We start from the raw sequence: 71,598 nt of genomic DNA, 5'->3' as shown, positions 1-71,598 counted from the left end.
TTTGAGTGAGTAAGCATAAATGAATAATCAAGAAGTATTCAATTATAAAACTTAAATAAAATCCATCCATCTATTTACCCCGGGGAAATTACAAGAAAAACTAGTACTAGTGTTGTTCTTGATTTTTTCCTCACTAAAAAAAATCAAGAACTACGGTCGAATATTAAAGAAGTCATCAAAACCATGAAAGGATTGTTTTAGAGTTGAGAGCAAAACTTTTCAAAATCAAAGGCAAAAAAATTGAATGTGATGTTGACAAGACATGGAAAGTAGTCTTGAAATGACAAAGGAAGAGAATAGCATTGAGGTAGTAGTCATGTTTAAATAATGGAATTCTTGATTAGACCTCATATGGAATAGGGATAAGGGATGAAAAGGGAAACAATTTTCTCATCATTTACTCGATTTAGTAACACCATTATTCAACATGTATTATTCCCAAATAAATAAAACCATAACTGCGTAAACCATCTTATCTCCCCAGTTTTCGTAATAAGAAGAATATTGACATTAATGACTTTGTAATAAAAGGGAATATTTAGAATAACATTTATAAAATTAATTTGGAATATAGATATATGTAAAGCATTATGGGTGAGGATGGGAGTGAGATATGAGAAGGAGAAAAAAAGAGTGGGACTCATTAATTAATGATGGAGGGGTGTGACAGCTGTGGAATGAGATAGAATTGATGGCAAGTCCCCATCAAATGCCTAACAAGACAATTCTACCCCTCATCACTCATAAATCATAATCTCATTGCCATATTTTTTTGTTGCTATTATTGAGCATGCCAAGTTAGCAGCTCCTTTTGGATTTGGGGATTAATTGTGAATTCCTCAAAGTTCCCAAGGTTTGATAAAAAAAATAGATATTCTCAATTTTTAAATATATTTGACCTGTATAAATATAACTAATTAACTGCAAGATACAATAACACACAGGTATATATATATATATATATATATATATATATATATATATAGTTTTATATTTTGGTACGTCTAAAATCCAAATTTTACCACATTACAAAAAAAATAATCCAAATTTTACCTAATTGGAGTTGGAAAAATTTCCACCTGTACCAGCCACATACATCTTGCCTCTAGGAATAAAATCTACCCTCCAACTTTCTGCAATAATTTGAATTCCAGTCCTTCAAATTATGGCTAAATATATAACTATTTTAACTTGTTGCAATTAATAGTTTCACTCGAACAATTTTAGTTGGATCCCCTAAACATGGATATAAATACATTTTTATTCCAAATACTTATTAATTTTGGCTATTATGCCCTCTAGATTTCAATTGAGACCATTTTGCTTCGTGTATTGTAACTTGTCATCAATTTATCGTGCATTGCTAGCAAGTCATATATTATCATCCTCCTTTCGTATTTGTTTCGTAATTTCAAATATTTTTCTTTTATTAATCCTCAAAAGGTTAATAGATTCTCCCTCTGTCGTAGACAATTTGACATAATTTATCCCTAGTGTTTTAAACGCTCCATTCCATTTGATTTTATTTGTATTACTTTTTGAAATGTCTCGTTTGATTTGATTTTTTTTACAAATAATCACATTATATTATATTAAATATGAATTTATATACATTTACATTATAATTTACTCTCTTAAAAAGTTGTAACTTTTCAGGCATGCAGTGGCGGATTCCGGGGGCTGAAGTCACCTCCCAATTATATATATATATATATATATATATGTATGTATGTATGTATATAGGGTGTGATTCTAGAGAGAACTACATTATTTGTGAAAACGTGAGAACCATCAAATCTAATGCATTCACTGTAAAAATTAATGCATTCGCTGTTAAAATTAATGCATTAAAAAAAATAAAAAAAATTGCTCCCTTCAGAATTCAAACCCAGGATCTGCATTCATCCAACAAGATGATACATCCACCGTAGATCTTGATAATCGAATGGCTGAAAATGGTTCTCCGTTCTTTTTTTATTTATGGTTCTTTCTTGAACCTCTCCCTATATATATATATATATATATATAGATAGATAGATAGATATATAATATACATGTATATAAGAAATACTATGAGGGAAATAACATAATACATTGTTTTTATAATCATAGAATCCATACTAATTGCTTAATATTTTATAGTGAGTTGTTATATTAGTTTGTTAAATTTGTGTTATTTTTTATTCCCTTTCGCTTTATTAATTAAAATTTAAGATTGAGTTGAGTTAATCCTCTAATTGAAATAAGATTATGAACTATTAATAATGTACATGTTATTGAAGATGAAGCAATAAAAAAACACATAGAGATAGCTCTTTTTGTGCTTTCAGTGTACGTGTTATTGAATCAATAGAAATAGAACAACTGTTTATTATATTAAGTGACTAAATTCTAATTTTAATCCATTTAAATTTTAATGGACACAAAAAATGATTGTATGAATTGGCCAAAAAAAGTTTAACTCGGAAGCTGCCGCCTCCGAACCCCGTACTAATTTTGCACACTCTGTAATCAGGGGTGAATTTATTTGAGAGCTACACTGGGCTCTAGCCTAGTGCAACCAAAATATTTTTTCTTGTATATTGAATATATTTAGCTTAATATCTATATAGTCCAGCCCATAGCCCAGCCTAGCCTCCAAAAAAAAAGATTAAAAAATCTTTAACATAATAATGAAAACTAGTTTATTTTTTAAAGAAGATATGTTAATTTTTTTTTAAAATGCATAAATGTAGATGTTTATGTGCTTTCAATGGACTTATTATTGAATCAATATAAATAATGCAATTATTTATTATGTTAAATGACTGATATATGATCTGTGTCCATTAAAATTCTACTTAGACACAAAAACGAATTGTACGAAATGTCCAAATTTTTTTGGCTCAGGGGCTACCGCCTCCCAACCATCGTGGAATACCTTCAAGATCAATTCCTCCTATAGATAAATTCTGGATCCACCCTTGTCTGTAATTCAACGAGTTCAATCCCCATATAATGAAATGTTGGATCCGTCCGTGTGTGCATGCATGCCTCTAAAGATTATTTTGATGCTGTTAGTGTTTAGTTAGAAATTACAAGTTATATCCTCTAAAAAAAATAAAAAAATTACAAGTTATATGTTCTATTTAAGCCCAAGTGACTAACGGCCATTAATATATAGTAGTATACTATTTTTGTCACTATATATTCCTTATGGACACAAATTCACTACTTCAGGTTGTTCATTAAGCTAAATCAATCTCACGATTGGATAATCCATACTTAAGTATATATTCATATTGAGAGATTTATAGTGATACTCATATTTCTTAGTATCTTTGTCATACGGAACTTGAAATTCGCGACAAAAGGTCACACATATTCACATTTGCATGTTATATTTGCAACCAATTTTAGGTCGCCTCCCATGAGAATACTTGAACTTACTACGTTATTCTTGATTTAATAACTGAATATTGGATAATAAAACAATTGGATTGAAAAAGCTTTAAGGCAAGGGGTTTGTGTAATTGCGCCCTTTGCACGATTTGAAGTTAGAAATTCGACATTGACTCGTTTTTTATTGTGTGTGATCGACATAGCACATTCTATCCAATTGTGATATCAAATTAGCCTTCGACAACGAATGACTCATTATTTGATTGTGTGTGATCGACAAAGCACATTCTATCTAATTGTAATATCAAATTAGCCTTCGACAACGAATGAGATGAGATTGCTTTAAAAAGGTGATAATGCAAAAATGTACTTACAAGTTAATTTTGTCATAATTTGTGATCTCGAACTTAATTACACCAACCACAATAATCTGTAAAACGATAAATGTATATTGTATAAATTTTAAAGATGTGGGTCAAGGAGACATCAAACAGCACAAACTTTAGTCTATAATCAGTTATGTTTAGAGTTCAAACTCCATCGAATTTGTTCTTCCAAATAAAAATAAAACCAAAAAACTCTGAAGATTAAATACTCCTCAGCTCAAAGGTCACAGTTAAAGAATAGCTTTCTCAAATCAAAATATTTGTTTTCCAAATTAATTCAAGATATAATATGTGAAGATATTTAATTTAGCTTATCAACTTGAAGAGTGCCATTCAACATATACTTCATTATCCTTTTATGAAAAACACAAGAATGAGGGTGTGAGAGAGAACCAACCATAAATGTACCTAACTTCATTATTCGACATACATCTCATTTTATTTTCATATAAACAAGAATACTCCATGATTTAGTAGTGGGCGGTTCCTATTTTAATTATTCAACATTTATATATGTGATGATTGTGTTTTAATAAAAAAAAAACAAGAAAAAGATTTAGCAAGGCAGTTGAGAGAGAGAGGGGTGCTTCCGGGGAAGGAACAAGAGAATAATTACAAAATGGACCACCAACTGTGGATTCGTTTTGTGATTCGAAAGCTACCACCCCCGAGGAAACAACCACTCTCTCCCCCACCAACCATTTCTCATTTCCCATTCTACCCCCACCTTCTCCTATTATTTCCTTTTCAATGCATCACCCTTTTCAAATGTCCCCAATTTTTAAAGACTCCAAATTTAACATGCCTATATTTGTTATACTTATATAAAAACTTATCTATATTTATAAATATCTATTTTTTTAAGAGTCCAAATTTAACATGCCTATATTTGTTATACTTATATAAAAACTTATCTATATTTATAAATATCTATTTTTTATGTTTAAGTGTAAGTTATCTCTAATGTCTCAATCATTTATGTACTTGGAAGACAACACTTTATACATTCCTGACACGTTTTGAAAAAGAAAATAATTTGACAGATATCAGTCAAAGATACATCTAGCTGCTCGAACGGTCAAATCATTTGGTCGGATATTTAGATGGACCTTTGACTGATAGCTTTCAATCATTCTTTCTTTCTTTTTTTTTCAAATTTTTCTTACATATTTTCGATATAACCATATTTGTGTAAGGAGTGCGTAATACTTTTGACAAAAAATCAAATAAAATCATCAATATTTAAAGGTATTTAAGTACATCCACTTAATTTAAGCATAGAATGCTTGTGTTTATAAAAGTGAGCACTTTTCATACACACTTAACAAAGTGGACATTTTTTTTACCTAGTAACACTTTAAAAAATTAAGGGTAAATATCATACTATTAAACACCAAACTACATACTTTGATTAATTTTATGAAATGATGGATATAATAATGACAATATTGATTATTATAATTAATTGAATTGTATTGATGTAATAAAGATTCTACTTTTTTTGTAGCTTTAAATTAATTAATTTGATTAACTGATGAGTTTATTTATGATAATATTTGTAAATAAAGAGTAATATTTAAAGTCATAATTAATGAGTTGTGTAGAGTATACAACTAAACATTAAAATATAAAATGAGGACGCATTTCGTAAATAGATGAAAAAAGGAATATAAATATGTATTTCATGGTCCCCTAAAAAAAATATGTATTTCATGGACAGAAAAGATATACTAATATAGATTAGCAGTATTTGCATTGTTGATAAATATGATTTTTCGTGTTTATTTTTTTCTCGTACTGGAATTATGCTCCACTTTCTCCTTATTAGTTGTGCATTAATTTTTTTGTATACATTTTATCAAAATTTTCGAAGTTATATACTCCCCTAACTATTTTCTACATGTCTCGAAATTATAGTCATTTTTCTTTGTTAAAGAGCATTGAGTCGACTTTTTTTTTTTCTTAACATGGTATGTAGTGGCAGAGATAAGCCCCAAAGATGAAGAGGGTAGTATAATTTTTTTGTATGTGCGATGCATAATAATAATTATAATTAAAATAATATATATATATAATAATTATATTAGAAATAAATTCAAACATGATAAAAAAAATATTATACATTTTAAATTTTTAAATTTTATACAATATTGATAATTGTACTATAAAAAATAGAATAGTACATTAACAAGATAAAAGCTTTGATATTCTATAAAATTAAATTTCAGTTTTTTTTTGCAAATGGGCTAAATAATTACAATTAATACTTTCAAGAAGTTGTGGTTATTTTTATATAGTATATAGATTTTTTTTTTGACTTGATATAGTATATAGATATAGATAATCTTTAAATTAGTAGAATATGGATAGTCTATTAATTTATGCTAAGACTAAATATGATATTTGTCAAAATTATAGATTCATTGTTGATTTAATAGAATCAGCCAATTATAAAGTCATATAAATCTATAATGTAATGGAGTATATATTAAATTAACTTAGATTATAACTAGGTGTTAATTTTTTTAGAAATCTATCAAAATTTTACCTTCTTGCAATACATTTATATAAAAGTATGTACATATATGATTATTGACCATCTTCCCAAAAGAATAATTAGTGGCATTTCTCTAAAATTAAAATATTAATTGGTGGCGGTTAATTTGGTATCCAGTATTTTTTTTATAAAATTAATTTTACATATTGTTTAGTTGTCTTTATTCAAAAAGTCACAGCCAAGTTAATTTCAAATTGAAAACAGAAATTTTAATATACTATAGATTTCTTAAAGTCAAGTCGAGCTACAAAAATTACATGGTAAAAAAGAATTGGATCGATGTAACCCTAATGGGCCCCAATTTTTCAACATGGCCCGTTAGACCCAATTGACCTAATTTTAGGCTGTACTAGGCTCCCAAAATATGCCATCCCGGCCCGATTAGTTTTGGAAAACTCAGCTTCAGTTTTCATTGGAGATCCTACGACAACAACAACAGCTAAAAAAAAAATCATTGCAGAGACCCGAAAAATTTAGCCCAACATCGGCTTGAATATTCAGTAATCAAGCTAGAGGCGCATTTATATAACAACCGCAAAATTGGTCTACAATCAACTTTATTGGGCTTCTTATAAATTGTAGGTATGGTAGTGCTTATTTATTTTTTAAAAGTTTAAACTCAGTCCTCTTTTTTCTTTATCAAAATTAATTATATCACTATAATGTTTCCACACACAAACTGAAAATAAATAATTCATCCATTCGTTCTGATGAAGAGTAATATGTGCAGAGCAGAGAAACGATATAAGCCATAGGAGCGGGCTTCATCAGAGAAATGGGCTTCCGCAGAGAAGTCAGACGGATGGGCCTTATCAAAGGAACGGTCTGCATCAGAGAAGTCATTCTCGCCAGAGAAATGGCTTTCGCCAGAGGAATCACCAAAAGAGCGGAAAAATCTCCCGCTTGAGGACATAATTACTATTATGCCCCCGACCACGCGAGACGCGTGCTCCAATGATGAAATTACCCTTTTACCCTTAACGTGTAATCTATAAATAGCCATGAGCACGTACCTTGTAGACTTACGCTATCTTCACTTGCAATACAGCAGCAATCGGATTTTTGTGCTTTCAACCTTACTTTTCTCTCTCGTTTTCCAAGCAACACTAGGTATAAGTCGTAATCCGATAATAAACCACCGAGTAAATATATATATATGTTCAATTATAATTCACCACGTTCCATTATTATTGTCCCAAAAATTTAAGGTACAAAAATTTAAGGAGTAAATTAATTAAAAGTTGTAAGACTCACACCTTTTGAATGATTAATTATTACTCTCTCCGTCCACAAAAAACATATTTAATTTGTCATTTTCGTTCGTCCATAATAAATGTACGGACTCTATTTTTGGTATGCATTTCACTCACAATAAATGAGAGTACTCCACTCACAAAACATTCAACCATTTTATTAAAATTCGTACCATTTAAAAGAGCGTACATAAATTGTGGACGAATGGAGTATTTTTTTATGGAAATGAGACAATAGTAATAGGCAATTCAAAGTGGTAAGTGAGACAACAATAATGGGATGGAGGGAGTAAAATTTAATTCTTCCCCCTTCAAATCCAAATACACTAATTGAAGCCTTTTTAAAAATTTGACGTCTATGTATACGAATCAACTACCCCATTCGTCCATGAATAGCATCACCGTTCGAGAATGACATGAGTTTTAGGAAATTGGTTGAGTTTGTTGTGAGTGAAATAAAGATCTCATTTTTATTATGAGCGGATTATGTGGGGTATATTTACTAAAAATAAAAATTGGAATACATTTTCGTAGACAAAAATAAAATAAAATATAAGGATGCAATCCGTGGACGGATAGAGTATTACAAAAGTTAATCATGACTGGTTTTGATAAAACAAGGCCATTAGCGAAATAATACAATTGGGTCCTTTGATATAATATGTTATATATATATATATAGGGGTGAGCTAAAATAAAAATACTTATTATTATAATATAAAATATGACCATTTTCAGCCCTTAGATCACCAGGATATACGGTTGATTCATCACCACATTGTTGGATGAATTCATGGTCCCGAGTTCGGATACTATAGGTAACAAAAAAAATTATTTTTCGCAATTCATGCAGTTACATAGAGAATTCATAGGTGTTCTACATAGAATTCATACATTTTAGTTAATTTATAGTTTATATGTTAAAAAGTGTTTATACCGTAGCAGCTCTTAGAGTGTAAAATAGGAATAGATCTACATCATTGATCTACTCATAATCTAACGGTTGAGATTTAATCTATAAAAATCGTATGTAAATATATTAATTTTATGTAGAACGCGTATGAATTTGCTATGTAATGTCTGAATTGCGAAAATTAAAATTTTTGCTACCTATGAGATTTGAACTCAGGACCATGAATTTATCAAACAAGTGTATAAATCGAGTTGAAAATGATTCATAATTTATATTTAAGAGGTGTTTTTATTTTAGCCTCCCTACACACACACACACACACACACACACACACACATATATATATATATATATATATATATATATATATATATATATAGGGAGAGGTTCAAATAAGAACCACTAAATAAAATTAGAACAGAGAACCATTTTAAACCATTCGATCATCAAGATTTACGGTGGATGCATCATCTTGGTGGATGAATGCAGATCCTGGGTTCGAATCCTGAAGGGAGCAAAAAATTTATTATTTTCGGATGCATTAAATTTAATAGCGAATGCATTAATTTATATAGTAGATGCACTGATTTTAATGGTTCTTATGTTCTCACGATAGTGTGGTTCTCACTATAACCACACCCTATATATATATATATATATATATATATATATATCTATATATATCTATATAGGGTTGGGCTAGGGTGAAAACACCCCTTAGTGTATAAAATAGGAATATATCCTAACCATTAAATTCTAGAATCTGACGGTCAAGATCTGATTATATATTTGTATCTCATTCAAATTAAAAATACTACTGATTCATCCATATAAATCGACGATGGGCATAATTGTCATAAAGATTATGACTGCATATCTTCAACAAACACAGCCCCGATAATAGCGTTCAGTTTAAATGGAAATAATAAATCCCAAAATGATTGCAAAGGAGAATTGGCGACATCGAAATGATTCTGATTTCATAGTGATCAAATCCTTATTCAAAGAAGTTAAAATAATCGAATCAAATCCCATCATATTAAACACCATCAAGGATTTAGTCAAAAGGGTATGAACAAGAGACGGTTTGGTTAAGTTTTTTTTTTTTTTTTTTTTTTTTCGTACTCGCCATCTTCTCATCTCTCTGGTGTGGAATTGAAGTTTCTTCTCTATGTTGGCTATTGGTTGTGTATGAACTGAATTTACTGATCATATGTGAATTATTATAATTATTGAACTGAATAGTAGTTGAAATTGTATGAACTGTATTTCCTAATGTTTGTATATGAATTTTGTTTCTGAATATGTGAAATAAAGCAATTATGAAATTGAACTGAATTTAATTTATTCAAGGATGCTGATAATAATTTTTAAGTTTTGTATGAATTGTGTTTTCTGAGGATGTGCCTTTACTAAATTTTGAAACTGAACTGATTTTTAAACTTATAAGGAATCTTATAAACTTTTAAAACATGTTCGAAACTGAAATGGATTTTTAAACTTATAATCTACTTGATCTCCCAATTCAGGATCTACTAGGGAAGATGAACTATTGATTGATAATTAGTTATAATGCCCGAAGGTCTGAGATTATTCTGCCTTGATGGATAGTTATAATGCACGAATGAAAATGATCAGTTACACCGTGATGAATTTCATCATCTGCAAAAGAAAGAGATTTCAGATTAGAAAAATAGGTTATTTATATGCATTGCCAGTTTCACAATCGGTCATGAATTACATATTTATTATGTATGAATCACGTGATAATTTTTTGGGAATCATATTAGGTATTCTAAAATGAATGCATGAATCATTTAAGCCACTCCTTAATAAATTATCCAATTTCGACAATTCATACTGAGTTCTAAATTAGTTCATGCACGCATATCGTGAACGAATACAACATCTTGCATGAATTGGAGAATGAAATAAACAAAATCAATACAATTAGTACTAAATGTAAACACAGTTCATAAAACTCATGTATTGAACTGGGGACATATTTCATAAAACACGTGTATTACTAAGTATAAAATCATAGGGAACGTGGCTTGTATTAACATGAATTGAATAACAATTTAAACAAAACCTCAATCACTTTGAATTTTGGAGCAATCCAAGAAATCCTAATCGACAAAGTCATGGATACTAAATAAATATACATTTATGGCTACAACAGTAACTGGTAATAGTGACATATTAGACGAATCCATTTCGATCTTCAAGCGACGACAAAGTTTAAGGAATTTAGGGTTTTCTGCATTTTCAGAAGTTATGAGCTTTCGGGTTCTCTGCGTTTTTAAGATAATGCGCAAGAATCTGCTCTTTTTGGTTATGAAGAAATAAGATATGTTTTGATATGGAATTAATATGTTAATAACTAATTGTTGGGAACCTTGTGGAATATCCTAACCCTTGTTTTGATGATACCAAAATTCATAGGACTTAAATGTAATAGACTAGAATCGTTTTTGAACTCAAGTGTTAGAGTTCGTTTCTAGTTTAGTTGCGGTGTCAAAGACTGAAGACTGAAGAACGAAGACTGAAGACTGAAGACTGAAGACTGCAGTTACCAACTGAAGTATCAGTTGAAGAATCAGTTGAAGACTGATTATTTAATGCGCGCCATGGACTGATACTAAAGTCAAGTATCAGTTGAACATTCCTCCTAGGACTGATCTTCCAACGTTCAGAGGAAGCCACGTACGCTCAAGTACAGCCGCATTAAATGCAGAGATCTCAATATCTTATCTCTGCAGAGGTCATTCCTATCTGGTGGTTACTTTTCAGAGATGTCACATCTCCTGTCCATCAAAGAGAGCCGTTTCCACACAGACAAGGAACCTCGAAGATTGAAGCCTCAGCCCAAATTCGAATTGCTCTCCAACGGAAGAAATCTTGAGGACGATTTACGCCAACGGATCTATTCAAGAGTTCTCCTACAAATAGCGCTCGAGGATCACTTCAATCTTCACCGATTCAACGATATAAGCTAAAGCTCTGCCGAAATAGCTACTCAGCCTAAAGCTTAAACCGCCCAAAGCTTGAATCGAATAAGAGAATTCCAAAGCCAAAATCAGTCACTGCTGATTACATACATTCTCTTAGACCCTAGGCATATATTCTGTGTACCCAGAAGCCAAAGGTCAAACTTGCTTCAAAGAACTTGTTCTTTGTAAGTATAGTTGGCACTCGTTTAAACCTCTCCCCCATAAGAGTGTTTGAGTGACTCGGAGTTTCAGAAGGTGTTCTGAACTCTGATAGGGAAGTCTGAGCACGAGGTGTGCTTAGCAAGGAAATCCTGCGCGAGCTGTGTAGGTGCTGAAATCCTGCGCGAGGTGTGTAGGTAGGGAAACCCTACGCGAGGTGTGTAGGTGCTGAAGAGAGAGCTATCTTCAGTTCACGGTTTGCAGTGCACCCGGGAAGCACTTGCGGAGTGGATTGTTGGTCTGATCAACCAGCCGTGGATGTAGGAAAGAGTTTTTCCGAACCACGTAAAAGTCTCTGTGTTATTTACCACTTTCAGTTTTACATTCATATCTGTGTTATTTCAATTGATAAAACTGAATGCTGACTAACTGAAAAGAGAAACCTTAATCCAACTATCTGCTCCACCGAGGCTATTCGAAACTAAGTTTAATTTCCGCTGCGTATGATATCAATCTGACTCACTATCCTCTGATAGTAAGGAAGAGAGATATCATCTTCATCTCTGCAAACACGACTGAAGCCCTTACGTGGATCAGTTAAGTTCCAGTGACTTAACTGATAACTCTTTACTGAAGAGCTTTCAGTATCAGTCGTCAACCCTGTTAGTCAACACTTATTTCGGTTAAACAGGTGTCTTGTTTGCGTGTAAAGTTTCGCTTCTATCTCTGACTGAGATCCCTCTGATTGAGGTTTGTAGATAGTCATAAAAATAGCCTATAGGTGTATTTCCCCCCCCCCCATACACCTATTCGAGACCCCCCGGACCCAACACTAATCAAATCCTTGAAACCGTTAGTAGAAGGTTAAATTACGTGAATATCCAGCGTGTATATTTTCTCTGCAATATAGGATGAAATCTGGCCACAAGATCTGTAAGAATCAAAGGATGAGATCTATTCCTATTTTATACAAAAAATATCTGTTTTTATTTTAGCCCAACTCTCTCTCTATATATATATATATATATATATGGGATAGGCTGAAAATAGCTCTTAGAGTATAAAATAGAAATAAATTTACATCATTGATCTACCCATAATCTAACGGTTGAGATTTAATCTTAGTGAAATCATATGTAAATGTATGAATTTTATAAGTCTTTTATATGATCTTTATTTAGTGCTTCCAATGCAGATATGTTCTTCTGAAAAACGTTTCTTGTATAATTGTATGCCAGTTTCTTGAATATAGTGGCTATATGATTATCGTATCACATAAAATTCTTTTGCAAATGATAATAGCACAACCCATACCCAATATTTGGGTAAACAACCTTTATAGCGTTACTAATGCTCACCTGTTGATAAGACACGATCAATAGTCCATGTGGATCATCAAAAGTTTCATGCAACCTCAACAAGAATCACATCCATGACTCATCATTTCCTATAGAACCTAACTCAACTGCAAGGGGAAACATACCTTCATTCCCATACTTTATCATAGTCACAAACAAAACACCTTTGTTTCTACCTTGCAGATGGTTCCCATCTATCACAATCATTGGTCGTAAATACTTGCCAAATGCATCAACAAATTGACCCAGAGTAACGAACATACACCGAAACACACTATAATGAGTCGTCTGCATATTTCATGTAGATGTGGTCAAATCGAGCCAAAACCGTTAAACCGGCCTAAAATTGGAACTGCGGTTAAAAATTTTGGAACCAGAACCGTGGTTAACGATTTGGAGCCGAAATCGTAACCGTATCTAGACGGTCCAATTCCAGATCCAATTTTATCGAATCGGTGGTTCACGGTTCGTAACCGAAACTTTCCTATTATTTTTTTGTTGGGAACTTAATGAAATATCATAATCCTTGTTTTGATGATACCAAAATTCTTAGGTTTCCTTGTAATAGACTAGAACTGTTCGAACTCAAGTGTTAGAGTTCTTTTCAAGTTTAGTTAGTGTTCTGAAGACTGAAGATTGAAAACCGGAGGATTGAAGACTGAAGACTGAAGACTGAAGTTGCCAACTAATGTAACGAATTAAGGCAGAGTCAAATACTGATATTTGACAGAACAGTCCAAGAATCAGTTACGACTGATTACTTAATGCGGGTCACGTGGATTCAGCGGACTGATACTAAAGTCAAGTATCAGTTAAACATTCTTCCTCGGACTGAATCTCCAAAGTTAAAAGGAAGCCACGCACTCCCAGAGTACAACCACATTAAATGCAGAGATCTCAAGGATCGTCCTTTCTCTGCATAGCTTTCATTTTTGGTGATTACCTTTTTCAGAGATGTCCCATCTTCTGCTCCTTAGTAGCCGTTCTCACCAAACAAAGAACCTCGAAGATTGAAGCCTCAGCAAAGTTCAAATCTATCTCCAACAGATGAATTCTTGAAGACCATTTCAGCCAACGGATCTATTCAAGACCTCTCCTATAAATAGAGCTAGAGGATCACTTCAATCTTCACCGTTTCAACTACACAAGGTGAAACGCTGCCGAATTCGTCACTCAGCAATTCAAAGTCATTCCAAAGTTTGAATCGAAGAAGAGAATTACAAAGCCAAAAATCAGTCACTACTGATTACATACATTCTCTTGGAACTTAGGCAAATATTATATATCCAAAGCCTATGTACAACTGATTACATAGATATTATTTGCTTAACTAATTTGTATTGAATGTTGGAATCAAAATCATGATAGTTTCATTGATGTTTACCAAGAATCAAATATTAATAATTACATTTTTTAATTTAAAAGAATTAATTAGTAATTAAATAAAATATTTATTAACATGAAAGTGACTTCAATTATCATAAATAAACTGAAATTACTCATGAACATTTTACTCAAATAGTAAATTGAGTAATTTGGCTCACTTGATACGATGAAATTATGCATTAGAATTAGAGATGTCAATCGGGCCAACTCACTCGGTTTCAGGCCAATCCATTCGGTTTCGGGTTATTTTCGGTTCGGGCTAGTCGGTTTTTTTATTTTTCGGGCTAAAATTTTTCGACCCTAACCCTAACCCACTCGGTTTCGGGCTAGCCCGTTCGGGCCCATAAATTTATGATTTTTTTATATGTATAATTTTTTTATATGGATAATCATATTATTGTAATAAAAATATGTCGTGCTTTTTTAATCAAAATATTTTGCCTTATTTTAGATACAAAAATTAATGTTATTTTAATGTAAATTTACATTTTTTTCGGTCAAAGAAAACTGCATTAAAAGGAAGAAACGGTACCAGAGGTACCTAAAGGTTTAAACAAGAAGAAAAAGAAAAAGAACAAGAACAAGAACACCAAGATTCAAAACTCAGATCACAAGCAGCTATTCTATAGATCCTATTCCAACTCCAAATTCTGCCTTTGATCTCCAAGACCAACTTCTGCACATCCCATACCTTCCCTTCGAATCTACTCTCGTTACGTCGCTTCCAGAGTAGCCACACTGTGCACACCCATAACATTTTTAGCAACTTTCCACTTTTCTTGTCTTTCCCAAGATGAGTGAACCAATTGAAATGCTGATCAATATTCTGCGGCCGCGCAGCGTGAATGCCGATCCATTTCTGGATTTCATCCCACACTTTTTCAACCTTCGGGCAAAGCACAAACAGATGATCCGTCGTTTTTTCTCTGGACACGCAGCAGTTGCAAGAGAGTTCCTCGACTGTCAACGCAACATGTCTCTTAGCCAAATTGTCACAAGTTGCTAACCTTTTTCTCAAACATCGCCAAGCATTAACTCTCGCATTGTGAGGAGCTGGCGTTTTCAAAACACTTTCCAGCAGCTCGGTTGGAACATCACAGGATGGTGGCTCGTTTCTGGCTGCCGCAATGATGGTATATGCTGATTTTGTTGAGTACTCACCATCCTTGGTTGCCTTCCAATTCCACCCATCCGCTTTACCTGTACAGGGTACAGTAACAGAGATAAAATCAGTCAAGGCAGAAATCGCCCCCCTCTCCCTCTCGAACGGTTCCCTTCTCCATTTGAACTCCCACTCCCACTTCCCTTCAACCCATCTACCCAACTCACCTATTGTCCCATCTCTTATAGCACAAAGCTGAAAAAATCTCGGAAAAACAAATCTCAGCGGTTTCGTTCCAACCCACCTATCCTCCCAAAACTTAGTATCCCGACCTTCGCCAATAAGCCGTGAAACATTTTCCAGAAACCACCCCTCGGCCCTCCCACCCCCGGCTGCAATAACCTTCGGCCACCACCCCCCACTCAGCTTATTCTGTCCCCTCAAAATAAGCCCGTTTTTCCCCCACTCCACCTCGCCATAAATAGACCTCACAATCCTAGCCCATAATAACTCACCCCCTTGAGAAACCTCCACAACCATTTGAACACCAAAGCCCGATTAAACCATTCTAAATTCCTAAAACCCATCCCCCCATCTTTTTTGTTGGAGCACAGGTCACTCCACTTAATCCACGCAATCGACGCCGAAGACCCATTCCCACCCCACAAAAATTTCACAAAAAAGGAGTTAAGACACCTCACAACAGCTTTAGGAATAAGAGAAAACGAAAGTTGATAGATCGGTATGGCTTGCAAGACAGTCTTAACCAAGGTGATGCGGCCCGCCAAAGACAAATTTCTCGACTTCCATCCTTCAAGTTTCTTCTTGATTTTATCAACCGTGTGATTCCAATCGACAACGCTTTTGCATTGGCCCCCAATTTTGATTCCAAGATACTTGAACGGCAACGATCCCACCTTGCAGTTCAGTTCCTTTGCCATCCTCCAAACTTTCTCATTGTCGACCCCAACTCCCATAATACAGCTTTTGGAAAAGTTCACCTGAAGGCCAGAAACAAACTGGAACAGCTGTAAAAGATGCTTGAGGACCTCCACATTCTTTTCAAAATCATCGAGGACGAAGATTGTATCGTCAGCATATTGTAAGTGAGATATCGGCACCTTCTCCTTTCCAACCAAGGCAGGGTGCAGAAGTTGTTTACTCGTTGCTCTCTCGATCAATGAATGAAGGCCCTCGGCTGCAATGAGAAAAAGAAAAGGCGACATCGGGTCACCTTGCCGTAATCCTCTTTCCAAACGAAATTCCCCGGAGGGAGAACCATTCACCAAAACATTAGCCGTAGCCGACGTGAGACACCCCTGAATCCACTTTCTCCAAAGAGGATCAAAATTGTAACTTTGTTTCCGATAAAAATTGTATGTAGATATAACATAAATTACTATCTTTCTTTGACTTTTATATCATAAATATTTAATATTAATCGTTAGAAAAAAAATCAAAACATATCATGCAAGCATCAAAATGTTATTATCAAATTAAAAAGTAAAGTATTAAAGTTTAGAAATCAATTATTAAGAAAGTGTTCGGTTAATCGGGCCAACCCACTCGATTTTCGGGTCAATCCTATCGGGCTCGGGCTATTTTCGGTTCGGGCCATTCGGGCTAATTTTTTTCGGGCTAAAAATTTTCAGCCCTAACCCACCTTTTTTATCGGTCTATTCGGATCGACCCATCGGTTTCGGGCTTTTTTGACATCCCTAATTAGAATTGTCACCGATATATTATAAAATAAATTAACACTTGACTAAATTAACATTTGAGTTGTTTTTCAATTAACAAATTAATGTTTGACTTTATTTTTTGAATATTATATTGGAGGAATGTATTGGTAAAGGAAGTAATAAATTAACAGGGGTAAAAAATAAGTTTATCTTTTGTTGGGAAAAATCTGTACATATATTTCAATTTTGTTAAACAGTGATTTTTTTTACTATCATCTTATTTGACGAGGATATAAGATTCGTAATACTCCCTTCATCCTTGAAAATTGTGACATTATTACTATATTGGGATGTTTTTGAAAATTGTAATCTTTCTTTATTTTGAAATGACTCCACAAACTTTCCCTCTTACTATTTACAAGAAGGTGTGAGATCCAATCTCTACTTAAATACAACTACTACACTTTTTCTTAAAACCCGTGTCATCTCGACTGGGTCACAACTTTTAGGGACGAATAGAGTACGATATTAAAATAATTTAATATTATAATCGACGGAGAGTAATATATGCCAAAATGAAAATTATAAATATACTTTTTTATTAGGAGAGAATGAAAGTCATAAGAGAAATGAAATTAATTAGACTTCCATTTTTTTTTTAAAATGGTTGTAAATGCATTTGTCTCTTATCCAAGAAAAACCTCAAATAAGTATGATATTCGTCCAATAAAAAATATTTATATGTTTGGCACAAAAACTATTGTTCTTTTTCATATGAAATTCCTATAATTAACACTATTTTGTTATTTTATTGATTGGAAAAAATAAATATCATTTTCCAAAATAGTCAGTTCGTTAAATAGATAAAATTATAGCGATTTGCCCGCAATTAGCTTAAGAGAGAGAGAAGGAGAGGCCATGTGCGGTTATGGTTCTTGGGCAATCTGCTATTTGGTTTCTATCTAATTTACCATCAACACATGAAAATCTTTTCAAATCCGAACTCTCCTTCCGTTTGTCTTTAAAGTAATACAAGAACCAAGAAAACGACACTTCAAAAAGGATAAATCTTTCGACTATAATCACTTTCACATCAACAGTATAAGGTAAAAGTTATTGTTGTGTGATGGTTCAAGGACCCTATTTTTAGCCAAACATACATGTTTACAATGAAATGTTTGGTTATTACTTGTTACAACCTTTGTAACTTCTTTGTTACAATTCCTTTGCGAAATAATACATTTTTGGAATTCTATTAATAAAAAAATGATAATGGAAAATGCACTGTTGTAAGTTATGGGTGGCCAAATCTAATTGGAACCGTTGAACCAGCCCGTAGTCGAAACTGTGGTTAACGGTTCTGGAACCATAATCGTGGTAAATGGTTCCAAGCCAAATATCCAAAAAAAGTAATAAAAAAAAGAAAAAAAATAATAAAATGGTTTGTTGGGACACAAAAAGATATATCCAACCTCCTTTATTTTGATAATACCAAAACTAATAGAAAGTCTCTCTAGACTTATACTCTTTTCTGAACTTAAGTGTTTTAGTCCTTATTAGTGTAGACTGAAGCGGCAAAGACTGAAGACACCACTGAAGATTGAAGTTCAATTGACTGAAACATGAGTTTGAAGATACTTGACCAGCAGAGCCGATTGATGAAATGACACTGAAGTTAATTTGACAAAATTCGGACTGATAACTTGGAATGCATCAGTTCGTTCCTCAAGAAGCTAAAGTAGTCAACCGCCGTACAAGGTGAATTTAATGCAAAGGACAGAAGCATTAAATGCCGAAGATAGGAGATCGTCCTTCCTGACACAAAGCTTTCCTTTTCGTGTCACATCGGTCTGCAAACAACATCTCCAAACGAAAGAAGACGTTACCTCTTTTAGCTTTTTGGAGAACAGAAGATTGAAGACTTGAGCCCAATTTCAAGCATGTCTCACAATAGCAATTTCTGAAGAACATCTTCTCCAATAGATCTACTCAGGACTTTGCCTATAAATAGGTTCAACGTTCAAATTCACTCTTCACCGATTCAAACACACAAGCTGAACCTCTGCCGAATTTGCAACTCAGCCTATTCACAATCATCCAAAGTTTGAATTGAAAAAGAGAATATACAAAGCTCAAATCAATTACTGATTACCTACATTATCTTAGAACACTAGGTAATTCATTGTAAACCTTTAGCCTAAGCTCATATTACAAAGAGCCTATTCTCTATAATTTAGTTGGAAGATCAAACCCCTTTTCAACCAAGCGAAAAAGAGCGTTTGAATGTTAGAGTTATAGACGGTTGTCTAGACTCGAAGATTTCTCAGCCCCAACAAGCAAGACGAGTGAAGTCTTAGCGTTTCTGCGAGATTGAGAATAGAGAAGAGAAATCCAACCCAACTTGTTGGTACTGAAACAGTTGTTTCAGTCGTAAGGTTTGTTGTGCACCCGTAAGCACAAGCGAGTACTCGTTAGCCTGATCGACTGACCGTGGATGTAGGAACGTGTTTTCGAACTACGTAAAAATCCTATGTCGTTTACAGCTTTCAGTTTTTTCTTTTGACTTCTGTTTTCAATCACTTTATACTGAAACTAATAACTTAAAAAGAGAAACTCTAAAATCCGTAACTTGTCGCACTAAAGGCTTTTTTCGATCACTGAGCTTCCGCACCTGTGTGAGAACTCCATCTGATAATTCCTCAGTCTATTCGAAAAGAATTCTCACTGTACTCTGTGTTTACCTTACTTGACTGAACTCTCTTTCTTGCAACTGATCTTCTGTTTCAGTTCTCTCTCTTACACCTATAGTCGAAAAGTTTTAAAAGCTTACCGGTGTATCCCCCCTACACCAGATCAATAACACCCTGAGACCTAACATGGTTCAAAATCATGAATCGACGGTTCAGAACCGTCGGTTTATGATTCTAATCGTGAACTGTGAAACCCTTTTCATGGTCAAGTTTCGATTCTATTTTTTGGAATTGTCGATTTTAGTTCGATCCAAACCAAAACTGTGAACACCTCCAATTGTTTGTTTGTCCCAGAGTTACGCACCCTCTGTACATGAAGATAGACGGGGAGCATCTGATACGACTTATCATGTTTACCATATGCTATCTCTGTCGCAATGTTCCTCAGGTGCAAAGCAAATCCATAATCAATCTTGTCCCCAAAAAGATTAAGCATCTCTGCAATCATGTCTATCGAGTTCAAAATCACACCCTCATTCACCATTTTGTGTGCAAAGTATGCACTTACCACCTTAGCAGGCACCAATCTTGGAGCAACACAAATAAAATCCACCTAATAGGTACGATCCATGTTCAATTTAATAATTCTCCAAATTGTTCCATATTGGACTGTCTGTAACTTAAAATGGCAATCCTATATGCTTGCATACAAATCCTAAGCTATTGGTGCTCGATGGATCAACTGCGTACCCAAGTCCATTATCCATGTGATACATCCTTGCTGCAATTGATAAATTATCCTTCGACTTGAATATTGTACCTACAAATAGTTCGCCATTATCTAGTCTAAACAAATTAGCCCAACGAATGGCAAGACATGATCAAAATCATGAAGTGGAATTACCTATTTGCGTACATCTGGGCATGCTCCAACATCAATTGTAGTATTCGCTTCACTACTAGACTGCCCATTTGGCGTTATGCAGCTTCTAAGGATCTTATCAATGTTTTTCCTTTCGTGAATCCACGAGCCAAACTCAGTAATCACTTATTCAATCAAGTATTTACGACAGAGATTGCCATCTTCATCTGTCGATACTGCATCATCTTCATCTACATTGTCATTTCTAACTACTGAACTGCAAACTCCTAGATTTACACGGGGAAGGATTGAAGATCGCTTTGACGCTGAGGCTTTCTCATCATACCATTGGATCCTCCTCCAGCTGTTCCACAATCAGTCGAATAAAATCTATATCATTCTTCAACGAAACCTTCATTTTTATACCTTCGTAGAAAAACAAATAATCACGAGAAATTTGATAAAGATGCACGTAAACTAGAGATCCATCATTGTTTCTATATTCTTATCCCTCCCAACAACTATTGTTGCCACACCATCTGTCATTAAAAAAGAGAAAACATTATTAACTATGAAATTCACATGATCGTGCTAACAGTTCTAACCGTGTAATTTTAAAATACAATAGTGTGTCATAACCTCCTCCCGCGGTCCATTTTTAACTACTTGAACAATAGTTACAATACACGTAAATTTTTCCGGACATTAAGACCTTCATTTGGATTTCTTGGTCTATTAAATGTTTAACAAATATATTAGATGTAAGTGATGTTTTACCCTTACCCTTACCTCTAGTGGTGGTTTCCTCCACATCATGTTGTGCTTGATCGACCTCCTCCCTTTGCAAAGTACGTGCAAATCATTCATCCTCCTCTTCTTGCAAACGTCGATGATGTTGTTCATCTATGAATTTGGCAGTTACACGGTGTGATGATGGACAGGGCCGGTCCTGAGGGTGGGCGAGCCTGGGCAACGGCCCAGGGCCCCAAAATTATTGGGGCCCAAAATTTTTATTATATTCCATTAATTATAGGTTTTAATTTTGGGCCTAACAAAGTTATAGGTTTTATCAGATACCATTAAATTTCGTCCTCTTCCAACGTATTTCTTGGAAAAAAGAAAACCTCTTCATCTTCTCGAAAAAATTAGAATGAAGAACGCTGTCTCTGCAATTTATTTCTCACCGTTGATTGAATCGCGAATATAAATATAAGGTATCGTATGAATTCTCTTATAGCAATTTATTTCTTGATTTTTGATTATCTGCCTAATTATTTGAGCAAAAAAAATTTACACTGCAGATTCTGAATTCGGATTATCTACTTTTTGGTTTTGGTTTTTTTGAGTATGTAAATTTATACGTAATGTTTTATTATATTTTATTGATTTTACTTAATTTTCGAAGAACCTGTACTACTTTTTTTTAGGCGAAGAACTTGTATTACTGTTATGTCTTTATGTGATATGTTTATATTTTTTCATAATGTATATTTAGATTAATATTATATTTTTAGATCGTAATTTTAGTAGCTATTAAGTTTAGTCATTCAGAGAAAGTATACTGACAATTAGTGGCACAAATAATTATGTGGATGCGAATTTGCTTGATATTTGGTAGCAATAGCATATGAAGACTTTTAAAGGGAAAGGTATACAAATAACATATCCACATTCTGGTTTTGGAATATTAGTATTTGGCAATTTCTTTGTATGAACAATGTATATTTTTTTATTTTTCAATGTATGGCGTACAATAATATATTGGGGGCCCATTATTCTAATTTCGCCCAGGGCCTCATTTCTGTCAGGACCGGCCCTGATGATGGAGCCCTTCTCCTTGGTGATGATGAATGAGGAGGAAGATAGGTTGATAGATTTGTCACGGTTTTTACGAGACGAAGACATGATGATAAATATAAAAAATATAATAGTAGGAGAAGTAGAGATTAATATAGCAAGAGCAAGAGAGTAATTTAGCAACTAGCTGAGAACAAGAGAGTAATTTAGCAAGAGTAAGAGCATATAAAGAATGAATGAGAAGGAGAAGTAGAAGTAGAAGTAGAAAAAGAGAGTATACATTTCTTTTTTTTTTCTTCTTCTTTTTTAATCTTTTCTTATCTTCTCATTTTTTCATAATAACAATTCAAACACAGAGCTGCCCGGATTCCATGTTATCAAATAAAAAGTAGCTTTGAATGAATATTTTTAACTTAATTTTTGTAGTCTAATGAGAAAACATTAAGGGCTCCTGCCTCCTGCATTATTGTTCGGATTATCCTTGAAATAATTCAATTCCAACAAAGGAATAATTTACCAAACATGACTATAAATAATTTAGAAAAGATGGGAATCCATACGCATTCATTCCAATTTAATGCAACTTTGGCATTATTTATTTAGTTTTTCAGTGTGGGAGTAGTTCGAAATCTAAAAAAAAGGTGAAAACGCAATTTGCTGTATTAATATTTCCTTTAAATATCTTAAAGAAGCACCCGCAGTCCACACATCCATCCATGTATGAGTCATGCTCAAAACAGCTCCAAACACTAAGTTTTAGCTTCTAAAATAATTTGAGTAGGTCTTGGGTGAGGTTGACCTCATAGCATGAGACGGGTCGGGTCGGGGGCGCGGGTCGGGTCGGGTTTGGATGCGGGTCTGGGATAAACTACACATTATTATTAATAAAAGTAACAATTATTGTGAACAAATGTAATAATTTAAAAACATTACATTTCTTCATGTCAATAATTACTTTTCACTATAATAACAATTACTCCCTCCGTCCCACTGTAAGTGAGACCTTTTTTTTGGGCACGAGAATTAAGAAAGGTGTATTTTGTGTGTAGGTGGAAAAGTGAAAAAGTGTTTAAAGGGAAAAGCTTTTACCCAAAAAGGAAAGAGTCTCACTTACAGTGGGACGCCCAAAATAGAAAGAGTCTCAGATACAGTGGGACGGAGGGAGTACTTTGAATAACGGAGAAAATAAATAGAATATAGAAAAAAAAATTAAATAATAATTTAAGTAATCATTATCTTGAGGAAAAGTAACTATTGATATGATAAAATAATCAAATAATAATTCAAATAATCATTGTCTTGAGGAAAAGTAACTATTGATATGATGAAATGTAATGTTTCTAAATTATTACATTTGTTCACAATAATTATTACTTTTATTAATGAGAATGTGTACTTTATTTCTGGTATCCCAGACCCGCGCCCAAAACCCACCCGACCCGTCAAACCCGCGGCCCGACCCGACCCGACCCGTCTCATGGTATGAGGTTGACCTCACCCAAGTTTTTGTGAAATAATTTTTGGCGCTCAACAAAAAGAACACAAGATTTCCACAATATTCCAAAACCGCCCCACCAACGGAAATGTCCCCATCATATATAAATTCACAAGATTCCAAATAAATTGGACATAACAGCAGAATTACAAAAAAAAAGAACATGGGCAGCTTATAATTAGAAAATAATATTGTGGGGCGGGCGTGGAGCTCATGCAATATAGTAACCTTAAAACAAATGAGGGTAGTTAGCATTTACGCAGCTTTTGTTAGACCGACAGCATCTGCATTACTATAGTAAATTTATTCCCTTTTCTTCAACTCAAAGCAGCTTAGCTTCTTTAATATTGAAAAACAAACAAATCGCACATGTTCATTGTTCAGGCACGCTGATTCTTGCTCACAAGATCCATGAAAATTCATGCCAAAGAAACACACAATCCAACACAAAATAACACTTGATTCGAATTCTAAATCATCAACTTAACAAAACAAGCCTTACCAAAATGTTTGTTCTGTTTCTTGGGTATATTCTGCTTCTTGTCCCGATCCCATCTGCTTCGCAGCCTCCAGCTGCGCTGCAGCTTCTCCGATTTCGAAACAGTCTGCCGGAGACTTCAAGATCTCTCCTGCAATGGAACCAAACCACCTCAGCTTCTGCTCACTGCAGCTGGCCTGGTGTTACTTGCTACTCAAATAAAACAGATTTTCGTGTCCAATCACTGATTGTACCTCAACTCGGCCTCACCGGGGTTCTAGAGGATTCGTTTCCATATTTGTGTCAGATTTCTGATCTCATCACTGTTGATCTCAGCGCCAACAATTTCAGTGGAAGCGTTCCTGCAGTGGTTGGAAACTGCGGTCAGCTCATTGAGGTTTTCCTCTACAACAATAACCTGTCTGGGCCAATTCCACCTGATGTTTTCAGACCGGGGCAGCTTCAACGGCTCGACCTGGGCCGCAACAAACTATCTGGCACGATTCCACCTGAGGTAGGCCAATGCAAAAGCCTTATCTATCTCGGATTGGATTATAATTTGTTAAATGGTGGAATTCCAAGTGAGCTGTTCTCTATAACGAATCTGACTAATCTTTACTTGAGTTCGAATTATTTTTTAAACGGTACCTTGCCTGATTTTCCATCGGCATGCTCGCTTGTTGAACTCCAACTGCCTGAAAATTCATTCCATGGCCCCTTGCCACCTTCCATACGCAACTGTCATGATCTCCAAGTTCTCAATGCATCTTTTAACCATCTTGGAGGAGTAATAGAGCAGGATATCTTCAAGGGCCTGACACAACTTAGAAGACTGTACCTTGCTGGAAACAACTTTGAAGGGCAAATTCCTATGTCCCTGTGGAGTCTCAGGAATTTAACAAGGCTTGTACTTGGGGGAAACAGGTTCAATGGGAGCATTCCTGAAGAAATCAAGCAATGCGAAAAGCTTACTCGCCTCGACTTATCTCTCAACACCTTGACTGGTCCTATTCCAGCTTCGGTTTCTTATCTTAAGAACTTGGTATTCATGTATCTCTATAATAATACGCTCAGTGGTCCTATACCTTCAGGAATAGGAAACTGCACTTCTCTGGTCGAAGTTGCATTTCGTTTTAACGAAATCAGTGGAATTCTTCCTCCTGAGATTTGTGGTCTCCGGAGTTTAGAGATTCTCATGCTGAATTACAATCAGATTGAGGGTCCTATACCACAGTGTATTGACAGATTGCTCTCTCTTAAAGTGTTCAGCATCTACAGTAATAGAATGACAGGAAGAATACCGGCTGGAATTACCAAGTTGACAAACCTTACAGATCTTGTTTTGGCTCAAAACAACTTTGAAGGGGAGATTCCATCAGATTTGGGCAAGAATAATGTTCCCGGTTTAGGTATTTTGGATCTTACAGGAAATCAGTTTACGGGAGAAATTCCAGGTGCTGCATGTTCTGGCAACCGCCTTCTGCGTTTCACCCTTGGTGACAACAAATTTACTGGTGGTTTCCCCACAGAAATTATCAAATGTAAGTCTCTGTACAGGTTGTTTCTCTACAACAATCGTTTGGAAGGTAGCATACCGAATGACATAGGAAATTCTTCGAGCATTGCACATTTTGATATTCGAGGAAACTTATTTGAAGGAACCATCCCAACAGCATTTGGTTCCTGGAGCAATCTTTCATTGATTGATCTTTCAGAGAATAAGTTTTCAGGCTCAATACCTCAGGAATTTGGGGAGCTTCAAAATCTTGTAGAAATGAATGTTTCTTCAAACAGACTGACAGGAGAAATTCCTCCCGAGCTGAGTCGTTGTCCAAGAATAGACAAACTAGACCTCAGCAAGAATGAACTTGCGGGAGGTGTCCCATCTGAGATCCTTTCTTCATCAACACTGGCAATCATTCGGCTTCAAGACAACAAATTGACCGCCGTGATTCCTGACGCTTTTGTGAGTAGCCAAAAACTGCTAGAGCTGCAGCTTGGGAACAATTTGCTTGAGGGTCCTTTTCCTTGCAGTCTGAGTAGAATCGAAAACTTCAATTATCTGAACCTCAGTACAAACAAGATTTCTGGGGAAATACCCAGATGCATTGGCGATCTTGATATGTTGGAGATTCTTGATATCTCAAGCAACAATTTCTCAGGCGAGATACCATCAGCCACAGACAATATGAGATCACTTTTTTTTCTGAACATATCGTATAATCAACTCGCAGGCCAAATTCCAGCTGTTTGGGCGAAGGCATTGGAGTCGCATCCCGGAACATCTCTCGGAAATCCAAGACTCTGCTCAGCATCCACAAAAAGTGGCCACTGTGGAAGTCACAAGAAATCACATCCAGAAGGCTTAGTCCTTGCTGGTATAATAACCGGATCATTTTTCTTGACAGCATGCCTTCTTGCTGCCATGTACGCGCTAGTAACTCGATTTTGGCACCGTACCCCATCATCTCCTCATCAGGCACTGCTGTACCATCAATCAAGCAATGAAGAGTTACCAGAAGATCTGAAATTTATGGACATTCTTCGTGGAACCGAAGGTTGGAGTGATAAACATGTGATTGGAAGAGGCAAGCATGGAACTGTTTATAGGGCAGAATCAGTGAAATCAAAAAAACAGTGGGCAATTAAGAAGGTGGATCTAACTGAGTCAAAATTCAACTCAGAGATGAGAATTTTGAACCTAGTCAGGCACAGAAATATACTTAGAATGGGAGGATACAGCATCAGAAATGGATATGGATACATAGTTACAGAATACATGACTGAGGGTACTCTTTATCATCTATTGCACAAGAGATTACCTCGGGTAGCTTTGACCTGGGAGCAGCGATGTCGTATCGCTCTTGGAATAGCTCAAGGTTTGTCGTATCTTCACCATGACTGTGTGCCTCCAATCATTCACAGAGACATAAAGACAGACAACATACTGTTGGATTCTGATTTTGAACCGAAGATTGGAGATTTCGGGGCAGCAAAATTGGATTCCGATGTCGATGAAGACCAAACAGCTTCTGTAATTGTTGGAACACTTGGCTATATAGCACCAGGTATGCATCAGCTAATATTTACGTTTCAGCTTGTCTATACTACAATCTGTGGATTCCAACAAGTGAAAATTTCGGATTGAGATGTCTATATATGCATGTAAATGATACATAATGCACCTGCTCTAATTCAACTCATGTAGCATCTAAAATTTTAATATGCTTGAAATCAAAACTTATTGTCAAGAATCTAACCTCACAAGGTCTTACTACTTTTCCATTTCAGAGAATGCATACGCAACAAAGTTGACGGATAAATGTGATGTATACAGCTACGGAGTAATTCTGCTAGAGCTTCTTTGCAGAAAATTACCAGTGGATCCCAGTTTTGATGAGGGCTTAGACATTGTCTCGTGGGTAAGGACGACACTACATGGTTACAACCATCACTTTGGTTTCTTCGATGAAGAAATCAAGTACTGGGAGAGCGAGGAAAGGCAAGAAGCACTGGTGATGGTGGATCTTGCTTTACAATGCACTGAAATGAATCCAGATATCAGGCCCTCAATGAGAGATGTAGTAAGTTCCCTTCTTAAATTTCGAAGCAAATTCGAGAGTGTGTGAAATCATACAACCCCATGACACATGAAATTAGATCTCCGTGTAAACATTTGCTGAGGAATTCAGCAAAATGACGCTGTTAGATTTTTCTATCTGAATACCTGTAAAGTTGGGGATAAATAAATCAAATTAAGGTAAAAGTTAGTATATCAGTTCTATATGAATTCAGTTTGAGGGTTTGATAGAAAGGGGACTCCAATTCCTGAAAACATACTTTCTGTTTCGTATTTGCTGAAGCTCTTTACTGAACTAGATATATGAAAGAGGTATAGCCAAAACATGTGCATTTTATGCCAAAAAAACAAGCTAACCATTCGTATAGACGCATTGGTGTATCTATTAAAGAAGCTACAAAAAATAGATAGATATTAATATTTAAAAATAAAATAAACTACACTAGGAAGTACCATATTTCCAGAATAAAAAATTCAACAGGCAGTCCAAGCCTCTCAGCAATATAGGTTGCATTTGACCATCCTAAAATAGAGACAAATCAAGTCTAGCAAAGGGATTCAGGATGTAATGTACAAGGCAAGAATAAGAATTAGCAGTGGATACCAGATACTTTAATACAACCAAAACAAGATGGTTAGAGTAGAGAAATAAGCGACCATAGGAGCAAGATGAAAACTACCAAAATCTAATAGCAGTCTGTATCAGAACCAAAATTCAGCATAACATCTCACTGGGCCAACAGCATAACATTTCAAACCTGCACTTAAGATTTTTGAGTTCTCCAAGATGTGTAGATGAAATTGTCAACAAGGACCCAGAATCAGAAAAAGATTCCAGCAGTGACATTACCGAGGCAGCTCCCTCCAGAGAGGATTTGTCCTGCATCAACCTAAAAATATTGATAGGAAATACAAATTAGTTGATCCAATATCAGCACGCTTTATACAGCACATCTCATAATCAAGCATTGATCCACTTCGAGAAACTTTTTTTTTTCTTGTTAAACAGTAAATATTCACGTTGCCACATCAATACCAGGAAATTGAAGAGGAAAGTCCTCACAGAGAGACAACTTCATAATCACCATCAGTTATAGGTAAAAATAAACACTCTTCTACGGCCACACTTACATTGTGAAAAAATATGAATACAGAATGGCAAGCTGTCTTCAAAATTTCGAGATTCAGTTACTTCACATTATAATAAGTTATGCATACCATAATCATAATGGAAAAACCACATCAAGCTGAAGAAAAGTAATTTCCACAAAAGAGAGGGCTATAGACCTATAGTTATTATTACTAGCACTCACGAAAATGCAACTGTAGACGGATGATCGCCGTTCACGCGTCCGGAAACAGCCGTTGCTATCAAAGCTTTGCCGCGGAAATTGAGAGGAGAGCTGAACTGAAATTGAATAAATTTAGCAGTCGTGATGGTGTCGGTGGAGATTCCGATAGCTGCGGCGCGAAAAGGATCGCGGTGGAAGTTGTGAAGAAGTGGAAGTGGAGGCATGGTGCATGAGAAGATGGCAAACAACTTTTGGGATATATAAATTGAGGGAAATGTTTGAGAAAATGTTTAATTATAGCCACAATCACACCAAAATTATGATATTAGCTCTTTTTTATCGAAATTACATATGAAACGATGACCGATTGTCATGAAATCAGATTATAATTAATGTATTTTACATTAAATGAGATTTTCAACGATAGGTAGCCCATCGTCATTGGACCACCGGTGGTCGAAATTGCGTCTGCAAGTTGACATCGTTGCACTAACTTTTTGGCGCGATTCCGACTACATTGATGGTCCGATGATAATGTGTCACCTACTTTGAAAACCTCTTTTCGTGTAGAATATATTAGACTCTAATTTCATGACAATTGATCATCATTTTAATTGTAATTACGATAAAGAATAGGCTACTAACATAAATTTGGTGCAATTGTGGTGGCTATAATTAAATAATTTATCAAAGTTCAGGCTATACAAAAAATAAATTAAAGTTGAGGCTATAAACTGAAATTTGTTAAAAGTTCAGGCTATAAACTATAATTAACCCTAAATATAATTATTGTTATAAAAAAATAATTCTTGATATAAAGAAAGATAATTGTTCATAAACATTACCTTTATTTACGTCGATTATTATTTTTCATCACAATAAAATTACTTCAAATAATTCATATTTTTCAACTAGTCGTGACTGACAGAGCAACGGAGGGCGCGAGCACGGAGCGAAAGGCGCGGCAGTAGTGTACTTATTTTGATCAAATAATTATTATTGTTGTAACAAAAAGTAATTATTGATATAAAGAAAAGAAATGTTTCAAAAATATTATTTTTATTCATGTTGATTATTACTTTTTTTTCGTTCTTTATTATTTACTCCACTTTTTATTACAATAATAATTATTTTGAATTATTTGACTCAGACTCACGACCCGCGTCCAGACTCGCTTTGACCTGTACTCAAATTTATTCTCCAGTTTCAACTTGATCCGTCTCACTTATATATGCGATTTGCCAGAAAAATTTGTGATACCAGAATAGTTTTTATAATAACATAAAAGTAAATTATTACAAAATCTATCATCTAAATATGAAAACAACACCAAGAAGAAAATATCGCTTTGAATAGTTATAGAATACATTGTTTTTGTTCCCTAATGATCGAACATTAAGAGCTCCTGCATTGCCATCCCGACCCAATTTTATTGTCCGGTTTTTCAAGGACCCCATTTTATTGTTAAGTTTTTCTTTGCGGGTACATTTATAATGATGAAAAAGAAAAAAGAAAAAAAAAGTATGTTCTCACTTATTTTTTATTATTTTTATATATTTATTATGATGATTTTTTCTCCAATATTAAATAATACTCCCTCCGTCCCATTGATAATGGCTTACTTTCTTTTTTAGTCTGTCTCATTGATAATGACCTATTCTATAAAAGAAAACTACATTCTCTCACAAAAAGTTATGGCTCCACCACTTTATATCACTTTTACTCTTAAATCACTCTTCTTCTTAATAACTGTGCCCAAAAGTAATGAACCATTATCAATGAGACAAAAGAAGTAGTATTATGAAAGCGCTTTTGAAATAGTTATTTTGAATAATGAAACACAATATTTGGTCACTAATTGAAAAAACACAAATTCTGACCATTTATTACGTGTAAAGTCTGTTTTGCTCTTAATTAGGGCGGATCGAATTCAGGTCGAATTCGAGTTTGCGCGCGGGTTAGGTACATATGGCATAGTGTCATATGTGCCAACCGAAAAGAAAAAAAAAATCTAAGTATATGGCACTAATGATACTAATGGCACTAATATGACCATAAGTACCATTCGTGCAACACTACATAAGAGAGTATATGGCACTAATGACACTAATATGACCATAAGTACCATTCATGCAGCACACTAAATGGAGAATCTAAACCATAAACATATGATAAAAAAATGAGAAGAAAATAATATTTTTTCATTATTTCTTATTCATCATTTTCCAATGAAAATTTTACAACCAATGTAAATACACCTTAAATAATTAATTCGAATTCAAGCTGGGGCGATTTCGAGGGAGTGTGAGGTGAGCAATTGCATAGAGCCTTCCGAAAATGAGGGTTCATAAAATATTTAGGTCTATAATTTTTTTTTTATATTATTATTTTGTAACGTTAATTTTTTTTTATCTTTTATATTAACACATAATAATCTTAGTTAAAGCCCTAAACCCTACACAGATAGGCAAGGTTTTAGTCTTTTATCGTTCTCTAACATTCTACGCAGATTGGCAAGATTGTAGTCTTTAGCGTGTAAAAGTTCATTAAGCTAATTTTAACTAATGTATTAGGTTTGTTTTAATTAATACACGGTTACACAATATAGTGTGCGGGCGTGTAAGCGTATAAAGATAATGCATGTTTACATATTTGTACGACCTACCGTGGAAGTGTGCAAGTGGGTATAAAAACACGATCTGCAATGACATCAATGATAATGATGATATAAGGAATGCGACTATAAGAGTGAGGAAGACGATGAAGCCGATGGTGGAAGAGTTGGAGAAGATGAATTGATTTGGGATGAGTGTTTGATAAAACAATGAAGTTGAGGAAGATGAATTGGTTAGGGTGGCGTGTGGGAGGAAGGGAGACGATGAAGTTGGGATAATTTGTTTTTTTTTTTTATTGATAATACATTCATTAAAAATAAACATGTCTTTTTAAATGAAAAATGAGTGTTTTTATACTTTATTCTTCCATAAAATATTGTCATACTTTGTCATTTTGATGCATCCACAAAAATTGTCATAATCTATTTTTAGTAAATTTGTGGGTCTCTTTCCCCATTCACTAACATGTGTACCCCATTCTTCACTTACTAAATTAACTTTTTTCACTTTTCTTCATTTGTGAGGCCTTACACAAATTTTCTTAAAACTCGTGCCTCCATTCCTTAGAATAACATTTCGTAAACGGAGGGAGTACTTCATTTGTCCATAAAAAAGAGTCATACTTACTCATTTTTTTTGTCCACGAAAAATAGTTTCATTTAACTTTTTGAATCATTACATCATACATTATCTTCTATATTTAATTACAAATGGTATTTTTTTAGATTTTAACTAATAATTTTTTTTGTACCTACAATACTATAAATTGTACATTTATCCTACTTATAATAATTTTTAACAATTTTAATAAAATTCGTGTCCACCCTTAAATAAGATTTCTTTTTGTGAATGGAGGGAATATCTTTTACGTGTGAATATTATTTGTTTTTTTTAGTTTAATCCCAAAATAGGTATCTCTTATAACTAACTTTATGTTTTTAATTTCCTTTTCTCCTTTCTTTAATATTAGATCATTATCGTCTCTTGGTAAACACCTTTGGCTTGGAGAGGGTAGATTCAACTAAGTAAATATAAAATTATTCTTATTATTTTTATTGGTAGATTCAACTAAGTAAATATAAAATTATTTTTATTATTTTTATCTACTAAAATTAGTTTTTCAAAGTAAACACACGAGAAGAAATTTCGACGATATTCTAAAAGCGCTCCAGTCCAATATAAAATTGACAAGATGCCGCACATGGGCAGCTTATAAAGTTATTCTAATGTGGTAGTGGGTAGTTATCACTTGAGCAGCTCTTCTTGGACCGACAGCATTACTATTTACTACAACAAACATATGCCCATTTTCTCAACTCAAAGCAGCCTAGCTTCTAAAATATTCAAAACCACACATGTAGCCGCGCTTCTTCATCACATGATCCATTACCATTTTTGCCAAAAACAATCCAACACAACACTCGAATTCTAAATCAACAAGCCCTACCAAAATGTTACCATTTCTGTTTTTTTGTTATGTTCTGCTCCTTGTCCCAATCCCATCTGCTTCGCAGCCTCAAGCTGCGCTGCAGCTTCTCCGCTTTCGAAACAGTCTGCCGGAGGCCTCAAAATCTCTCCTGCAATGGAACCAAACCACCTCATCCTCTGCTCACTGCACCTGGCCTGGTGTTTCTTGCTACTCAAACGAAACAGATTTTCGTGTGGAGAGGTTGAAGCTAACGGGCTTCGGCCTCACTGGGGTTCTAGAGGAATCGTTTCCATATTTATGTGAGCTTCCTGATCTCATCCTTGTTGATCTCCAAGGCAACAACTTCAGTGGAAGCGTTCCTGCTGTGCTTGGAAACTGCAGTCACCTCAACCATGTTAATCTCAAAAGCAATAACTTGTCAGGCCCAATTCCACCTCATCTTTTCAAACCAGGGAAGCTTATAGCGCTCAACTTGGGCCGCAACAAACTATCCGGTACCATTCCACCTGAGGTAGGCCTCTGCAGACGTCTTGAATATCTCTCATTGGAAGAAAATTCGTTCACCGGTGGGATTCCAACTGAACTGTTTACTATTTCGAGCTTGATTTATCTTTCCTTGAATCTGAATAAGTTAAATGGAAGCTTGCCTGATTTGCCATCGCCATGCTCGCTTGTTGAACTCCAACTAACTGAAAATTCATTCCATGGCGGCTTGCCGTCTTCCATACGCAACTGTCATGATCTCCAAGTCCTGATTGCATCTTTTAACCATCTTGGAGGTGTAATGCAGCAGGATATCTTCAAGGGCCTGACGCAACTTAAAACACTGTTCCTTTCTGGAAACAACTTTCAAGGGCAAATTCCTATGTCCTTGTGGAGTCTCAGAAATTTGACGACCCTCGTGCTTCGGAGAAACGGCTTCAATGGGAGCATTCCTGAAGATATCAGGCAATGCGATCAGCTCACTCACCTCGACTTATCGGACAACGTCTTGACTGGGCCTATTCCAGCTGCAATTTCGTATCTCAGAAGCCTGGAAATCATGAATCTCTATAATAACACGCTCGATGGTCCTCTACCTCCAGGAATCGGAAACTGCACTTCTCTGCTGGAAGTTGTATTACGCGAAAACAGACTCAGTGGAATTCTTCCTCCTGAGATTTGTGGTCTCCGGAGTTTGGAGTTTCTGATGCTGAATTACAATCAGATTGAGGGTCCTATACCATATTGTATAGGCAGTTTGATCTCTCTTACAGTGTTCAGCGTCTACAGTAATAGAATGACAGGCACAATACCGGGTGGAATAACCAAGTTGACGAACCTTACAGATCTTGTTTTGGCTCAAAACAACTTTGAAGGGGAGATTCCATCAGATTTGGGCAAGAATATGATTCCTGGCTTAGGTATCTTGGATCTTACAGGAAATCAGTTCACGGGAGCAATTCCACGTGCTGCATGTACTGGCAACCGCCTTCTACGTTTCACCCTCGGCGACAACAAATTTTCTGGCGGTTTCCCCACAGAAATCATCAAATGTAAGTCTCTGTACAGGTTGTTTCTCTACAACAATCGTTTGGAAGGAAGCATACCGAATGACATAGGAAATTCTTCGAGCATTGCACATTTTGATATTCGAGGAAACTTATTTGAAGGAACTATCCCAACAGTGTTTGGTTCCTGGAGCAATCTTTCATTGATTTATCTTTCAGAGAATAAGTTTTCAGGCTCAATACCTCGGGAATTTGGGGAGCTCCAAAATCTTGTAGAAATGAATATTTCTTCAAACAGATTAACAGGAGAAATTCCGCCCGAGCTGAGTCGTTACCCAAGAATAGACAAACTAGACCTCAGCAAGAATGAACTTGCGGGAGGTGTCCCGTCAGGGATCCTTTCTTCATCAACGCTGACAGTCATTCGGCTTCAAGACAACAAATTGACGGGTGTGGTTCCCGATGCCTTTGGGAGTAGCCAAAAACTGCAAGTGCTGCAGCTTGGGAACAATTTGCTTGAAGGCCATTTTCCTTGCAGTCTGAGTAGAATTGAAAACTTCAATTATCTGAACCTCAGTACAAACAAGATTTCTGGGGAAATACCCAGATGCATTGGCGATCTTGATATGTTGGAGATTCTTGATATCTCAAGCAACAATTTCTCAGGCGAGATACCATCAGCCGCCACTGACAATATGAGAACACTTCATTTTCTGAACATATCAAATAATCAACTCTCCGGCCAAATCCCAGCAGTTTGGGCCAAGGTGTTGGCTTTGCATCCCTGGACGTTTGTCGGAAATCCCGAACTCTGCTCAGCAACCACAGAGAGCGACAACTGTGCAAGACACAAGAAATCACAACCACGAGGCTTAGTCCTTGCTGGTATAATAACAGGATCATTTTTCTTGATGGCAGGCCTTCTTGTTGCCATATACGTGTTAGTAGCCCGTGTTTGGAACTGTACCCCATCATCTCCTGAACAGGAACTGCCGTACAATCAGTCAAGGAACGAAGATTTACCAGAAGATCTCAACTTTGTGGACATTCTTCGTGGAACCGAAGGTTGGAGTGATAAACATGTGATTGGAAGAGGCAAGCATGGAACTGTTTATAGAGCAGAATCAGTGAAATCAAAAAAGCAGTGGGCAATTAAGAAGGTGGATCTAGCTGAGTCAAAATTCAACTCGGAGATGAGAATTTTGAGCACAGTCAGACACAGAAATATACTTAGAATGGGAGGATACAGCATCAGAAATGGATATGGATGCATAGTTACAGAATACATGCCTGAGGGTACTCTTTATCATTTACTGCACAAGAGATTACCTCGGGTAGCTTTGACCTGGGAGCAGCGATGCCGTATTGCTCTTGGAGTAGCTCAAGGTTTGTCGTATCTTCACCATGACTGTGTGCCTCAAATCATTCACAGAGACATAAAATCAGACAACATACTGTTGGACTTTGAATTTGAACCGAAGATTGCAGATTTTGGGACAGCAAAATTGGATTCTGATGTTGATGAAGACCAAACAGCTTCTACAATTGTTGGAACACTTGGCTATGTAGCACCTGGTAAGCATCAGCTAATCTTTAGATAGTCTATGCTATAATATTGTGGATTTCAACATGCTTGAAATCAAGACTTTTTGTCTAGAATCAACCTCATAAAGTTTTACTATTTGGCCATTTCAGAGAATGCATATTCATCAAGGCTGACAGACAAATGTGATGTATACAGCTACGGAATAATTCTGCTGGAGCTTCTTTGCAGAAAATTACCAGTGGATCCCAGCTTTGACGAGGGCTTAGATATCGTCTCCTGGGTAAGGACGACACTACATGATTACAACCATCACTTGGGTTTCTTGGATGAAGAAATCATGCACTGGGAGAGCAAGCACCAGCAAGAAGCACTGGTGATGCTGGATCTTGCTTTACAATGCACTGAAATGGTTCCAGATAATAGGCCCTCAATGAGAGATGTAGTGAGTTCACTTATTAAATTTCAGAGAAAAATTGAGGTGAATGTGAGAATTCATTCAACCAGGGACACATAGATTACATGTTCATGTAAACATTCACCGAGGAATTCAGCAGCAATGATGCAGTTGGATTGTTTTATCTGATAACCTGTAAAGTTGGGGATAAATAAATCAAATTAAGCCCAAAGATATATATAGCTGTTGTATATGAATTCAGTTTGATTATTTGATAGATAGGGGACCAATTCCTGAAAATATACTTACTGTTTCGTATTTGCTGAACCTCTTGTACTGAACTAGAAATATGAAGAGGTATAGCCAAAACATGCGCATTTTATGCCAAAAACACGCTAAGCATTCATATAGATGCATTGGTATATCTACTAAAGAAGCTACAACCAAAATTTACCAACAAGACATATACTCATATTTATAATAAAATAAATTACACAAGAAAGTGTCATATATCCAGCACAACTACATCTCCTCCAGCAGGTAAACCTAGCTACAATAAGTAAACAGAAAATGAAAAAAAAAAATCTAACTTAACAGTAGGTCATTGAGTGTGTTGTCTTCTGCTCAAGGAGAAGGAAACAAAGCCTAGCAGGGCACAATATCAGCGAGCTTTAACTTCACCTTCAAGAAACCTGCTTGAACTACTACTTCTTCTTTAGATGGATCCACTTCCAAAACTGTGGCTTTTTTATTGAGAGAAGGAACATTCACCATGTCACCAGCCTTTGGAAGTTTGAGCTTCTTCTCTGCAATGTGAAACATACACAAAAAGGAAATAGAACACTGTAAGAACTAGTTACTTAAGATGGGGATGACTTGACCACTCGTCTGGTTTAATTAGTGGGTTTGCTCCCAATATTAGTACCAAATTTTAATGCCTATCAAACAAGCAAGGCACCTGACTTTGGAATAGAGTGGTGATGTCAGAAAAATGTTAAGAGTTCTGTTTCGCACTCAATTACCTGTAGTTGACTGCTTTGTACTATCTACAAGGTCTGAAGACTGAGTAGCCACAGAAGTTCTATTTTCTCCTGTAGCAGCAACATGTTGATTAACAATTTTTAAAGTACGCTTATCCATCTCTGTTTTAGTTTGTTTAGGCAGCGGAGTAGGACGTGAGCGAGATTCACGCAGTTTCTTATGAATGGCAGAACGTGCTGAAGCTGCCATCTTGGATATTTCTTGCACCATTCTATGTTTTTCCATCATCCCGTGTTCTGTGACTCTGTTGCTGGTCATCAATAGACTCTGGTGAAGTTTCTTTGAGATCCTGAACACAAAACAAGGAATCATTTCTGCACTAACCACCAATCAAGAAAAATGCCCAGCTCAAGAGTAGTTCTAATGAACATAGTTTGTAAGTAGGTTTGGGAAGGAAGTATTCACAGCATCTACCAATTACCGTTAAGATCATTAGACAGCAAGTGAAATTAATTACAGTACATTGGCCCTTAGGCCTTAACAGATATTCAGTGCTGAAACAGTGAAACTTCCAGTAATATTTCAAACCATCACGTTAACCTAAACCTCGAATATATTTTGTCAAAGTAAAAAGATTATCACCTCAGATAATGCTGCGATTCATGAACTTTTTCATGATAATCCTGCTTGAATCTTTCCATATCCATTATTACCTGCGCTAAATTGTAAAGGAACATCTTTGACAAACTAGAATAAAAACATCACAAATTATTTACTTGAAGCTCAACAGACTCTGAAGCTATGGACAGTCAAACTAATACCTATTTATTTGTCAGTTGTAATCAAGTCAATCTTGGCCAAGTTGACACAGTCAGGACATAACCTTCCTAAGATATTAACTAGTTTATTTAAGGAAAGGAGAATAACTGTGACCAAGAAAAGTGATAAAGTTGCATCAGGTGGTAAGTGGGGCAATGAATATAAAGGATGGATGTTTTACTTGCATAGCTGTAAAGAATCCAAGAAACAACTCCTTGTCAACAAGTATTTGAAATCTTTGAAGTTCAAATGTCATAGATGGATATGAGAAAGCATGATCTATTGAAGACTGAAACTTATATATTTATTTAGAGATTCAGTGACCCCTTTATAGGCAACCAAACTTGAAATGCTCGTTAAACCAAATTTAAATACCTCATTTATTTCTGCACTAGCTGCTCCATATAGTTTGCGCGCGTTACTCAAAATTTCAACAGGCAGGCCGAGCCTCTCAGCAATATTGATTGCATTTGACCGTCCTAAAATTAAGACAAATTAAGCCTAGCAGAAAGCTTCAGAATGTAAATGTAGAAGGCAAGAATAAGAATTAGAGGTTGATACTGGATGCTTATTGCTTAATACAACCAAAACAAGATGGTGAGAGTAGAGAATAAGCGGCCATAGGAGCAAGATGAAAACAAAATAATGTACCAAAAGAAATACTCCCTCCGTACACGAAAAGATGTCCTAATTTGCCATTTTGGTCCGTCCACAAAAAGATGTCCTAATCTATTTTTAGTAATAATTTGTGGGTCCCTTTCTCCACTCACTAATTTGTGGGCCCCTTTCTTCACTAATTAAATAAACAACACAAATTTTCTTAAAACCCGTGCTACCCTCTCTTAGGACATCTTTTCGTGGACAGAGGAAGTATCTAATAGTAGTCTGTATCAGGAATCAAAATTCAGCATAACATGTCACTAGGCCAACAGACAAGTTGATATTTCAAACCTGGAACCCCCCAGAGGATCCTGTATGTGGGTTTCAACTCCACTTCATCAAACTCCATACAGGCATTTTCAAAAGCATTATTGCTGTCATAGGTGAAGCAAATGTTAATTGTCTATAGTCACGTGTCAGTATGAAATTTCATTTTGACATAAGTTACCTGTATTTAAGACTTTTGAGTTCTCCATGATGTGTAGATGCAATTGTCAACAAGGCCCCAGAATCAGCAAAAGATTCCAGCAGTGACATCCCCAGTGCAGCTCCCTCGAGAGGATTTGTCCCTGCACCTACCTAAAAATGTTGATAGAAAATACAAATTAATTGGTATACTCTCAGCACTCTTTATTGTTTAAATCCATCATGGCCCATTTGTTTTACTGAGTTAAGGATCCAATTTTTATTCCATAGACACCAAGATTTTGTAGATATTTCTTATAAAAAGATGTCAACTGCTTTTCAACACATGAACTACCAGAGTATACAATTTAAATTCCATACTTCATCCAAGAGCACCAATGACAGACTGGTAGATAGGCCCTTGATTTCCTGCAAGGTATAAAGTAGGAACCAGAAAATGAGTTTCAACAAGGGAACAAATCACGAAAAGCAGATAGAATTCATTAAGTTTCATGAGCACAAACATAATCAATAGAGTAGTACAGTACATCTCACAACAAAGTACTGATCCAGTTTGAAAGCTATTGAACAGTTAAAGTTCATGTTGCTATATCAATACCGGGCCAATTGAAGGGGCAAAGTCCTCACAGAGACCACCTCATAATTACCATCAGTTACATGTGAAAGGTAAACACTCTTCTAAGGATCCATTTACATGAGACATTAAAGCAGTTACATTATCAACTTACACTAATTTGTTTTAGATGGCCAGAGAAGGTAGATAAAGATTGAGAAAGAGATTGTTCGTCGCCAATATCAGCAAGTACATAATCAAACCAGGGGATTTTTGCGGCTTCTGAAGCCAAAACATATAGACCTGCAATAAGTTCGTTAACCTTTATAGCACATAGTATATTAGGAGATAAAAACACTATAATAACTAAAACAAATCATCAGCTACAAGTTCAGGATATGATATAAAAATATAGAAAAGTAAAAGAACACAAAAATATAACATACCTGATTTTGCCATCATAGCAGCCAATCCAACAGTTTTCAGGCAAATGGTTTTGCCTCCAGTGTTGGGGCCAGTTATAACCAGAACTCTAGTATTCTGGGATATCAATATATCGAAGGGGACCGGACGAGCTTGTTTCAACTTAGCAACCTGAAATAACAATTTAGAGATCACAACAGTCATATTCCTCAAGCTAGTAGGATATCATATGCTTGAAACAGCAGGGTACATTTCTCTGAAAGTTTTTACCTGCATTTCCAAAGCTGATACATTCAAATCTTCTTTCAACTTCACCGATCCTCCTAGCTGTTTCCTTCTCCTGATTTCCTGGCAAAGCTTATGATTGTAAGGAAACTTATAGATCTCAAACCATACCCTAAACTGTAATATACAGATTTGCTTGAGTATGCGTCTTAAGGAAAAGCTCTACTGTACCCCAAGGATTACTAACAAGGACCAAAATATAGCATCGAGTGAAGATGTAACAAGCAAAGAGGCCATCGAGATGATTTCTAGCAGTATTCCTCATGCTAATAGTAGTTCCCGAAGCACACACCATCTCATTCGATTAGCAAATTCAGGGTCCTTTACTTAAACATTCTTAGTAGGCTCATTACCACCAAAGGAGCTCTAGACTTACCCAACAAGCCAACATCACAATATGAGTCATTCTTCCTTCACGTGACCTTACACCCCAATCCAAAACTTAGAAAAACAATGGAAAAGAATGAAGCTTTGTTTGATAATGAACCTTAAAAAAAAAAAATGTTCACCATCCATGTAGCATGCAAGTAAATCAAACCAGATAATGATTTTAAGGATTGTTCTCTTCAAGTCATATATATATATATATATATATATATATATATAGGGAAAGGTTCAAGAAAGAACCATAAATAAAAAAGACCGGAGAACCATTTTCAGCCATTCGATCATCAAGATCTACGGTGGATGCATCATCTTGTTGGATGAATGCAGATCCTGGGTTCGAATCCTGAAGGGAGCATTTTTTTTTTATTTTTTTAGTGCATTAATTTTAACAGCGAATGCATTAATTTTTACAGTGGATGCATTAGATTTGATGGTTCTCCCGTTCTCACAAATAATGTAGTTCTCTCTAGAACCACACCCTATATATATATATATATATATATATATATATATATATGAAATATGAAGAAACAGGAATATAAATCAAGCACAACATACAGCATTTGCATTACTGAGATCCTTCATGGCCATCTTTAAGCTGTGACGATGCTTTTGAAGCAATAACGGATGGTGAGCTTTAGGCAGATATAAAATCCATGTCCCCTTAGTGCGCTGTGATAAAATTTCCTCCCCTGCTGGGGTTTCAGCATGAATAGCGCTATCATTATCTTTTGGCAAATACAAATCAGGACATGCACCTTCAAAGGAAAGGCTGTACCGTGCTCTAGCATTAATCTGTATCACACATTGTGAATATATGAATAAATATTTGAGCATGTATGCATGAATTACACATACACATAAAGCACATAAGTAACATTGTGCTAATAAAAAACTTCGGCTGCCCGTTTTTGGATCTCCAGGGCACATATCAGTTTAGCTAAGGTACAGGCTCTAAGATTATAAACCTGACAAGATGCTTTTCCAGACATTAACAGTTAAATGGCAATATTCCTTTGCAAAATACTGTGTAGAAAATCAGTTCTGTCAGCTGATAGAAACTATTTTCACAATTTCAAGATGCAGTTACTTCTTACTGTAATAAGTTATTTATGCATGTCATAAATATAATCATTATGGAAAAGACACATTTCTTTGGAGCTAGTAAGATGAAGAAAAGTAATTTCCACAAGAGAGAGGGCTATAATTACTAATTAGTCACTAGTACTCACGAAAATGCAACTTACAAATTACAACCCAGAACTCGGTTTTTTGACATACCGTGTCTATCTGAATCATGCAGTTGAATATATTTTCAATGTCATTCAAATCTATTTGCATCTGTACAAGAATAGAAAATAAGATTAGATTTGAAGCACATATACAAGAAAAGTGCAGTAGTTCAAGAAATTTGTCAGAACCTTCTTTGTTATCTTTAGGAGAACCTCCTGCTCTGCCTTTGCAACAGATTCTCTTGCTTGCTGCAGCTCATCATTTAGAGGAACAGCAGAGAGTGGCTCCACGAGGTTTACTGCACCTGCACCACTATAGTAAAGTATTATTTCTCTCACAAGAGTTTGTAGTGGAAGAACACAAGCAGATTGGAGAGTACTGCTGCGTCTTCAAAAATCTTGTAAGTCTTTTATTGCATAACTATGATGAAGTGATAAATTAAGCTGTAGTAACCAAGAAACTTATCTGAAACTGAAATTTTAGGCTCAAATGGAAATCAATGCTGTAGTTTGACATGAAACTCATGTAAACTGTTAGCTAAAATTCGACATAGTGCCTTAATCAATAACTAAGATGTAACAAAAAGAAAATCCTATACATCACTAAAAAGTTACAATGTCTGCATAACTGGATCGGACAGGTGCTTGTCTGAATAATTTGTGTTACAATGGTGATGACTTTAAAGGCAAATATAATGATAAAAAGATAGCTAATAGCAAATTATTCATCATCATTGTTCATCTCGTACATTGTGAAGCTGAAAATATTGAAAGAAGTCAACGCACCTTGCCAGCAATAATCCCTCAATACTTGGACTCCTTGCAGCAACCGAGCTTATGCACCATCTTCCATCAATATTACATATTTCCTATAAAATCACAATGAAAGTTTCCAATATATTAAAATCTAAATATGAAAAGGTTTCACTCTCACTATTGTACATAAATAAGAACTATCAGGAGTTGGTATAGAAGGTAGAGAAAACATCACATCACAAGTACATTTTACAGAAGGAGTATGTTACCAGAGTGGACGTTTCTTTTGCTTCATTTCTGATCACGCTTTCCATCAACAAGTATAACTGAATAATAGGAATATTTAAAAACTAGGAATCAGACACCTCAAATAGGCCTTGCCAGCTTCATATGCGCATCGATAGAACCAATCAAATGTAGCCCAAGCCCGGTATCCTCAACATATTCCATCAACTTTAAATGTTATCACAGCTTAGGATACACGACTTTACCTTTCTCTCAAGAAGACGTACTCGATCACGTGAATGCCGCAAGTTTGAACTCTGAAATGGGAGAACTCTATAATCAACTAGAGGGTGAACTAGATGAAACCAAAATGGTAAAGGTAAATGCAATGATTGACCAACCGCAGAATCTTTTACTGAGCCATCTTCATCTACAAGTTGCTCTATAAACTTAATCAAAGACTGACTTATAACTAGTTCCACAATCTGCAACATAACTGCTCAATAAGGCATAATTCCATACCATTAGACAAACAATTGAAAATGCTAAGGCCGTCACTCCAACAACTATGGTACCAATTCTGATAGAGGCATAAACCTCATAAACCAATCTGAATCTTCCTTTATTGCAGCTATGACATTAAATTGCAGTGTTTCTGCAAGTCGTAGAAGAACTACAAGAGCTATTGCTTCACTCCCACTCACAGGAAGACCTCTACGAACACATTTTATGCCAGTTTCAACCTTCAACATAAAGAGGATCAGTTTGATCAACATATTTTGTATCTGTTACTTACAAAGAAAGAAAGATGAATGGAAAAGGATTCCATTCCATCTTCTTCTGAATAAAAAAATAATAATCAAGGGACTAAACAGAACTATCAATCAATAATAATCTATTACACTTGTATTTCTATAAGGTCCAATATAGCATATTTCCTGCACAATAAATTATTTGAACTGATGCATCATAGGTATCAGGTACAAAATTATCATACCAAAGCAACATCAATGCCATTAAAATCTGTCATAGCTCCATATTTGTGCATCTCCACAGCTGCTTTGGTCTCATCTAGTAGCCTTATGCTACGTTCATAAGATTTATTCAAATTCCATAATTGCTCCTGCAAGTGCAAAAATAACAATGTACTGAACAAACAAAAAAGATGAAATCAAATAATTTAAAAAACAGCAAAACATCAAGGTATCTTTGCTCGTTTGAATTTTTTGTTGCCATACAACATGTCAATATTATATCCTTTTCCAGCCTACCATATTGATATTTTATTGGAAAAAACTTTTATGTTACACTTAAATGTTTATAAATTAGTTAAATTACTTAATCCGTACACAAATCCAAGAAACAATGAGAAAAATAAAGCTCAACCTTATTGTTACATTTACATACCATAATGTAATTTGTATTTTCTCCCTCACTTTTTAAATACATGAATGCTATTTCTGTTGGGAAATATACACAAATAATTCCGCCCATTATCAAATCGAAAGCAATATCAAAGATATAAATTATCTAAGACGGGAAAAATAATGACACCGATATTTAACGTGGTTCGGCCAAACTGCCTACGTCCACGGACCCACCCCAATATATTAGAGAATCTCACAAAAGGAGGAGTACAACAATACCACACTGTATTTTGTATCTGCCTACGCAGAGGCTATCTCTCAACTCACTTTTATCACTCGTGTATAACTTCCACACTGAAGTTTTCTCTCACAAGATTTTCTCTCTATCTCTCTATCTCTCTAGCTATCTGCTTTGATAGATGTGTTTGGTGTGTATTTGCAATGTTGTGGAACAAGGTATTTATAGGCAAATTCATGGTGGTAGGTGGCACTCATGGTGGTAGGTGGCTACCTACCTCCATTTTTTACTAACAATCTCCCACTTGAAGACTGATTTCAATCTGTCTTCACACCTTGATCAACGCAGCAGCCTTTCTGTCTTTGTTATTCTAGCAAACCAATTGAAGCTGAGCACAACTTCAATTTATCAATGGTTACTGCCTTTGTAAACATATCGGTTGAGTTCTTGCTTCCCTGGATCTTCTCAAGTTGTAAGATCTTCATCTCCAGCAGGTGACGGATGTAGTGATACTTCAACTCAATGTGCTTTGTCCTTGAGTGAAACGCTGGATTCTTAGCCAAGAAAATAACACTTTGACTGTCACTAAAGAGTGTACTATTCTCATGCTTCTTCCCAAGTTCTCCCAAGAAATTCTGCAACCATACCATCTCCTTGCTTGCTTCCGTCACGGCTACATACTCAGCTTCCGTAATAGACAACGTGACAATCTTCTGCAACTTAGAAGACCAAGAAATAGCAGTACCACCAAAAGTAAATACATACCCGGTTGTACTCTTCCGACCTTCCAGGTCATTTGATGCCAAATCTGCATCAACATAGCCAACCAACTTGGCACTCTTGCCATCAAAACATAAAGCCTTGTCCGTGGTACCTCTTAAGTAACGAAGAATCCACTTGACTGCTTCCCAATGTTGCTTGCCCGGATCACCCATGAATCGGCTTACTACACCCACTGCATGCGCAATATCTGGCCTTGTACACACCATGGCGTACATAACGCTGCCTATTGCCGATGCATAAGGAACTTTTATCATCTCGGCACGTTCCTCCTTTGTACATGGCGACTCCTTCTTCGACAGCTTGAAGTGACAACCCAACGGGATGTTCACCGGCTTTGAATTCTGCATGTTAAATCTTTCCAATACCTTCTCAATGTAGTTGGCTTGTGAAAGATACAACTTTCCTGCCGCCTTGTCTCTTTTGATCCTCATGCCAAGAATCTGATTGGCCTCTCCAAGATCTTTCATAGAGAATCGTTCAGACAATTGCTTCTTCAATTTATCCATTTCCTTTGCATCAGCTCCTGCGATCAACATATCGTCAACGTATAGCAAAAGGATAAGATAACTTTTGTCGAACCTCTTGTAGTAGCAACAATGATCAGCGTGGCATCTCGCGTAGCCAATCTCCAACATAAAACTGTCAAACTTCTTATACCACTGCTTCGGAGCTTGCTTCAGGCCATACAAGCTCTTTTTCAACTTGCACACAAGATTTTCTTTTCCTTTCACCACGAATCCCTCGGGTTGTGTCATGTACAAGTTTTCCTCCAAATCACCATGAAGGAACGCTGTCTTTACATCCATCTGATGTAACAATAAGTTTTCTGCAACTACCATGCTCAACACTAAACGAATAGTGGTCAGTTTCACAACAGGAGTAAAAATATCGGTATAATCAATACAGTATCGTTGCTCAAACCCTTTGACAACCAGCCTTGCCTTGTAGCGTTTGCTACCATCAGCTTCAATCTTGATTCGATAGATCCACTTGCAATGCAATGTCTTTTTCCCCTTCGGGAGCTCTACAAGTTCCCAAGTGCCGTTTAGGATAAGAGATGCAATCTCATCATCCATAGCAACTCTCCACATCCGCTTATTACTACCAGTATCTGCCTCTGCATAGCATTCAGGCTCACCACCATTAGTAAGTAGTAAATAAAAGTTAGAGGGCGAGTACCTATCAGGTGCACGTCGCTCTCTAACCGGTCTTGGCAGCGGATTGTTTGGTGGTGGGGTTCTTGGCTCCTCATCTGGAACCTCTTCAAATTTCTGGCTCTCCTTGCTCCCACTCGAGTTTGAGATGTCTAACTCGACTACTTGGGAATCAGAATTGCCAGGGCTAGATGCTTTCACTCTTTCCTTGTACAACACCTGTTCATTGAAAACCACATCTCTACTTCGAATAACCTTTCGGTTCTGCTCATCCCAGAGCCTATAACCGAACTCGTCTCCACCATAACCAATGAACGTACACTTAAGAGATTTAGCATCTAACTTGCTTCTATTAACATGATCAATATGAGCATAAGCAACACATCCAAAGATGCGTAGAAAAGATAGGTTTACCTCTTTTCCTGTCCATTCTTCCTCAGGTATCCGAAACTTCAATGGAACTGATGGACCTCTATTGATTAGGTATGCAGCTGTGTTAACTGCATCTGCCCAAAACATCTTAGGCAACCCACTTTTCAGCCTCATGCATCTTGCTCGCTCATTTAGTGTTCTGTTCATCCGTTCTGCTACACCATTCTGCTGGGGAGTTCCTCTCACGGTTTTCTCCATGCGAATCCCATTCTCAGCACAGTAGTCTTTGAACTCCTTAAGTTCATATTCTCCTCCATTGTCGGATCGTAGACACTTTACTTTCAGCCCTGTTTCAGTTTCTACAAGGGCTTTCCACTTCCTGAAAGTATCAAATGCATCGGATTTATTTTTAAGAAAATAAACCCATACCTTTCGAGTGGAATCATCAATGAAGGTTATGTAGTATTCCGAGCCATCAAGGGATTTTACAGGCGCCGGTCCCCATAGATCACTATGGACCAGCTCCAGCTTCTGCGTCTTCAAAGTTCTGCCGCCTCTCGAGAAGCTTACCCTTTTCTGCTTTCCGAACACGCAATCCTCGCACAGGCCAACTTCAACAGTTTCCAGGCCAGGCAGCCTACCCTTCGAACACATTATCTTCATCCCCTTTTCGCTCATGTGGCCAAGCCGACAATGCCACAAATCTGCATTGTTCACTCCTCCTGCAAGATCAATGCAATCTTTGGAGTTAGTTGTCATATACAACGTGCCATCCTTCTTTCCACGAGCTATAATCATAGCTCCCTTGATTATCTTCCAATTACTGCAGCCAAATGTCACTGTGTAGCCTTCTGCATCAAGCTGCCCAATTGAAAGTAAGTTCCTTTTCAGTCCAGGAATATGTCTGACTTGATTCAGCTTCAACTCGGATCCGTTGGATGTCACAACTCGCACGTCTCCCTTTTCCACGATTTTCAGGGGCTCATCATCAGCAAGATACACCTGTCCAAAATCGCCAGAGACATAATTTTCAATTATATCTTTATTACTGCATGAATGGAAAGACGCTCCAGAATCCAGCACCCACGACTCCATCGGACTGGTCACGCTCAGGACCAACGCCTCGCCTACATCTTCTGTTGTGGCTGCGTTCGCTGTCTTTTTGTGATCCTTTTTCTTCGGTGGCGCTTTACACTGATTCTTAAAGTGCCCGAACTCTTCACAGTTCCAGCACTGGATTGAACCCTTATCCGTCCTGGATTGGCTCTTTCCTCTGGACTTTGACCTTCCCCTGTTCTGCCTTCCTTTCGATCTTCCTCGATATTCCGTGTTCAGTGCAGTCCCTGACCCTGAAGTAGATGGAGATTCTTTCCTGCGAATCTCCTCGCTGATCATCAGATCTCTTACTTCGTCAAAGCGCAACTTTGCCTTTGCCGATGAAGCGCTAACTGCTGTCACTGTTCCGGCCCAACTTTCTGGCAAAGAAGATAGCAATATTAGGGCACGAACTTCATCATCAAACTCGATCTCCACCGAGCTCAGCTGTGTGGTGATCATATTGAACTCGTTCAAATGATTCTGCACTGGTGTGCTCTCGGACATTTTTAGATTGAACAATCGTCTCATCAAATGTACTTTGTTTGCAGTTGATGGTTTCTGGTACATCTCCGCCAGAATCGCCAACATCTCCTTTGTTGACTTTGCTCCAGTCGTGTGGTAGGCAACGTTCCTGGACAGCGATAAACGTATTGCACTCATCGCCTTTCTGTCCAGCAGCTCCCACTCGTCCGGATCCATCTTATCTGGTTTTTCTTTGAGGGGCTGATGTAGATCTTTTCCATAAAGATAATCCTCGATCTGCATCTTCCAGAAACCGAAATCCGTACCATCGAACTTCTCAATCGTAATCTTTCCGTCGCCCATCGTAACTGCTCCCAATTGATAAACAAGATAATTTTCTCAAAGTAATTCTTTTCTGATGTGGAGGTTCAGTAATTACTGCAACCACAGAGCATACTAAGAATTACAAAAGAACAATCACTGTTCACAACGAAATCACTATTCACGATGAATAGTAACAGCACAAGAAAATTATCAGACCGCCACAAACGTGGCTCTGATACCAGTTGTTGGGAAATATACACAAATAATTCCGCCCATTATCAAATCGAAAGCAATATCAAAGATATAAATTATCTAAGACGGAAAAAATAATGACACCGATATTTAACGTGGTTCGGCCAAACTGCCTACGTCCACGGACCCACCCCAATATATTAGAGAATCTCACAAAAGGAGGAGTACAACAATACCACACTGTATTTTGTATCTGCCTACGCAGAGGCTATCTCTCAACTCACTTTTATCACTCGTGTATAACTTTCACACTGAAGTTTTCTCTCACAAGATTTTCTCTCTATCTCTCTATCTCTCTAGCTATCTGCTTTGATAGATGTGTTTGGTGTGTATTTGCAATGTTGTGGAAGAAGGTATTTATAGGCAAATTCATGGTGGTAGGTGGCACTCATGGTGGTAGGTGGCAAATGGTGGAGGTGGTAGGTGGCTACCTACCTCCATTTTTTACTAACAATTTCGCCCCTCCAAACATGTTACTAAATGCATACGTGCAATCTCGCCCATCCATTCTTAAAATCTTTTCCACCCCGCCAACTGAAGCCACCAATTAGGTCCAAATGAACCATGCAGTTATATAGCACAATCAACCACGAAACTGAAGTATGTTAAGCTTCCTTTAATGCAATTCGGTAAGAAAGGAATTATGATTAACCTGACTCTGATGCTAAACTAAATTACTCGACATACAGAAGTAGTAGTAATAACAATAATTGATCTAAATACGATCAGTCTACATTCAATTACTCCAGATGAAAATAAGGCAAACGAAATACAACTGGATAATGATATTAATATTCATACTCACCTTGGTGGCTTGTTTGCCGAGCGTCGTCCCGGCGAAGGAAGCCACGCAATCGCAGAGCTGATCCCACTGCAGAAGTCTGAGGCTGTCCAGAACTATAGACGGATGGTCGCCGTTCACGCTGCTATCTCCGGAAGCAGCCGCTGCTACTAAAGCTTTGCCGCGGAGATTAAGAGGAGTTATCCTGAGCTGAAATTGAATAAATTTAGCAGTCGCGGCGGTGGTGATTGCGCCGCCGCCGCCGGCGGCGGCGGCGGTGGAGATTCCGAAAGGTGTGGCGCGAAATGGAGAGCGGTAGAAGTTGTGCAGAAGTGGGAGTGGAGGCATGGTGCATGTGAAGATGGAGGGAAATGTTTTTGGATTAGGCTGGCAATGGCATGGACAAAAATCAATATATATGCATAGCGCTTCTTCTTCGCCTCTCTTTCTGTAAGTAGTTTCTCTTTGGTCCCTTACTTTTGCTAATATTTTCTACGACCCCATTAAGAAAAAGGAACTGCGCTCGACTCCCCAGAACTTTTCCTTTTTTCAAAGTCAATATTTGCAAAATAAAGAAATGAAATCTAATCCGAGGATAAAAAGGACCGAAGAGGAAGAAGGATAGCAAGCTGCGCAAAAGTAGGAACATAGTATAGTAGCCTAATTTAGAATGCGAATCTCCCAAATACTATAAAAGTTCAGCGCTCAAGAATAGCAATCCTCTTCCTTCTTCGGCTAATTCAGAAATTTTTCGATTTCATTGCTCCCGAAATCCCAAATTTAAGGTTAGTTATCAAGGGAATCAGGAAGGATTCAGCTAAAAAATTGTATAAAGAGCCGTAAATTACTGACAAATGCAGCAACAGGCGCCGCAGACAATGAATCAAGCTTCACCGGCGGCGATTAATGTCGTCTCCACCGAGCAGATTCAGAAGGTACAACTCTCATTGTTACGAGTACCACTACTTGCATAATCGTTTGAAAGGCTTTTATACATTGTGTATGTGTTCGCAAATCGAAGCCAAAGTAGAAATACGGGGAAAGTTTTGCTGTCTGAGTGTGGATGCCGCATTTGTAGGATTTTTGTCATATTTTTTTATTATTGGGGTTTTTGAGTTTTTTTTCTTTTTCTTTTTGTATATATGCGTTGTAACTTAAATTCGTATTAATTGGATACTGACATTAAGCATATCATAAATGCATTTCAACACTAATAAATGAATAATCAACACAAATCTATGTAAGTTTTTGTGCACCCATTTATTCAGCATTTTTTGAAGGCTAATGCTGTTCTTGGATTTCATATGATGCATTGATTGTAAAGGTTTTAATTTCTGTCAACTTTCTGCTTTCTTTGATTTGCGCTTTTTCTAATTTTCAAAATCACGAACCATTATAATTGTGTACTTTTCTTTGCTTGTGGGCTTAACTAGTAAAGCACAGATTACTAGTTATTATAGGATTTAGCACTGTTCGAAAGATTTAACGCATCCCTCGCTACTCTTGATGCAGTATTTGGATGAGAACAAAAATCTGATTGTGGCGATACTGGAGAATCAGAATATGGGGAAAATAGCAGAGTGCGCTAGGTGAGACACATTTGTGTTGTTTGGGGAGTGGTTTTCTTAAGTTGATATTATATAAATATCTTGTTTATCTTTACCATTGCCATTGTTTGCAGCATTTTTATCGTCACTTTGTTTTTGTCCTTAGTTTTTCAAGTAAATTTTTTCTGAAACGACTTCTTAAATGGTGAAAGAGGAATCTTGTGGCCAATGAGAGATCAAAGTGACTAGTGCTGAAGAACTCATTTTTTGCATTGAAGCTATGAGTTATTGTTGCCATAACTAACAGTGCACATTCAGTTTTGGCCTTGAAATCTGCAAAGAAAATAAAACTATATATCACAACAAACACTTATGACTTAACCTGATATGTGCTGCACAAAGATGATATATGCACCTATATTCTAAAGGTCAAATACACAAAGATGAAATGGACAACTATATTGTATTCTCTATAATCGTCTTTCTTTTTGTCCTTCTTGCTATTTTCAATTCTTCAAAGTATTTTTTTTTCATTGTTATATATCATTACCTTCATCTAGTGATGTTGCTGTATATGTATATCATTTATTTTAAGTATATCACTTAGTAAATAGTTTATTAAATATGGCCTTTCTCTTGTGTGCAATGTTGCTTAGTTTAATGTCCAAGAGAAAATCTCAAAAGTTATAACTGAGAGTGAGCAAGCATGCTACTTAAGTAAGGAGGACCTCAGAAGTAGAAACAGAATAAGGTCTTATAAGAGTATGTCAAAATCAGTAGCATGCATTTTTTCTATGCCCGGGATACTTTCATGCATGTGTTTGGAGCTGTGCATTGTAACTTATGATAGAGCTATGTTTGGTCTTTTTTGTCAACACTAGCATATTCTTTTGTGGATATGGGAGCTGTCATACCCCAACACATCAGAACTTTTGTTACTGTATTGTCATGTTTTCAATGTGTGAGTGTGATGACTCGAGCTCCCTGATGCTGCTATGCAACACAGAATTCCAATATCTATCCAGAGACCTTCAGGCTATTTTTGGATTTATTTTGATTGTTATGGCAGCATGTGTTTGAAAGATGTGTTGGGAATTGGGATGTATTGTGGTGAAATTTTATTGGTGAAATTGTGTGTTTAGTTTACCCTGGAAGTATGTATCAAGAATGCAAATATAGTCGAGAAATGAAACCAAATGTGGTCTTGATTCCTTGAGAATGTTAAATGTTTCAGGTACCAAGCTATCCTTCAGAAAAATTTAATGTATTTAGCTGCTATTGCTGATGCACAGCCTCCAGGATCCGGAATGCCTTCACAGGTTCGTCTATTATTTTATTACGAGTCTACTGGATATTTCCCAAAGGTGACCCGAGTATATTCCTTCATTGCTGGTGACTGGTGAGGTACATAACACAGGTTTCCTAATAAAAGGGTATTCTCATGCAGCTTCCTAACAGTTTAGTCGCAACCCAAGGAACTACCCCGGGACTACAAAGCCAGATTCCAATAGTGCAGCAGCAGCAGCCCGGTGCTGCTGTTGCAAAGTCACCCTTTCAGCTCAATGCCCTCCGGCCTCAAGACCAGCAGAATCAACTACTCCAGTTCCAGCAGCAACTGCCAGCTCATTTCGGTCTTGGAGGGGGTGCCAACGGCTTGCAACTACCCGGGATTGGCAGTTCAATGGGCTTTCAAGGAAGCCAGCCAGGTATGCTGGAGGGTGTGTCTGGTGATAACCAAGGAAACTCGGGTTTTGGACCCGCAGAGGGTCGAGAATGATATTGTTGAGGCTTGCTTCCCTTTCCGTGGTGGCTGTATCGAACTTGATAGTACCTTTCCTCGGTGAAGTCATAACCAAGGAGTATTATTTAGAGGTTTAGATGTAGGTTTCTTGCAGAATGATGCTTCTCAAAAGTTGAGGCATGCATGTTGTCTCGATTGCATACTAGTGGCGAGAGGAAGACTGACACGAGTTACATAGCTAGAGATAGAGCTCTAGTTTTTAGTTACGTATATGCTTTTTGCAATGGACGCGCAACGCAATTATATTCTGAAATTTGTCACATTCTCTCTTATGTAGGTTGCACATTAAAATTATAAATAATTAAAAAAATTGAACGCACTAAGCTAAGGTAAAGAGATGCGATGCTGGATTGTATTCTTACAAGGGCATCCTCACAATGGAGAACCAAGTTGAGTTCTTAAAAGTCATCTCCATCATTTTAGAACCTACCCTCGAATTAATAACAATTGGAAGAATTGTTTGAATAATTATTAGATGACATATTCTTTGATTTGTGAATATAGAAAAGTTTATGGAGAAGAGAAGAAATGTAGTATTTATAGAGGGAAAATTAAAAGAAAAAAAAAATTGGTGAAATAGCCGTTCAACGGCATTTTGGAAAATAAAAAAAAAATAAAAAAGGAAAAGCTGCTGTGCGAAGAGACGGTAAAAATTTTAATTTTTTTTAATGCTTCTATTTTTTGATTGGGCAATGTAAACACACGCCCAATCAAAAATCATCCTGCACCGGACGCGGAGGAGGGAGCTGGGCACGGCAAGGTCGGGCCCAGCATCCGCACCCCCATAGTAGGTGCCCTAAGTAGTGCAACCTAATATAAGTGAATGACATTTTGGTCGCAATAGAACCGAGATTGAGATTCAGTAATGTCCTCATCAAAATTACAACCATTTTCTCGACAAATTTTGCTCAAAATCATACAAGCAAGCACCCTGACAGCAATTGGAAAAAGGCTCAGTTTTTCAATTCAAGAGAATATATGGTCGTCAATATATATACTTATATCCTGAATTACATTTTCATGGGGTATATAATTTCCAAGGGATAAATAGAAATGCAAGTCGAGATTTTCTGCGTGTCCACTTGGTTGCACGTAAAGTTGCTCGTCTCATTGCTTAATTACCAAAATATCCTACAAATGGAAGTCAAAAGTCGAGATGATGAGTCAAGTCATTTAATCAAACATAAAAAGTTAATTAGTTAATTCGGAGCATGCTTTTCATATCCATGGATCATATGGAAGTGATGAGAGTTATATGAATGAACTAAATTATGTCATCAGGGAGCAGCCAGGAAACGGAAAAAATCCCCTGCTGTGCACTGCACCGTGATATGCATCAAAATAGGAAGAAATAAAATTAAAAAATGCCTGGGAAATGCACAAGCAAAGGTCTCTGTTCTGTAAGAAAACAACACATTCCAAATATAGATATACTTACTATCTTCTAGGACTTGATGCAGCAACAGTTGTCCTGAAAGAAAATACAATAATAAGATTTTATTTCCAAGGAAAGGATTATTAATTTATTATTCGGCAAATTTACTAAATTCTAGTAAAGACCTGCTCTGTTTTATCCCAGCCATGCTCATGCCAGGCCTCCCATGAGATGGACCCTTTGGTTCTGCATGATCGTTTGATTTGCTCAAAACACCATTCGAGACTCCTCCAGCAACATGAAAGGAGCTGCTGTTCAAGTTCTGACTTTGCATTGCTGAGAACTGAGAAGGATGATCAGACATACACATATTTGAAAGTCCAAAAACTACAAAATCATGAAAACTGGGGCCTTGTCAGAATTTTCATTAAGGAATTCAAGAGGAAACCTTTTTCAATCTGTGGGGATGTGCCATGGGAGTAACTGCTACAGAAGGAATCAGTGATGAGAAAGACGATGGAGCTGCTGCTGCAGCGGCTGCAGCGGCCACTTTAGCAGCAGTTGCTGTGGCTGCTATGGTTTTCTGTGCACCTTCTCGAAGCTGAATGTAGTCTCCCTCGATCAAAAATAACTACGGCAAGATAACAGTCGCACTCAATAATCATCTACCAAAGAAATTGAAACATAAAGAATAAGGAGACTTACATCAGGATGACTGGCAACAAAATCATCAAGCTTTCCGTACTTCTTTTTATAATCATGCCAGTGAAGAGGTGAGAGCATTTTCCCAAGTCTATTTGGAAGCTGTTCAAAGACATGTCAGATATCGTTAAGCGTCAAATAGCATTCATAGTAGTCCATAATTTTACAAATATCAAGTGATGGCAAATAAAATTAACTCACAGTCGAACTGATTCGGGTCCTGCCACCAGATCCTATAGCACGAGCTATAGAAGCCAGCAATGCTCTTTCATCCAATAAATAACTTTCACCAAGATTTCCAGCTATATTACTTTTCTGCCCCATGGAAGCAAAGGCGATGGTTGAAGCATCAGTCAAGGCAGTACTTGAGTTTGTTTCACTAAAACTAACAGCATGTGTTTGTCCTTCTGACGAAGATAAATTGATTGCAAAACTAGGATGCTCCATGATTTCATTTCTGCCATCCATGCTGTGACCAGTTACAGGGTTGCCTTTCTTCTCCTGAGGTCGTACTAATCAATTTGAGTTTTACAGAAGAAGACTAAACCATAGAATCAAGTTCAGATTCCAGACCATAAGTTTCAGCAAAATAGGATAGCCAAGAGATACGTAAATTGCATGTGTGCTAGAGGAACATCAAACCTTAGTGTCATTTCCATTATCAAGGGAATCCACTCTAAGTGCCTGATGAAACTGAGATGATATTTGCTGCAAGTTCAGCTGAGATTGGCCTTTATCATGGCTCTCATCTATAGAGTCATGCGCCTAAAAAATGCAAGACATTAGTATAAACAAGATGTGTAAGGGCAAAGCAAGTCATCTTTAAGCTACCAACCTCTATCTCTCCATTTGGTGATGGGACCACAGAACCAGCAGCATCAAGCTGTGAATTGATGCATGCATCCACATAGTTTGCACGATGAACTTGCTCATTTACTGCTAATGCTTCATGGTCAAAATGAGAATCTGTCCTAGACAGATTTTCTTCAATTTGCTCAGGATATTGGTTTTGTGTTGGAATGTGTTCACCATCTGACAGAGACTTAGAAACAAAGAAATGCACAGAATCAACTAAAATAGAATTGCAACTGATGAGAACCAGAAAAAAAAAATGCAATAGACCATTTACCTGCTGGCTTTGCCAATTTTGCACCGATGGCATAACAGATAATGACTGAAAGGGAGATTGTGTAACTTGTGATGGATGAGGTACACCGTGTTGATGCATTACAAATGGATGCAGTGTAGTTGGAAGGTAGGCCGGCATACCAAATAGGGATGATGGAGCAAATGGAACACCGTGAGCTTGGTCGTTCTGTTAAAGAGAGAAAAAAAAAGGGGGGAACAGAACTCAGCAAACAGAAATAGAAGAGTGGAACAAAAAATTGGGGTAATGTATTTTAAACATTTAGACTTGCACTGATTACAGCAGGAATTGTTCCTCCTTTTCAGCTCCTATCCGGAGATGGAAATTTTTAGCAATTATTTTGCAAAATCTAGTACCAAAGAAAATGAAAGAAATGGCAGCAAAGCTGTAGTTCTGATGTTAATTACAGAGTTACTAGGCATGCAAACAATGTATAGAACTTAGAACTTAGAACTTCGAACTCCAAAAGGGTACAAACAGAGAAAAGCTTGTATCATACTATTAGAAGGAAAAATACCAACAGAAGAAGCTCAGCAGATTTTACCTGTGTTAAAGTGCTCCCTCCAGAAGTTTCAGAATTGCCATTTTCTACGCTACCAGAGTTTACAGTGGGTGAGTTGTGATCATTCATCTCCAACTGGATACTATTGACTTGTTCAAGTCGAGACGCGTCATTTGAATTTGTATGGGAAACGTGAGACACATCTGATTGACTTCCACTCTTTTCTCTTGCATCAGCCATTTCAAGATGGAGCTGTTGTACATGCAAATGAAGCCTTTCCATTTCCCCAAACTGACAGCAGAAAAAATTAGTTTAGCCACTACAAAAAGAAAATGAGAACAACCAATTTTGAAAATTGCTTTTACTATAGTTATTGCATCTTAAGCACCTGTCTTTGACAACCAAGCCACAACTGATTATACTGTTCTGTTCGTTCTCTCAGTTCAGCTTGTAAAGTGTGATTAGCAGATGTTTGCAATGCATCAATTTCCTGAGCACGAGATATCCAAGTCTGTGCCTCCCTTATCTGCTCATCTTTAAAAATGACAGTTTCTTGAGCAATCCTATGCTGCACCAGAAAAGGCAACCTGCTTTTCACAAGCTTAAAAAATATGGCAGATAAAATGCAAAGCTTGGAGTCACATTGTCCAATAAAAGTCCCCCTACAAAACAAACTAATACATCACGATAGTTCTAGCATCACACACTAACACAGACAAACAAAAGCTCTGATACGGTGACACAATTTATAGAGAAGTGTAAGTTAACAAGACCAAACTAATATATTGTTTACACAAATGCAATAATTATAAATCTGAATTAAATAGTTTAACAACCAAATAATGATTATAAAGGTGCTCCAGAAAACTTAATGAGACAATGTTGCACAGATAAACATATGCATGATACGTAAAATAATCAAGAAACCTGTTCCTGCAATTCAAGGAACTGGCGCTCTTTTTCTTGAATATGTTCCTGAAGATCATGAATTTGTTTAATATGTTGTGCTCTTTCAGCTTCGACATTATCCCTCTCCCTCCTACAAAGAATTGTGAGAATGTAAGACATACATTTAGTAGTTGCAAGACCATAAAAATCTTTAGGGCACAAAGAAGATAGGCAAATAAATATAGATGACATGATGCAACGATAGCAAGAAAGGCATAAAAATAGCTTATTATGACACAACAACCACTTGAAAGCAAGTTAATGAGTATGAGTGAAACATGCAACCAAAAGATATATGATCAAGAAACATGATTCCTAATCTCATCTAAGAATACAGATAAGAAATAGGCGAAGATACATTCAAGATTAAAGTAAAATACCTGTAGCTCTGGATCTCTTTACTTTGTTCCCTTAAAAGATCCTCTTTGGCCCAAGCCTGCTAAAAAGGAGGAAAGGTTAGATTCAGAAATATTCACCATGAACAAGTAGCAGACTCCCAATTAAAGAGAAAATAAAAAGTATACAAACTAACCGCTTCATTGTCCAATCTGATAGCATGTAATTCTCTTTCCTTTTCGTCCATCCTTCTCTCCAACTCATGTATCTTCTGTTCCTTTTCATGCAGTTGCTCCTAGAAAATCAACCAACCTTCCAAGTTTAGCAAGAAACATCCATGATTAGTGCACATCCATGTGTCTACCCACAATGGATGACACCTTACCGAAATTTTAGCAAGTACACGCAATGCAATATGCATACATCAAGGTTTCCATAACAACGCTTTTAAACAAAAAGGTTTCCATAACAACAAAAATGTAACCTGAAGTTTGACATTGGCATTCATGTGCTCTTTTATCTGACCATCAAATGTATTATGCAATCTCACGACTTCAGATCGTGCAGATATTTGGGCTCGAAGTTCAAGCTCCATGTTCTGCAACTCCTCCCGTTTCTCCACCAGATTGCGAATTCTCTTCTGCAAAATATCATTGTCCAGACCCCCATCAACATTAATCGAGCAAAAATCAACATCGAGTGACCCTCTGCCATGTTGCACCTTCACATAAAAAACACCCATTTATTTTCATTTTCAGCATATTATTGCAACAATCTAAACTAACTAAAAGAAAAAGAAAAAAAAGAAAATAGCTCTCTGGAACACAGCTATCACCTCGTATATTAATCTCTCGTCGGATCGACCAACTTTTGAGCGCTCCAACTCCTGTGCATGCAGCCATAACCATAGTAAATATACACAGAGTGAGCGAGAGAGCGAGAGAGAAGTTCACAAAAAAGACCCAAATTTTTAGTGCAATGTTACATCAAAGATTATTTTCTTCGCGTAGAACTCCGGAGAACAAGACAACTAAACCGGAACAGAGCAACGATAGCAGAATATTCACTAATTGCCGCACCTTCAGCTCATTTTCCCCAAAAAAAATAATGTTCTAATCCGAATATTAAATAACGCCATTACAAGCAGATTCTCACCTCGTTACCGGAACTTCTAACCGATTGCTCAGATACGACGCGCCACTCCTCGCGGGAAGGTTCAAATGAGGAAGAAGCCGCCATCGGCGGCATAGCAACCCCGCCATTGCGCACGGCGGCAGTAGCACCGGGGGAGGCCTCCATTAACTTAAAAGCCACACCTTTTACCTTAAAAAAACCCTAATTTGTCATCAAAAGCCTAACCTCAAAAGTAGAGAAGTAGAGAGAGAAAATCAGAGTGAGTGACTCAAAAAATGGAGATGGAAATGGGAAGTATGGTGAGGGATAGTAACGACGAACTGAATCCAACAAATTTTTGTACGTTTTTGCGGCAGATTTTGGGGTTTTGTTGTGAATTAAGGGTTTTAGAGGGGCTTAGAATAGTAAAAGTCGTTCCCAAACGCGGGTATGTACGCGTGTGGGTAAAATTTTTGGACGCAACTGCGTTATAAAGGGAGCAGAAGCAGAACGAGAGACAAGTATTGCCTGCTTCGCAGCCTAGGAATTTCCGTGGACTATATTGTTTTGTTTTCTACTAAGAAATGCTTTCTTTTAGTTTGTTACTAATAATTTATTCTTTCGTCTCTTAATTTTTTTTTTTTACGTTTCCCAAATATACATATTCTTTATTTTTGGATATTATTTTATATATAATTAAATAATTTATTCTTATAACATACATTTATTTGTTCATATTTAAATTAATAATATTCTCAATGCGGAATTATTTATCCATTTTCGATGCACTCAATATTTTTTATTAAAATTCGTGCCAAAAGATGTTTGTATAATTTTAAATGACGGAGGAAATATATATTTGACAATGAGGAAAATCTCTGAATTATTTGTAAAATTTGTTAAATTTATGTGTTAGGCGTACTTATGGGCATTTATTTTGGGTGTTTTAATGTGAATTTTATGTGCGGTCTGTTGGTAAGACGCTTCCCCTCCAGCCAATAGATTGGGGGTTCGAGTCACCTTTGGAGCTAGAGTGTGAGTGGGTTTTTTTCCTTTCTTTTGTAACAATTTTTTTTAAATGTGAATTTTATGCTTGTTTGGTGCTATGATTGTGGTGAATGATTGTGGGGAAACGTTTTTATATTTTTATATTTATGTAAAATAGAAAAATATTTTATGTTTAGCATTTAGAAAAATATTTGATTTCATTAGATTTATGAATTCCTATGATCCATATTATGCATTTCTTATGGTACATTATTATTTATTATTTAATGTTGCAATATCTAATGAGTATATATAATTGTGACAAAATATGCATTTGATAATTATTCAAAATGTGTTGCATGAACAAATACAACAATGATCAAGTGATACAAAAATTGTCGTAGATTTTGGGACTTGATATTTTTTTTTCCGTGGCAAATATTATATATGTTACAAATATTATACGATACTTTAAATATGTTGTTCTTTATGTCGTAAAAAGTTACGGCGTATCAATTGTAATGTTATAAGCTAGTGTTGCAAATTATGTGCTGAGAAAATTCAGAAGACGTTTTGAATTGTACCAAAACCCCTTATTGATGTTAAATGTCATATATTCAATATTCTTTGATACGCTAATATCTATCAGTTGTCCATATATATGGACATGTGCTGATTAAATCAAACTGATGATCTACTCAAAGCCTTGCTGATCAACTTGTTAATCTTAGTCTTGACAGATAAAGTTATACAGTCAAAGAAGATACTACATCACCGCCAAAGATTGAAACTGTCAAGAGTCATTCGGAGCAAATTGGAGGATTCATTTTGGAAGATACGACATTTAATGTGGATCTCACTTTTTCAGCAGAAAATGACAACAAGGTACGAGAAACAATGCAACATATCTACATCTCCTTGTACGGATCTGTAGAAGGCCATAAACGTCTACTCTCAAAACAATTTCAACGAATTACACACTAGTTATACAAATTCATTAAGTTACAAACCGAGCAATTTATAAATAATAACACACCATAAACTTATAAAAAAATAAGAAAACAAAAAAAAATCACACACACGCGCAAAAAAGAAAGCATGCACATCACCAACTAAATCTTGCACATTATTATCTCAAAAAAATATATATATTGCACATTATTCGTAAAATTGTGATTTATTAACCACAATCCGGCCCATTGGGCCTATTCTGGCCGCCATGACTCTTTTAATTGCAACAGCATCACCGCCAAATCATTTTTAATTTTTTTGAGATACAAATAAGAATAAAATAATACTAAAAGAGATTGATATATACATAGTTATGTATAGACAAATTTTGAGAAGAAGGTTAGCGTATTGATTTAGAATCAGTGGATGAAGTTTGGGTGGTCTGAACCGGAGGAGCTCCTTGGGTCGGACCATCCACAACCACATTTGGAGTCTTGACCTTGAACCTCTCGAGCCTTAGCTCCTCAATCTCGTCGTCAATTCCTCTACTCCCAATCGCCCTCATGCTCATGCTCCGCCCCATGCTCTTCGCCTTCTTCATCTTCTTCCTCCTCTTCAACGCCTTTCCGATCGTCTCGAACAACTCTTCGTATGTTTCGTCGAAAATCTTCTTGAAGAAGTCGCGCCGCTCCACATAGATCTCCCCGAACGATTCGAGCAGAGCTAGAAGCCTGGGCTCAATCCTTTTGCCCGATTTCCATCTGATCAAGTTGTGAGTCTTTGTATAGATATGGTTGTTGTCGAATAAGTCCATCTCCATTCTTCAACGTTGTAAGTTTTTATGAGAAAATAATGTTGTGGATTGCTAAATGGTTGGGTATATATAAGCCTTGAAAACAGTACTTGTTGGGCAAGCAACAATCAATTTCCTCTTTTGAAATTAATAAAAATATGCTTAGTCATATACTAGCTAGGATAAAACGCGGCGGCTTGCCTTAGAAATGGAATCGCACATTCTCTTTCAAGGGAATTTCTACTAAAAGATCACAAATGTTTGATTGTAAATTTGTAGTTATATATATTATTTTGATTTTATAGAAATGCTGAATCCTGACGTGCTTAAAAAAAATTAAGTCAAACAATGCAAACTATTGAACATTTTTTTTCTTTATCTAAATATGTATAGTTTTTAATTCTACATTATTTTTTGGCTACAGAGTAACAATATCTAACAATATATTCCCTCTGTGTCACTTTAAGTGTCTTGTTTTTCTATTTGAATTGCCTCATTTTAAATGTCTTGTTTCATTTTATGGAAAAAATTAGTCTAAAAAAGTGAGAAGTTTTGGAGCTAGGCCACATCACCTTTTTAATTCTACACCACAACACTTAATAATTTTATTTTATTTTTTTAAATAAATGTGCTAAAAAGTAATATGACACACTTGATAATTTTATTTTATTTTTTAAATAACTGTGCTGAAAAGAAATGACACTATAAGGGAATGACACTTAATAATTTTATTTTATTTTTTTAAAGAAATAGGACAATAAAAGGAATGGAGTAGTTTATTCAGTTGGAAGTAATTAGAGAAGATATTATATACGGTTTGCTTGCACGTTTAGAATTAGTATTGATTGCTAGTGTGTTGACTTTTCTAAGTCCTACGTTTTGGCTTGTTATCGGTTTCTAGACATCTGTTTAGATGAACCTATTAAAATAAATAAATAAATTAGTGTGTATCAATGATGATGAGGTAAAATTACAACATTACGTGCAATTAATATGAAACTAGCACACGCCCACTCGTGCGATGCACGATCAATATCGAAATTGAACGATATTTTAAATAAATTAATATGCATATTAAATATATACTAAAATTTAAATATAAATATAAATATAAATCTAAATAAAAAATTTAAATTATCCACGATATAATTTCAATAAAAAACACGAATTTGAAAATATAAAAATTTCCAATTTTGTATTTTCAATTACCAATTAATTGATTTTTATTGATAATTAAAAGAAATTATAAAAGAGAAAGGAGAGATAAAAGATGAGAGAGAGAAAAAAAATAATTTTGTAACTTTAATTGATAATAACTTATTCGTTTTAAATTTATTTTTTATAATTTTTATATCAAATTAAAGATCTTTTCGTTATCTTTAATTTAACATCCATGTTGAATATCTTTTTATTAATCAAAGTTGACGATTTTTATAAAAGAATCAAAATAAAAAAAGAAAAATGAGGAGAGAGAAATTTTGGTGGGAAAAAATAGCCGTTATACTGCTCTTTTATATAATATATAGATGAGCTTGGATACGGAAAACAAATAAATGGAATTAAATACTGCACAACGAGGAAAGTATTAAATACATGGAATATTCAGAAACATACTTCATCCGTCCAAATTTAATAGACCATAAGGCTTGGATACGAATGTTAAGAAACAAATAATTTATAATAAAATAGACTAAAGAAAATAACCTTTTTTTGAGGATATATTTGTAAAAAGGGGTAATAGCCGCTAAATCCATGAGAAATTTTCATTTTCTGGTTTATATCATGACCCCTAATTTTGGCGGCTAAATACACCAATTTTTAATTGGTTCTGATTTTTCCCTCGATTTAGGAATTCGGCGAAATCGAAACTGACGTGGACGCCGGAATGCCAACGTGGCAGCCGGAATAACCACGTCACACACACACACACACTCCCCACTCTCTCTCACACACCCCACTTTCTCTCTCTCTTACACGTCACCACTCTCTCACAGCTTCACAACTCTCTCTCATCTCTCGACTCCGCCGCCCTCCGCCTTGACCGCCACCACAGCTCCGGCCGGTAGCTTCGCCGGCCCAGAGCCTCCGCCTCTGCTCTCTCTCGCTCATCTCCTCCGCCTCAAACAGATCGAGCTTGAGCTTCCGCCTCTGCTTCTCTCTCTCGCTTATCTCCTCTGCACCTCCGTCTCCGCCTCTCTCCCTCCCTACGCCGCCCTCCACAACCTCCAAATTCATTCCACAACACCAAATTCACAAATCTCTCAAACGGCGACGTCGAACCAGAATGGGAGGGGGGTCGAGCCCTGTTGTGAACAAGAATTCAGAGAGAGATAAGCTCTGGTGCAGGGCGTCGAATTCTCCGGAAGAGCGGCATTTCCCGTCGAACTGATGGGGGGAAATTAGGGCTCACCCTTTTGTCTCGATTGTGGGAGAGTGAGGTGCAGAGACGAGGAGGTGAGATGGGCTGAAGCAGCGGCCGTTTGCCATTCTTCAGGTTGCAGCGGCGGGATTTCGTAGAGAGAGGGGTGGCCGGGAAAGAGAGAGGAGGGGGCAGCGCTGTGCTTGGCGGCATGGACCAGTCGCCGGAGGAAGGGCGTTGGTCTAGTCGGCGACGGAGACGGTCGAAAAACGGTGGTGGCGCCGGGGTGGAGAAGGAGGAGGGTTTGCGCAGGGGGTGGGGGAAGGGGAGGGGGTGACGTGGCTAGATTAGGGGATATAATTAATAATTTTATTCTTAATTAAATATAAACTAATTTTAATTAATAATGAAACGACGTCGTTTTGTCTAAGTACTTGCCACATCAGTTTCGATTTCGCCGGAGTCCTTCGCCGTGGGAAAAATCAGAACCAATTAAAAATTAGTGTATTTAGCCGCCAAAATTAGGGGTCATGATATAAACCAGAAAATGAAAATTTCTCATGGATTTACCGGCTATTACCCCTTGTAAAAAAGTAGAAGAGAGAAATAAAGATTTTCTTTTTTACATGAGAAGATAGGTAATTATATGTGACCACAATATATGGTATAAATAAGGAGTTATGTAAAATTATTTGTCATGTATTAAATTTTCATTTTGAAAAATTACCGATTGAATTGGATAGACTGTATTTTTTAATAACACAGAGTTATTTAAACTTAAGCGATGAGACTAGGAAATATTTAAACTACGGCCCAACATTTACTTCTTTTGAACTTTTAGAGCCCATTAAAATCACATGGCCCATTTATAATATGAGGGGAAGAACTCACTACTCGGAAATATGTTATGGGTAGTAAATTAGTAATAGTAGTACTTGTTGTTTATTTGATCTACATTAGGAATCACACAAAAGAATAATTCACTTTAACTGCTTCACTCATATCGGAAGTGTCAAGCCTCTAGGAAAATCATATTAAGTAAAATCTCAAGCTCCATCATCATCATCATCATCATCATCATCATAATAATAATAATTGTATAGTTTGAATTTATAATTTTCTGCCACAAATTCATTTTCTCAACACTATACCAATTAGAACATTCAATGATATTGTTTAAGTAAAGTGATATATAGGGTAAATATCACCTTAAACCCCAAACTATTTGTACACTATCAATTATATCTCGAATTAACGAAAATATTTTTTAAACTTTGAACTATTCATTTTGTATCAATTGTACCATTCGTTTAATTTTTTTTTAGCTCCAAAAAAATAGACGTAGCTTGCCGGATGCCACAATGTATTTAATTTTTCTTTTTTAAACCTACATTGTAAAAAACGACGTCATTATATGTCTTATTAATTGAAAATTGAAAATTGAAAATGTGAAAAATGGATGAAGGGTACAATTGATACAAAATTAATAGTTCAAGAATTAAAAAATATTTTTAATAGTTTAAGATATATTATAGTGTGAAAATAGTTTGAGGTTTAAACTTTAAAGTGATATTTACTCTTATATATATATATATATATATACATATATATATATATGCATATGCATAATATGGGGAGGGCTAGAATAAAAACACTTTTAAGTGTATAAAATATAAATAATTTTCAGCCCTTAGATCATCAAGATCTACGGTTGATTCGTAACCCTTTTGGATGAATTCGTGGTCCTGGGTTCGAATCTCAAAGGTAGCAAAACTTTATTTTTCACAATTCGTAACCATGTTGGATGAATTCGTAACCCTGTTGGATAAAATTCGTACATTAAAAAACGTTTATATTTATATTTTAAAAAGTGTTTTTACTGTAGTCCTCCCCTGCATAATATCATAGACATATCCATCGTGAATGTGGAAAACACAATGACTCCACTGTTAATGAATTATATGTAGCATTTTCTATATACTAGCATTTGCCCACCGTGCGATGCACGGCCATTATATTATATTAAAAAATAATATAAAAAATTAAAATATACAAATACATAAATGTAAAATTATGAATGGTAAAAAATAATGCAATTTTAAAAATTTATATTAAAACGTCTAAATACACATAGTGGTTTTAAGAAAGCATAATTTTATAACATTTATTATTATTTTCATTATTTAATTAAATAGGGGCTAAAGAAAAATGAATTATGTATCAAATTATACTCCTACAAAAATAAAATCATAGAAGTAGGTAGTCTTGTTCAAAAGATAAAATAGATAGGAATTTACATAGCCCGCACTCGTCATATCTAACCATTCCTTGCAATTGTAGTAAATTAATCAATTTATCTCCCCTATTTAAATGGATGGCAGAATTAAACTGTAATAATATTAAAAAAAGTAGTCACTAGTCAAGTTAAAATATGAAATAATTAACTTATTTAAATCTTTTAATCATAATTCAAAGTTGAAAAACTAATATTTAAGTATTCATTTTAATTAAGTGAGAAAATATCATCTATATTTTGTAACTTGATGATCGCTACTTTATTTTAATATCATGTTGAGAGCACTTCTTAAAATAAGAAATAAGAACTAAGGAAAATGCATGAATTTTATGTAGAACACGTATGAATTCGCTGTATAAAGGTATGAATTGCGAAAAATAAATTTTTGTTACCTTTGAGATTCAAACTCAAGACCATTAATTCATCCAACAGAATGATGAATCAACCGTAGATCTTGATGATCTAAAGGCTGAAAATGATTCTTATTTTATATCTTAAAAAATGTATTTTATGTTTGGCTATTTTTTTTTCTTTTCACAATTGTGAAAAAAAAATCAATAATGAATTTATAATTTAGATGTTAATATTTGTGGGCTTATATAACTTATTTTCAACTTTATGAATTATTATATATATTCCTTACCTAAAAAGAAATAAATTTAAATTTTCAACATTGTTAATTTGAGAGGATTGAGTTGCATTTCTTTGTCTTTGAAAATATAGCATAACATTGAGCAAAATAATGTTCAGAAGAGAAAAAATAGCAAAACATAAAACAATACTATATTTTCGCTTTTTTTAAATGGAACACAAAGCTTATGATGAATATAAATTTAAAATTATATATTCACAATTTTTAAGATTTGTTGTGAGATGATAAAAAAGTAGTGGGACACAAACGGCAGTTTTTTTTTTATGTTCACATTATTGCTAAAATTCTTGCTCTTAAATTAACTTTTAATTACAAAATCGCCATTGAAATTGATTACAAATCAATTTGAAATCAATTTCTAATTGAAAACTGCTGTTTTAATATAGTATAGATATCTATAGAGAGGGGGCTAAAAATCAAATTTAACCTATAAAATAAGAACAATATATTGTAGGCAGTTAGATTTTCAATTTCGGACGGACAGATTCTGTTATAATTACATCATCTAATTAATGTCGGACTACCTTATAGGATAGAGAAGTAATTTCAGAATTTTAATAATTATTTTTCCCTTAAATAAAGGGATTACGTTTGTGCAAATATATTACATTCCATAATAATAATAATAAAAAAATGAATTAAACCTACAATCAAGGAAGGCTACAGAATAAAAAATAAATTGTTCAGTAGTATCTATCATTATGTTTTAACGCATTCTCGATTATATGAATTTCTATATTTATTTCCTTTTTAATCTATTGTTCTGTATTGCATGATGCACTAAGTCCAGTAAACCTCAACAATGCTTCTCAGTTGCACAAATTATTTTGAATTAAATAAATATATGTATTATTCGTTTAAATTTTTATAAAAATTCATACGATTGTACTCTATAATTCATCACATTTTAGACATATTCCACTTTCGGTATTGAACTCGTTAAAGATTTTAGAATAATTTGTTATTGGATTCGTTGAAAGTTCATACATAAATAAAAAATAATTCATGCAATAGATATAGTTTTGGTTTATGTATGAATTTTACGTTTTGAGATAATCTGATTGCATGAATTTGTTTTTTATTTATGTATGAATTTTTTGTTTTAGCCTCATCCTATATCTATTGCATGAATTATTTTTTATTTACGTATGAATTTTTAAGTAACAAAATAAATAAAAGCTTCAATCTCGCCAGATCATAAATTAGATTGAAATTATGTTTTGACTCAATTAATTAGGTTGGAATTGTAGTTTGGCAGATTTTTATTTCCTAATTTAATTGGCGTAAAGATTGGAACCGTATTGTTGGAGAGATGGAAGGTCATTAATCCAATTCCCATTTTGTCCTTCGATTGAATATCATTATGCATTTTAAGATGAAAGACTGCGAATTAAAACAAGATCCTAGAATTTAATCAAGACCATTAATTATCAGTAGATCTATGGCCATAAATTAGTCCTATTTTATAGTTTAAGGGGAGTTTTCTGAATAGCCCTTATATATATATATATATATATATATATATATATATATGTGTGTCAATATATAAAAGTAGCCACTTTCATATAGTAAAAATAAATTTTAGCCTATAGGATAAAAACATAAAATTTTAGCCAGTTTTTCTGCGAAAAGACTGAAATACCCCTGTATATAAATGGGTGAAAAGACTGAAATCTTAATCCCTATCTCTTCTCGTCTCTTCTCTTCTCGCTCTCTCTCCGCTCTCGCTCTCGCTCTCTCTTCTTTACCCGGTGCTGCCGCCGCCGCCTGCTGATTTTCCGACGAATGATCCGCTGATAGAAACTCAATCCAGAGGCGATGGATTCTGGAAAGGATGATGTGCTGCTTTGTGTTGCTGCGGTTTGTTGGATGCTTGTTTCTGAGGAGGATTATGCAGTCAGATGCTTCCTGGATTGTTTGCTGAACTCCGTGGAATTGAGCGAAATAGTTGTCAATTGTGGTCTTCACTGTCGATTTTGAGGTTAGGAGAATCGTGGAAGAGAATCCCCATTTAGCTTCAACCACTTTTCAAAACCCCCAAAACGCAACCGCCCCCCAAAATCGCCGCCGCGATGTCGTCGTCGCAGCAGATCGAGTCCCACCGCGAGAACGCCGAGGTGTATAACGGCAACGCCGAGGTGTACACCGGCAACGCCGGGTGCAAGCAGAAGTCGAAGGAGCTGCTGGAGACTAGTAACTTCTCGCAATTACTAGGAATAGGTAATCAAACTTATGGTTTGTTTATATAGGTAGATGTAAAAGATGTGTTGCTGATGAGAGTATTTAATTGATATTCAAACAGATTGAATGACATTAACTGTTGATTGTGAATGTGAGAATTTGAGTGTTTTTCCTTCCTCTAATTATGTATTTGGGGATTGTGTTGGTGGAAATGTTTGGACATCCAAGTTTCTTGCGTTGAATATCGAGATTATCATATTGGAGAGAATCAACACATATTGGAAGCTTTTTCATTATGTATATTGTTCAATGCACCGCCTTCGCTTGGTTCCGCTTCGATGAGAAGATCTCCGCCAGAAGCTATCACTTGTTGCCGGAACTGAGGATGATGAAGCCATTTCTCCGGTGATGCTAATTATGTCGAATTATGTAATTTTTTTTTCTATAATTTTAGTTTGAGATTACTACTTATTTGATTTTTGGAGAGGTTGTGTGTGGTATACGAGGAATTAATTGAGAAAGATCATTGCTGCTTGTGTTGTTTGTGGATTGATGCTTTGTTATCTGTACAATTTTTTAGTTTTATTTTTTTGTGAATAATAATTCTCATTTGCTTATGTTTTAAATATCTGATTTCTCTATCTTTAAGTTTTGAAATAGATTTTAATATCTCTCTCTCATCTGGTGATTCTTTTAGGATTAGAAGTTCATTTTTCAATACTTAGAGAAATATAAAATTGATTAATGTTCTTGAATTCACGGCCACATATATGAATTCACAACTTAATATTCTTGAATTTACGACCACATCTATGAATTCACAACTTAATATTCTTGAATTCACAACCAGATCTATTAATTCACAACTAAAACTTGAATTCACAATTAAAATAAATTCTAGTTTTAGTTGTGAATTCAAACTTTAAAAACTCAAATTCACAACTACTTGAATTCACAACCAAAATAAATTCTAGTTCTGAATTAAATTCAGGTTGTGAATTCAACTGATTGTGAATTCACAACCAACATAAATCTGGTTGTGAATTAAATTTTGGTTGTGAATTCGTTTGTTGTGAATTCACAACCAAAAAATTCTAGTTGTGAATTAATTTTTGGTTGTGAATTCGACTGATTGTGAATTAAATTTTGGCTGTGAATTCGACTAGTTGTGAATTCACAAACAAAAAATTCTGGTTGAGAATTCGACTGGTTGTGAATTCTCAATTCACAACCAGTGTGAATTCACAACAAAAAAATTTTGGTTGTGAATTCACACTGGTTGTGAATTGCGGGATTTTTTAAAGGGGTGATGTAAAGTGGCCATTTTTTTAATTTTTAATGTGGAAGGGTATTTTGGTAACAATGGCCATTTTTTTATGTTTTTATTTTAGTGGACAATTTTTAAGTTTACTATTTCAAAGTGGCCATTTTAAAAATCCAATATATATATATATATATATATATATATATATATATATATATTGAAATCCTG

The 71,598-nt window shown here is 35.7% G+C and overlaps 6 protein-coding genes across 10 annotated transcripts; 3 read left to right on the top strand and 3 right to left on the bottom strand.

Moving 5' to 3' along the window:
• Positions 1-24,268: 24,268 nt before the first annotated feature.
• LOC131019705 (leucine-rich repeat receptor-like protein kinase PEPR2) lies at positions 24,269-28,316 on the top strand. The gene is made up of 2 exons (XM_057948299.1): positions 24,269-27,560; positions 27,784-28,316. Exons 1-2 carry the CDS (start codon positions 24,521-24,523, stop codon positions 28,119-28,121), a joined length of 3,378 nt encoding a protein of 1,125 aa, XP_057804282.1. The 5' UTR covers positions 24,269-24,520; the 3' UTR covers positions 28,122-28,316.
• On the bottom strand, positions 24,512-29,885 carry LOC131019716 (uncharacterized). Of its 2 annotated transcripts, XR_009100394.1 has the most exons (5): positions 29,360-29,885; positions 27,315-28,962; positions 25,141-26,974; positions 24,747-25,001; positions 24,512-24,643 (listed from the first exon to the last, which is right to left on the bottom strand). XR_009100394.1 is itself a non-coding variant. In XM_057948309.1 (3 exons), the coding sequence occupies exons 1-3, from the start codon at positions 29,586-29,588 to the stop codon at positions 28,198-28,200; spliced, it is 357 nt and encodes a 118-aa protein (XP_057804292.1). In that variant the 5' UTR covers positions 29,589-29,885; the 3' UTR covers positions 28,084-28,197. The 2 variants fall into 2 exon arrangements, 1 of the variants encoding a protein (XP_057804292.1); XM_057948309.1 differs by lacking the exons at positions 24,512-24,643; positions 24,747-25,001; positions 25,141-26,974 and having other exon boundaries at positions 28,084-28,219; positions 28,831-28,962; positions 29,386-29,885.
• Positions 29,886-33,154: 3,269 nt separating this feature from the next.
• LOC131019668 (leucine-rich repeat receptor-like protein kinase PEPR2) lies at positions 33,155-37,074 on the top strand. Its single transcript, XM_057948262.1, has 2 exons — positions 33,155-36,473; positions 36,594-37,074. Exons 1-2 carry the CDS (start codon positions 33,431-33,433, stop codon positions 36,956-36,958), a joined length of 3,408 nt encoding a protein of 1,135 aa, XP_057804245.1. The 5' UTR covers positions 33,155-33,430; the 3' UTR covers positions 36,959-37,074.
• Positions 37,075-37,287: 213 nt separating this feature from the next.
• LOC131019679 (uncharacterized) lies at positions 37,288-50,789 on the bottom strand. 3 transcript variants are annotated; one of them, XM_057948275.1, is made up of 21 exons: positions 50,441-50,789; positions 44,583-44,708; positions 44,161-44,328; positions 43,987-44,070; positions 43,852-43,902; positions 43,630-43,686; positions 43,391-43,473; positions 42,794-42,917; positions 42,654-42,713; positions 42,131-42,167; positions 41,931-42,064; positions 40,971-41,048; positions 40,724-40,871; positions 40,453-40,580; positions 40,085-40,132; positions 39,747-39,877; positions 39,590-39,672; positions 39,014-39,117; positions 38,462-38,532; positions 37,861-38,168; positions 37,288-37,644 (listed from the first exon to the last, which is right to left on the bottom strand). In XM_057948275.1, the coding sequence occupies exons 1-21, from the start codon at positions 50,762-50,764 to the stop codon at positions 37,484-37,486; spliced, it is 2,508 nt and encodes an 835-aa protein (XP_057804258.1). In that variant the 5' UTR covers positions 50,765-50,789; the 3' UTR covers positions 37,288-37,483. The 3 variants fall into 3 exon arrangements, 2 of the variants coding, with proteins under 2 accessions (XP_057804258.1, XP_057804253.1); XM_057948270.1 differs by having other exon boundaries at positions 41,931-42,167; XR_009100383.1 differs by lacking the exon at positions 37,288-37,644 and having other exon boundaries at positions 38,096-38,168; positions 38,462-38,537; positions 41,931-42,167.
• Positions 50,790-50,869: 80 nt separating this feature from the next.
• On the top strand, positions 50,870-54,024 carry LOC131019695 (GRF1-interacting factor 2-like). Its single transcript, XM_057948288.1, has 4 exons — positions 50,870-51,351; positions 51,929-52,005; positions 53,198-53,282; positions 53,411-54,024. Exons 1-4 carry the CDS (start codon positions 51,271-51,273, stop codon positions 53,738-53,740), a joined length of 573 nt encoding a protein of 190 aa, XP_057804271.1. The 5' UTR covers positions 50,870-51,270; the 3' UTR covers positions 53,741-54,024.
• A 569-nt stretch (positions 54,025-54,593) lies between these two features.
• LOC131019653 (uncharacterized) lies at positions 54,594-60,346 on the bottom strand. Of its 2 annotated transcripts, none has more exons than XM_057948252.1 (17): positions 59,930-60,346; positions 59,610-59,660; positions 59,259-59,495; positions 58,971-59,069; positions 58,819-58,874; positions 58,418-58,529; positions 57,879-58,058; positions 57,533-57,781; positions 56,971-57,156; positions 56,677-56,883; positions 56,484-56,606; positions 56,043-56,342; positions 55,845-55,943; positions 55,588-55,770; positions 55,325-55,482; positions 55,203-55,235; positions 54,594-54,895 (listed from the first exon to the last, which is right to left on the bottom strand). In XM_057948252.1, coding segments are annotated over exons 1-17 (2,418 nt in total). In that variant the 5' UTR covers positions 60,074-60,346; the 3' UTR covers positions 54,594-54,894. The 2 variants fall into 2 exon arrangements, with proteins under 2 accessions (XP_057804235.1, XP_057804227.1); XM_057948244.1 differs by having other exon boundaries at positions 57,506-57,781; positions 59,930-60,344.
• Positions 60,347-71,598: the final 11,252 nt, after the last annotated feature.

The sequence above is a fragment of the Salvia miltiorrhiza genome, chromosome 1 (assembly GCF_028751815.1).
Source record: "Salvia miltiorrhiza cultivar Shanhuang (shh) chromosome 1, IMPLAD_Smil_shh, whole genome shotgun sequence".
Taxonomy (NCBI): Eukaryota; Viridiplantae; Streptophyta; class Magnoliopsida; order Lamiales; family Lamiaceae; genus Salvia; species Salvia miltiorrhiza.
Note: the sequence above shows the minus strand (reverse complement) of the source record. Positions and strands in the feature narration are given on the sequence as shown.

Excerpts from the sequence above, each read along its gene's own strand:
- LOC131019705 (XM_057948299.1), top strand. The coding sequence starts at position 24,521 with ATGTTTGTTCTGTTTCTTGGGTATATTCTGCTTCTTGTCCCGATCCCA. Across the intron at positions 27,561-27,783 it reads ACTTGGCTATATAGCACCAG|AGAATGCATACGCAACAAAG; the intron begins GTATGCATCAGC and ends TTTCCATTTCAG.
- LOC131019716 (XM_057948309.1), bottom strand. The coding sequence starts at position 29,588 with ATGCCTCCACTTCCACTTCTTCACAACTTCCACCGCGATCCTTTTCGC. Across the intron at positions 28,963-29,385 it reads CCGTCTACAGTTGCATTTTC|GTTGATGCAGGACAAATCCT; the intron begins GTGAGTGCTAGT and ends CAATATTTTTAG. Across the intron at positions 28,220-28,830 it reads CTCAAAAATCTTAAGTGCAG|GTATTCAGATAGAAAAATCT; the intron begins GTTTGAAATGTT and ends CCAACTTTACAG.
- LOC131019668 (XM_057948262.1), top strand. The coding sequence starts at position 33,431 with ATGTTACCATTTCTGTTTTTTTGTTATGTTCTGCTCCTTGTCCCAATC. Across the intron at positions 36,474-36,593 it reads ACTTGGCTATGTAGCACCTG|AGAATGCATATTCATCAAGG; the intron begins GTAAGCATCAGC and ends TGGCCATTTCAG.
- LOC131019679 (XM_057948270.1), bottom strand. The coding sequence starts at position 50,764 with ATGCCTCCACTCCCACTTCTGCACAACTTCTACCGCTCTCCATTTCGC. Across the intron at positions 39,878-40,084 it reads CATTGGTGCTCTTGGATGAA|GTAGGTGCAGGGACAAATCC; the intron begins GTATGGAATTTA and ends CAACATTTTTAG. Across the intron at positions 37,645-37,860 it reads TACAAAGCAGTCAACTACAG|AGAAGAAGCTCAAACTTCCA; the intron begins GTAATTGAGTGC and ends TTCACATTGCAG.
- LOC131019695 (XM_057948288.1), top strand. The coding sequence starts at position 51,271 with ATGCAGCAACAGGCGCCGCAGACAATGAATCAAGCTTCACCGGCGGCG. Across the intron at positions 51,352-51,928 it reads CCACCGAGCAGATTCAGAAG|TATTTGGATGAGAACAAAAA; the intron begins GTACAACTCTCA and ends CTCTTGATGCAG. Across the intron at positions 53,283-53,410 it reads GATCCGGAATGCCTTCACAG|CTTCCTAACAGTTTAGTCGC; the intron begins GTTCGTCTATTA and ends ATTCTCATGCAG.
- LOC131019653 (XM_057948244.1), bottom strand. The coding sequence starts at position 60,073 with ATGGAGGCCTCCCCCGGTGCTACTGCCGCCGTGCGCAATGGCGGGGTT. Across the intron at positions 59,070-59,258 it reads ATGCCAATGTCAAACTTCAG|GAGCAACTGCATGAAAAGGA; the intron begins GTTACATTTTTG and ends TTGATTTTCTAG. Across the intron at positions 56,884-56,970 it reads AAAATTGGCAAAGCCAGCAG|TCTCTGTCAGATGGTGAACA; the intron begins GTAAATGGTCTA and ends TTTGTTTCTAAG.